Source organism: Melospiza georgiana, chromosome 3 (assembly GCF_028018845.1).
Source record: "Melospiza georgiana isolate bMelGeo1 chromosome 3, bMelGeo1.pri, whole genome shotgun sequence".
Taxonomy (NCBI): Eukaryota; Metazoa; Chordata; class Aves; order Passeriformes; family Passerellidae; genus Melospiza; species Melospiza georgiana.
The window spans coordinates 44,669,671-44,741,273 of NC_080432.1; the positions used below are offsets into that span (position 1 = coordinate 44,669,671).

General features: G+C 47.4%; 1 protein-coding gene across 6 annotated transcripts; it reads right to left on the bottom strand.

Moving 5' to 3' along the window:
- Positions 1-23,561: 23,561 nt before the first annotated feature.
- Positions 23,562-45,908, bottom strand: VEGFA (vascular endothelial growth factor A). Of its 6 annotated transcripts, XM_058020905.1 has the most exons (8): positions 45,792-45,908; positions 39,981-40,032; positions 34,712-34,908; positions 32,967-33,043; positions 32,526-32,558; positions 29,722-29,793; positions 28,459-28,590; positions 23,562-26,233 (listed from the first exon to the last, which is right to left on the bottom strand). In XM_058020905.1, exons 1-8 carry the CDS (start codon positions 45,855-45,857, stop codon positions 26,212-26,214), a joined length of 651 nt encoding a protein of 216 aa, XP_057876888.1. In that variant the 5' UTR covers positions 45,858-45,908; the 3' UTR covers positions 23,562-26,211. The 6 variants fall into 6 exon arrangements, with proteins under 6 accessions (XP_057876888.1, XP_057876889.1, XP_057876892.1 ...); XM_058020906.1 differs by lacking the exon at positions 29,722-29,793; XM_058020909.1 differs by lacking the exon at positions 28,459-28,590.
- Between the last annotated feature and the right edge of the window lie 25,695 nt (positions 45,909-71,603).

Consider the following 71,603-nt stretch of genomic DNA (forward strand, 5'->3'; position numbering starts at 1 on the left):
TATGCAACAGGCTTCCTTGTCTAGCTCGCAGCAATTATTGTCATGCAAGATGAAGATTTATATCCCATGTAGGTTTTTTAGCCCAGCTGGTGTAGGGGTGGATGATATTTTTATTGCTTCTGTATGGAAAATGTGAGAGTAATGTCTTCCCAGCTCCTGGCCCCAGTCGTGCTTTCACACAGCGAATTCCACAGGTTACATACTGTGTAATGCAGCGTGTTCCTTTATTAGTATTTCAGGTACAGTATTTTAAGTCATGATCTTTTTCTTGCTCATTCTGGTATTTTAATAAAGAGTAAATGCCTGGATCTTATGCGCCTTCTCCCTGACAATATTCTTTTCATTCCCATGTCACATCTCTCTCACTAAATTAATAGTCCCAAACTTTTCTTTATGAAATCCTCTTCTAATAATTTGTATCAACTATCTTTAGACATCTTCTATTTCTGATATATTCTTCAGAAAAGTGACAAAATCTGAGTACATCGTTTCAAATGTAGACATAATTTTGATTCATAGGAAGGTATCATAATACAGCATTTTCAGTGCTAGCTATTGTGATCCCTACTGATTAAGTAGCCTGAAAAGGACCTTGATGTTTTCCTGAGTAAGAAATAAATAATTTAGGGCCTGTCATGTTACATAAGTAGCTTAAATTGATTTTTCATGTTGCATTACCTTGAACCTATCCCTGCTGAAATTAAACTGCCAGCTGCCTATTCTGGAGATCCTCACATTCTCCTCTTCTTCAGTGCTCTCAGCAACACCAGTACCAGGGCCCAGGCAGGTGCAGCAGATGCGACACAGCCCTCTGGCAGTCTTGTGTGGTGGGTAACATATCCACCATCCTCCACCCACTGCTGGGGAGATGCCTGCTGAGTGTTCTGCTACACCACGGACAGGACTGCAGTGAAGGTGATGTGAGCCCACAAAGAATGGCTACTGTCTGAGGGGCTAAATCCTTGCCTCTGCATGCCCACAGGGATCCTCAGGCACTTTTCATCCAACTTTCTTCTTAACACCTGACCAGTACTAGCCATAACTTTTCTTTCAGTCCTCTTTTCCACAAGCCTTGGTGGTTGCTGAGCAAGGTAACACCTTGTCTTGGGGTGAACACCTATCTCTTGGAAAGATAGGCAAGTTTAAAGCGCAAGGCTCAGTGATCCCACTCCATTGGTGTGTGTTTCTCCATGGGTCAAACTAGAATTTGGCAAATGACCCTAGCTCCATACACCATCTCTCACCTGATGCTGATGATGCTGCTGGGAATATCCATCCCTTTGTGATTGCTGCTGCTGTTTTTTAATTGTGATCAGTGACTCAGCACAGGCTGGAGGAGTTGCATCAGTAAAGCTGAGAGCAATGAAAAGTGATTTGGCTGAACCTGGATCAGGAAAGCTCCATACTTTCTTTACAGTGACAAGGAAGAGCAGAATTTGGAAGACAATTGGCAAGGTCCTATAGATCTTCAAGATTTATCTCTTGGTACAGACTCTTGGGGCTTCATTAGAGCTTTTTATCTAGAATTGTCTAAACCCTCAGTAGTTATAAATCAGCACTGCTCCAATTAATTCAATGAAACTGCCAATTGACACCAGATAAGCGCACAGTTTGTAATACAGTCTAGAATTCAACCAGATCACCTGCTTTTCATAAATACCTGTCTGGTAGATTTCCCTCCAGGAGCCCTGCAGACCTTTCCTCCTGCAACTCAGCAGACTCCATGTCCTTGCTGTCTCTCTGGGCACAAAGTAACATCTGAGTGTTAGCTCCATAAAAAGGAAAAAAAAAAAGAAGCACACATGGGTTTTTTACAACAGAGATCTATTAGCAAGTCAAAGCAACAGCTTGGAATGGTGGAGGCACAAATGTAAGGAATCTGTGGTATTTGTAAGAAATGCAGATAGCAGATGATTTGACTTATTTCCAAATACTACAGCAATGTTCCTCTTAATGCACAGGGTTGTGCTCAGCCTATTGCATTGTCTGCAGTAGCACTGTATTTATGGACAGCCAGAGGCAAATACATAAACCTTCTTGTAAGAACTTCCTGACCCATACAGCAAAGGGATAATGTTCCTTCTTTCAGCAGTGGATTTCTGGACATTTGCAAACAGCAAATTCAGCATCAAGGAAACCCTCTATGAAGCCACTGAGTTGCTGTACCAAGAGAGTGATTCAGGAGGTTACTGCAGGACAGTGGGAAAGGCAGAAATTAAATCTACTAACCCACTTTCAGGCTACAGTCAATCACTTCTCCAGCCTTGAATTACAAGCCAAAATCCTGATTGCACTGGCTGCAATCTTCCCTTTTCATTGGGAGAATAATACCTTCATCTCTCACACTCCTAGTCCACACTCTAAACCTTACACTCTTGGTAGAAAGTCACCCAGAAAGACTCATTTATCTTCTTTACAATTATGTAAAAGCAAAGTTCCCAAGGAGCAGAGTGCATTTTCTTGCTCTTTAGTTTCATTAGGAAGTCTCCAGTGAAGACTCTTGAGGAGAGGAAGAAGTCCAAGTTCTCAGTGAGAGACTTCTCAAAACTACTTTGCTCCTGTTCAGGCAAAAATTGAATAAATCATTGCAGTTCAATCTGAATCTCTTGCTGTGTTTTTGGTGGTGATGTTTCAACTCAGCTTCTTATTCTCATTCCAGGAGATTTCTCCTTTGCCTGCCTTCCTCTTTCCTATTCTCTACATCACATAGATATTTTTTGCTGTTTTCCTACTGTTCATTGCACTCTATCCCCCAGGTGTTATCCATCTTATTCTACCTTTTTCCATTTTCTTAATAATTTTTTCTTGAAGTTCAGTCTGAATTCAGGGTAAGCTCTCTTTCGTGACTTCAGGGTGCCTGGATATTTTGTTTCTCCTGATGCTGGTTGCTGCATCTTTCCATTTCTCATTGTTCATCCAGCTATAGGTGGCATTACTTGTATCTGTTCTCTGAGGTGTGGGAACATTTTCTGCTTTACACATCTAGGTCCATATGCTGGCCACATTCTGATTTCCTGCTGGGACAACACTGAATATACTGATTCTCAGTCTCCATGTTTCTATGCCATGCCTTAATGTCCACAGGAAGAGGATCAAGTTGCCTGTGCAAGAAGACACATCAAAGACACATCTCTGCCCTGGAGACTCACAGGGCACAGAACCAGAGCCTGTGCCAGTGTATCACTCTATCCAAAATATGAACCAGGTTTTTCTGACTGTACTTGAACAATGCTGTAAAAACTCCACCTATTCAAATATCTTTACCATAACTCCTTACAATAACTTAAACCAGACTTTGCATGTGAGAAGTGCTCAGCACCTCTAAACTTACGATCACATAGTTGCTGAGCCAGGCAATAAGATAAGAGATAAGAGATATGAGAAGGCTTCCACAACCAAAAATATGTACAAAGATGGAGCCTATAATCACACAGCAAGTTGGCAATAGGTTAGGTACAGCACTAGGTCTCTGATTGTCTCCACTGGTGCCCTCACCAGATTATATGACATTTCCCTCTCCTCACTCCCTTCTCATCATTTTCTCCATTCCCCCCAAGCCACTCCTTTCCTTTTATTTTAAGAGCTGACTCTGCCATTTCCCATCTATAAGGTGACATATGAAAACTTTCTTAGAAAACAGTCATAAAAAGAAGAACAAAATGAAAAAGAAAGGCCCAATGGAGAGCAGAAAATTACAGTGTCTGGGCCATATTTACAATAATTATAATTATTATAATACACAATAGGGTGTAGAAACCCGTAATTCTCCCGGTGCTTTCTGATTTTTAGATCTATGTTTAGAAATCACATGTCAGAGAAACAGTCAGAAAAGGAATACCATGAAGTCACTTTCCTCTCTATGTTGTAAAGCCATTGGGGAGAATATTTGTGTCTGAAGGAACACGGGGACAAGCAGCTTCAGAAATGAAACTATCATCGTCCGTCCCAGAATAATGTGCTACCTGCTAAAGTGAAAAAATAAGCTCTCTCCTGACACTATTTCACAAAAAGGGGCCCTCCTTTTTCCTCCCCATCCATGTGTCATTTTTATAGAACCAGACATTTCTCCCACTTCTGAGGCTTTGATGACTCTTCCCCAAATGTCAAACTCTATGCCAGCAGCCATGACCCCCATCCCACAGTAATGTAAACTTGGAGTTGATCCCTTCCTTACACAAACTATTGTGGTGGTATCTGAAGACCTCCTGGCAGCACCTGAGGCAGTCTAACATCTGCCCTATAGGACTCCTTTCCTCATTCCTCTCCCACAGGCAGGAGCATGAATGTAATGCAAGTGTTTTATTTTCCACACCAGATATCAAAGAGAAAGCAATTTTCAAGTGCCCTCATGCATGAGACAGAAGATGGGAAGGCTTGTGATGTTCTTTTGCTCCTGCAGACAGTTATCTAGCTCACCAGACAGCTCTTCTGGCAGCCCAGAGGAGTTCTACCCATTTGGCAGCAAATTCTGTTGCTCATTGCTGCAGTTTAGTTCTTAAAACTCATGCAATCTCGTCAAGGAAAGGGATGAGATTTTCAGTTCTAGTCAATAGGTCTGTCACAAGAATAAGAGCTCATATTCCTACCTAATCCTCTACAGAGACTCACCTTGAAGCCAAACCAGTCCATTCTGGTCTTCTCCAAGGGTACAGCATGAGTCTTGTGTCTGTTAGAAGAAAGAGAGAGGTGTCTCCCTAATTGCAGTTTCTGTTATGTCCACAGGAGTCTGTGTTGGTGTGTATTTACCTCCACTGATCTCTGCACCCTTTCCTGGCTCTGACTCTGCCCTCTGTACCCTGTCTCTCAAGCCCTGCTGTTCTGCTCTAAGCATCACCTTGCAGCTGCTGTGATATATGCCAACATCTCCTGCAGGGACACTTTATAGCCAGTAGTAAAAGTGGTGTTTGAAGTGCTATGGAAGTGCCCATATCCCTTTCAGGGAGCTTGGGACAACTTCTCAGACTATTTAGCTGGAAGCAACTACGGGACCATAACTCCTGCTGTGCCAAATGGACACTGAGGACTTTCTAACCAGCAAGATGGATTAGAGGCATTTTCACTAGAAATAGATTTCTTTCTAAACAAAGGCCCTTAGTTGTCTTTATTAATACATGAATGGGTGATAGCAGCACCTGAATATAAAAACTCACAGTGAGTAATTACTAGGAAACCTGTCTGAGTAGCAGAGCCATGCTTAGTGACACCTGGGTAAATAGGAAATCAACTGGGACCAGCTGTGAAGGAAGAGAGGGTCTGTGTTTTGGGGAGGAGTGAATACACCCTGCCCTCAAGCTCCATTTGTTATTGGAGATGTTGTATGGGGATCAGTTCTGTGTATTGCACAGTTGTGTAAGAATGTATGTACATGAACACATCTGTGTGTGTGTGTTTCTTTTTCTTTGAATGTTACACATTTTTTGCTGAAGTAAGGTGGAGTGAGACTGTACCATAGATATCCATAAGTAGAAGAGAATAATCCATGCAATATTTATGCCAGTCTGCAAACCCCCTTCCAACCCAGCAGTACAAATCAAGATCAGGCTCGGATAAAAAGTCACAGCATTATCCCAAAAATGGAGTGTGTCACGTGCCTTCCCCAGGCATCCCCCATGCTCTGGTGCAGGCCTAGAGGAGAAGAAGGATGAAGAAGCACAAAGAACTTAGAGGAGTTCTCATCAACCCTTGCTGTTTTCTAAGGGGCAGGTGGAGACATTTGCATGGTGCCTTCAGCAGCCAAGATGAGCTCTGTCCCTTACAGTGAGGAAGGCTGCCAAAACAAGGAGATTTTCCATAAAGAGGGCTGAGAGTCACATCTAGTCACATCTGGCCAGGTGTTCTTGCTCTCTTATGAGGCGGACTGCCACCCCATTTCAAATGAGACAGCCTGAAGTAGGGAGAGAAGGTGATCAGATAGGTGCACACAGAGTTATCTCAGATATGCACCTGCCACTCAGCCAGCGCCAGGGAGACGCCAGGCACAGAAGAAAATTTTTTTTCCTGTGACATTTTTGGTGTGGATAACAGAGTTCAAGCAGAGCAGAGGAGCCCAGCAATAATGGCTTCTGTTGCCTTAAGCTAAGCTGTTTAATTGCATTGGACTGGTTCATCTAATCAGGGAGAAAGGTGAAATCCCTTGTTTCTTGCCCCAGCTGACTTTCCTCAATGAACAAAGCCCCTGAGCCAAATGCTGGGTGATCTGAAACATCAGAAATTGCTGAACAGGGCAAACAGACACACTAGGAGTCCTGTGGGCAATAATGTGTGAGCATGTATACACTGAAATGGCTTGCAAATCAGGCTGATTCTGAAGCTCAGTAGCCATGATCCTCCCAGCCTGCTGGAAACGCATCATTCCTAACTTACCTCCTCTCCCATTCTCTGGGCTCTGGGCAGCAACAAGCAGTTCCCAAATCATTTTTGGTATTTAGAAGAAACTCTGCTGAAACATTTGAAATAAGCATCTTTTTTCCATTCAGTGTCTCACAGTTCAGGGTCATTTTCTCTCATTCTTGCCCTTCTCCTCCTTAGCAAGACCTTGGCTTACTGTTTAAAGAACTTGCAGTCACTGTAAGTTATAAACTGTTCCTCTAGAATGTTAAACTAAAGATCTTGATGTACCTCAAATAATCATGGGTAGAAGACTAAAACATCTCATCAAGAAGGCCCCTAGCCTGGACTGGTCTCTTTCCATGTCCTGTCACTCAAACATCCCAACTCTGCAGCAAAACTGGATGATGTGGGATAGAGCCTTGGCTAGTGTGAGATCAGGACAGGGCTGGAGCTGACCTAAGAGAATGCGTCCCACAGCATGGAGAGAAGCACTGGTAGTCTCATAAATTTTACTTTGGAACCATTCAAGGCAAGGCAGGTACCAAAGGAAGAGTTTTGGTACCAATCTGGTTTCTTTGACCCATGACAAATTCCACATTAGCTGGGGACAGAGTCCAACTAAACATGCATGGAGCTTGACCCTGGTCTTCTCTCTCTGGTGACTGATGCAGCATCAGACACCACAGTGTCAGAGAGGTGAAGAGGTGACCCCAGGCTCAGTGATCAGTGCTGTGGTTGCTGTGGGAAGGGGACCCACCACCAATCCACAGGAAGGGCTCACCACACACATCACTCCTGCGGCTGCGTGTTTATCACCAGCATCAGCCACATCACCTTCGAGCCCCGGGCTCCAGTGCCACATACCCTGCATCTGCCCAGATGTCACCACCCACCGCAGACAATGCTCCAAACCCTCCATCTGCTCTTGAGGGCTGCTGGCTGGCCAGGGCTTACCTCCTTGTCCTTCCACCCACACTTCCAGCCAAGACAGGCTTTCCCTGCCAAGGTGGGATTTGTGCCAGGAGAGGGAAGTACCCTCATGCAGGGGAAGAGTGAGCTGGAAGGTGGACCCTGGGATGGCTCTGGCACCATGCTGTGCCTGATCCCTGTGGTGGACGTAATGTGTATCCACAGTGCAAATATCACGAGACCTGGCTGCACATCCTGCTGCCACGACTCACCCAACACGTGGCCCTGGGCAAGGCTTTTGCCACTTCCTTCTTTCTGTCTCTCTGCCTATCTGTCTTGTCTAATTAGGTAAAAGCTTTCCAGGGTAGAGATCGTTTCTCCCTGGGCTGTGACACAGAGTGGCTGGAAGTGCTCCTAGACACAATTAACACCCGAGCAGAGCAGACCCTCTGGATATGACAGTGTCAGCAGGAACAGGCATCCCTAATACAAACTTATCTTGTCTCAATTAGCAGGCAGCAAAATGTCAGACCTTTTGTGGTTTGGTTGGAAAGCTAAGGATCTCCCCTACAGAACCAGCCAGAGTGGCTCCCTACTCTCAGCATGCCAGGAAAAGCATGGCTTTTGCAGGCAGTGCAGGACACATCTCCAAAAAGCCTTGCAGGCTTGACTCAAGCACAGAGCAGAAAGGCTTTCTTGATCTTTGGTGCTGCTAAGGGAAAATCTTTGCCTGCTGGCTGGAGATAGCTGGAAGACTTCTGAAGCTCAGCCTGTCTTGCAGGTAGAGGAACACAGGCAGAGGGGAGAAATTTAATACTCCTCTGCAGGGCCAGGAATTGGACTCGATGATCCTTGTGGGTCCCTTCCAACTCAGCATATCCTGTGATTCTGTGACCCTGGCATAGTTACCACAAGGGCTTAGGGCTGCTCGCCTGCGTCAGGGCAGAGATAACATCACCCTACTGAAGATAGTCTCAAGCAGCCTAATTGCTCCTGCAGAAGGAAAACGTGGGCCACGGGAGCTGCTCTGGCTCTTGGCTAATTGTCAGGCAGTTGTGCTGCTGGGATTGTGTATCTTGGAGGAAAGGCTGCTGAAGATGGATGCTGTGGCAGCCAGCATGGAGATGAACCTTGTTTAAACACCATGAAGGATGGGTGGACAGAGGAGTACACTGAGGAGCAGGCTCAGTTCTCTGCGTCCTGCTCCTCCCTGGGGATGTAGTTCCAGGTTGGGGTGCTATGCCAAGCAGGATGGTTGCCATCTCAGATGAAAATGATGAGGGCTCTATTGAGGGCCAAAGGAGAGTAGGGAGCAGGGGTGTGATGGCTGCTGGGAGTTTTAACAGGAGCACTGCAAGGGATTCAAAAGCAGGGTCTCACTCAGTCTTTCACTACCTGCCTGATAATTTCATTGCTGTTTGCCAGTAGATTGAAGATATTGAGAAGAGAATGTCATGAGTCTAGCACCACTACAGACACTGCTAACCTCAAATGCAATCACCACAAACAGCGTAGCAGAATGGCAAACCTGAGGTGTGTGGACATACCAAACCCAGACTCTCCTCGCTAAAATCCACATGCTTAGGATGTTTCCAACATTGCTTATAAATAACACATTTGCCTTAAATATTTGGAAACCCACAGTTATGTCCTCTAGAATTCATGCCAAACAAAATAAGAAAACATTTTGAGATTATATAAGTCTATGTGCTTGAGAGCTGCATACTAAAAATGGTAGTGGCAACAAATGCAGTGTTCTTTCTCATCCTGGTGGACACTGGAGAAGTAACGTGTGTGTCAGGTACGTTCTGGCTAAGGTGGAAACTAGGGCTGGCTTTGAGCATGTGGTTCAGGGAGCCTTCCTCTCCTTCTGCCTGAAGTCCTCTTCTCCCTGCTCTGAACAGTTCACCAGTTTGGCTCATCACCCTGGCAAGAAGTGCAACAGAAGCCAGCTACCCTGATGGAGATCTACCTATACCAACCAGGCTGATTGCAGGACAGGGAGCTGAGCTTTGTGGAGCTTGAGAGGCAGCAAGAGCTCAAGCAGTCTTCCTTTAAGCTCATTCACAAAACAGGAGCCCAGATCCTTGTGAATCCACATGCTCACCAAAAGGAGCCTGGAAATGATCTGAGTGAGAGCACAGATGGAAATCATTGTCATCAGGGAGGCCAAGAGCTTTGCAGGAAGCACGAAAGGATCAGATGTTTCAATGGATAAAAAAGAACACCAGAGCTACACGAGACAGAATAGAAATGTAAGAGATCTTAGCCCTCTTCCTCCAAAATACAAGCCAGCCCTGACTGACAGGGACAAAAGGACATATCTGAGCAGGTTGGTTTGTAATTACCTGCAGCTGCATTTGCATTTCCTGCCCTTTTTCCCTGAAATGTCTGGCACTGGCCCCATCCCAGATGTAACTCTGAATTAAGCCACTGGGAAACTGGCAAGAGTGGAAGGAGGTTCTGTGGAGGGGAGACAAGGAGACAAACTGAGAAACCTCAGCTGTGGTAGAGCGCACACATCCCCCTCTTGCCTTCTCCCTTATCTCCCCTTTCTCCCCCACCACTTCTGCCAAGGAAAGACCTTGCCTAAGCAAAGCTCTGATGACAGAACAGCCTGCCTTGGATATTTAGTTAGGCAAGGGAAAAAATTAATTTTCAGACCATCTGTCCTGTCCAAAGAATAGCAGTCTTTCCCAAACTGAGCTAACTCCATGAAATGGCAACAGTAAGCAACATGATAATAAACAATAATAAATCAAAGCTGACATCATTTGGAGCATATCTGAACCCTCCCCTGTGGGGGCATCACTCTTCTGTGTGTCAACAGCAGAAAGAGAAAAGCAGAAAGAAGCTTAATCTGAATCAGATAATAGACAGTGGGCCTAAGATGGTATTCCTGAGAGTTCATCCTGCCCCATCCTTCCTTCCTGTGTCCCTTTCCCATTCTCAGAGTGCCCACAGAAAGCCTTTTGGAGGGGTCTTCTCTGTCTCCTTTGCAGCAGATAACAGTCTAGAACAGCAAAGCCCCTCTGGGCCCAGAGGGCTGGGACGGTCCATCCCCACAGCAAACCTTCCAGAGCCTCTGCCTTTGCAGTGAGCTCCCTTCTACAAAACTGCAAGAGAGATGCCCACCTTAGTCCAGACCAGCCAGCTCAAAAGCTCAGACATATTAGGAGCATCAGGGTAGAAGGGGAACACTTGGAGTGGATCTGGAGTAGAGGACGCAATGAGAGTTTGACAGTGACATAAAGTGACAAAAGAGCAGTCCGAAATCACTGGAATGGCTTGAGAAGACATCCCTTTATCTTTAAATTAGATGGAGAGTAATGGGAGAGTATGGGCAGCAGCAGCAGACAGCCAAGCTTGGTCTAAGAGGGGTGTTCAGTCCAGACATCTCAGTGACATGCCACTACTGGGATCCATGCTGTGAGAGAGAAAACTAGGTTAAAACTCAGATTAAAACTCGAGCTCATCAGAGTGTGTTTACCAAAATGCAATCCCACTGCTGGAATACAATGCAGACATATGCAAGGGATGGCAGGGTTTAGCTATGTCCCTGTAAAATACTAATGGAGAAGTGACTTGAGGGAGTTTTGCTCCTTGGCAAATCCCATAGCTGTATACTGAGCACTTCAGTGTAAACCTATGTTTTGTTGCCTTTAATAGGAGCAGAAAAATTAAGCCATTTTCCCAGTGGAAGGGAAGGGGGCAAGGGGCACCAGTGTCAGGTGTACTGCAGACAGAGTTTCTGCTCATGTCTCCACTCTGCACATATCCCCCAGGTCAGGATATTTATACCTAGACATAAAGAAGTTGCCGCCCTCATTCAATGCTTTCTTCAACTGCATGTCCAAGAAACCAGCCAGCAGGCAAGGGCAAGGTGCAAGTGGATGGTGTTGAGAGAGCCCAGCTTGAACCTAAAAGCTGAGGGCATCTCTAAACTTGTGCTATGGGCACTGTCAGCCCAGTGCAGGATGGTTCACAGTGCAAGGCCAGTGCTGCCCTTCAGCTATTTCAGCCTTTGTAAGAGGTTGCAGACATCAGGGTGGACGGCTCTAAAGAAGGCAGAATCCACAGCAGCGGGTGAGAAATGGTTTTTGGATCACACTACTGACAAGCCTGTCAGTCTTGGGGAGCTTTGTGAGGCCTGGAGCTGGGCTGGTGAGGGCAGGAAAGATGGGTCCACGCAGAGCTGGGAGGGGATTATAATACACAGTGCTGCTCTCTCTGCTGCTCTCTCTATGCAGACACTGAGATGTGCGTGTGATAAAAGAGATTATTTACAACAAAGGGAAGAAATAAGGTACTTGATCTTCTTCCTTTCAGGTTTAATGGGCTTCTCGTAGGTGTGCCGCTGCTAATGAGTGTTGAGTCATGCTGGCCAGATCTTTCTCTTGCACAACTTCTCCCTGCCTCCCCAGGTTGTTCTGTATCTGCCCTCTGATACTCTACCTGATGACTAGGGCAAGCACCACTGCCAGCAGCAGGCCTTACGCAGTATTTGCTGAGCTTTAGCAGAACGGGACCCGATTGTTTCACATTAGCCACTGTTTGTTCGGCCAGCTCACTGTTTGTTCGACTATTTCTCTCCCACCACCCATCCAAAACCCTCCATGGCTGCTTTAGTGGTGGCAAAGGGCGAAGAAGCCCTGGGGTGCAGTCCCAGAGCCCGCGGCCTGCACCAGCACCAGCAGCAGCGGCAGCGCCGGGGCCGCCCTGCTCCCCTCTGGTATCACCCTCACCCCTCCCTGCCCCTGAGCTCTGCCGCACATCCACAACCCCAGCCCCGCTGCCAGGGCCAAACACCGGGGCTGAAGGTGAAAGCAGCTCTGTCCTGCTGCATCGGGTTGCCAGCCATGCAGGCCCTGCTGTCAGGGCCAAACACCGAGGCTGAAGGTAAAAGCAGCTCTGTCCACCTGCATCGGGCTGCCAGCCATGCAGGCCCCGCTATGGCCTCACAGCAATGCCCTCAGCGCAGCCTGGGTACGGGCTAACCCCAGCGGAGAACACACCAGATGAGTGCAGGGATGGCTCACACTGCAGCCACCTGGAAGCAGCCAGGAACTTCAGTACATGATCAGCCCCCATAAATTCTTAATTTTCCTTTTCCTTCCTATTATTTTCCAGGCTACTGGCGGAGAGGTCCCATGTGGCAGGCCATATCCACGTGCATCATTCAGAGGCACCAATCCCATCAGTCAATCTCTTGACAACCTCTGTGCACTGGAGAGCACTTCTCAAGGTCTGCTGTGTGAAACCTCCCATAACAGGACTGTGAGTCCAAAGACACAGTGTAGTAGACAGCATTCCCTTGCTGATTCAGCTGAATGTACTGGCACATCATCATCATCACGGGAAAAAAGCTGAAGTATTTTCCCTGACTCACACGGGTCCAGAGATCCTGTTAGATCTATCCCAGCCTATGACAGTGGGCAGAGCCTTCTGTGAGTGTCAGTGCTCTGGGATTGCAAAGGACAGGAGGGGAAATCCCTTGTGGGGCAGAACTTGGATCCTGTCGAACACACCAAGGAGAACAGAGCCCTTCCACCCCACAGCAGGCATGGGGAGCAGGGCTGCACAATGGAGAGCCTCGCAGCAGTTTGGGTTCGTCTCTGAATCCGGCCTTCAGTCTCAGAGTGGCTCCGCATGCCAGGGCACAGTGTCCCAGCATTAAAAATACCAAGGCTGACAGATAGTGTTTATTAATAGCACGAGTGGTGTTTATTGCTGAGCAACAGTCAGCAGCTCGGAGGTTACTGCTGTTACAAGCCAAGGTCTGACAGCATTGCCACATTGCTCTGTTCTCAGGGGAGAGAGGCTCCATGTCTGGAGGCAGAACCCATGGGGAGAGGGGGCCTGGCTGCCTCAAGGACCTGCTGTGAGTGCAGAGGAGTGGGTTACAGGCCTCAGACACAGGATAGCCCCATGGAGCGGGGGACCTGGACCAGGGTAACTCAGAGCTCTGCAGTGACTGCTGTAACACACAGTGCAGTTTGTGCAAATGGGTGCAGAGCAGACACCAGTGCTGAGCACCCACCTTCTTCCCAACACTGCATTCAGCTGCGCTTGAGGCACCATTCCCCAGCAGCAAAGAGCCTTGGTCTCTGGGGGCCTTTCTCAGACCTATATGTGGACTCCCTGCTCTGTCCCTGCCAGGCTCTAGGCACCAAGCTGCTGTTTAGGAGGACACTGGTTTTTAATATCCTCGTTTCACAGGAAAGGAAATTGAGGTGTAGAGAGGAGAAATGATCCACCAAGTGTGAACTAGTGCTTGTGCTCCAGAGACCTCCACAGATTTCATGACTACATGGATCTGGATCTTAGTGATCCAGAAGTATCGATGGAGTAGGACACTTTGCCAGGTGTTCTGCAAAAATTTACATGTCCAGCTTCTCTGAACAGCTCTGAAACAGTCCTGAAAGAGGGGCAAGGGTTGAGAGACTGAAAAAACTTGAAACCTAATAAGCTGTTGTCATTCCTCAGACTCACAGTTCATACTCTGGAGCTGGAGGCCAAATTCACTTTTCAGCAGATACTTCCTTCCAGTTTTTGATCTTACCATTCCAGCAGACTTCATGCGATGCTTCCCACTCTCCAGGTATTGTTCTTGAAGAGCTGTGTTTCCTAGTTTTTACCAGTTTATGGTTAAAACAGTACAGCATGAGTGTGCTACAAGCAACAGCCCACTTCACTCTGTTTCTCCTAGTTTTTTCCTTTCTCTTTGTCATCACAGGCAACATGCAGGGGTCTCCTAGGAAATGTTAGTCCTGGATTATCTCATTACATATTGCTTCAAGGGAAGACGAGTTGCAGCTGGGAAACTGATCCAGCCTGCCCACACAGTGAGCTGCACACCTGGAATTAACATTACATGACTGATGAGCACTCATCCTAATAAAAGCACGACTTTCCTTTGGAGTCAGGCAGTGAGGAGCAGAGGCCCAGGGACAGGTTGGGCATTGCATTGCACACAAAGCTTCTGCTCCCTGCTCACTGCCCGCTATCCAGGAATCTCTGAGCACTCAGCAGAGGCCACCAATTAATTCTTCTTTAACTCCTCACTGTTAATTCACTTACAGATCAGGCCCTAGGGCAGCTCAATACTGTTATCATTGCTGTACTCTTATCAGCATTAATAGCTGAGGAAACTGAGGCACAGATCAGAGAAGTGATTGACACTGCACTAATTAGAAAACAAGGGACAGAGCAGGGAAGACAGCCCAAGACTCCCAGCTCTGGCAGAATATCAAGATACAGAATCACCTGTAATGCACAACACTATAATTTTAGGGAGTTTCTTCTACACAAAGGGTTTAGCAAAAAGAATCTTGCATAGTTGCTACAGCTTTGGTTTGTCTTGGCTACAGGATCCTATCCAAAACTCCTTTCATTCTCTGTAGTATCCTCCGAGCAGGTTCCCTATCCTTACACTGCCTTCCATCTTTACTCACACTCTCTGACCCTCAGTGAGTTAGACACCAGTCATCCAGTGCTAGCCAGCACCCTGGACTCAAAGGATCCACTGTTTCCTGGTGTCTTCCAGGCTGCTTGGACTGAAAGAGCCAAGGATCTAGTTTAGAGGTATCCACAGAAAAGATTTTTGTCACTAGCATGTTCACACACTTATCATCTGAATGAGAAAATGAGGAGTCCCTGGATGCATTATCATCTGTTCACACAGGCAGGTCTGCGTGGACATGCTGATCGAGCGCACAGACCTCTTGTGCTCTCAGCTCAGCAAAAGCAAGGTGCCTTCTCTCCTTCCTCAAGGACCCTCAGTTTGGATCAGGGAGCTGGGTCGTGGATGTTTAGTCTGGAACGGTCTGTGGAACACGATTTGGTGGTGTTCCCATGATATTTCACACAATAAGCTTAGGGAGGACAATGCAGTTGCTTTGTGAGACATGGTGATGCTGTGTCTTGTGACACAGCCTATTAGCAGATTGGCTAATGCTGGGTGTGCAGCTGCTTTCTGTCACGGGAAAGGCTGAAAGCAGCCAGAATATACCTGTGAATCCTGCCTCTAATTATTTAGAGCAAAACACACTGTGCTCCCGGTTTTCCTGCATCTGTGTACCTTGCACACACATGAAAAATAACAGTCAATAACACAAACAGAATTTCTCCTTTATGTGTTACTGAAATCCTGCTTAGTAAACAGGATTATACTTTAAATAGGCTACGGTAGAAATACAAGGAAAGACACACAGATACACGCATTTCTTTTCATGAAGAAAATTGCTAATCAGCCAAATGGATTTTGCTACTTCTGCTTAACCTCAGCTGCCTCTACAGCCCCTATTTAAAACATTTTGCCTCTTTACAGGATCTGTCTGGCAGCCCTCCATCACTGCCTAATTGTGCTGGGTTGGGGTGCAAAACAGCCTGATGAGGGAACATAACATTTTTTCCTTAATTTCACCGAAGTCATGATCTCCCCTTCTTGCTATGAATGGCTTGGTGCTAGCAAGAATCCCAGCAGTGAACTTCCTGTGTACTGATGTGAACAGCCCTTCTCCTGGAGCAAGGAGACAATATCTGAGAGATGTGGATAGAAAAACGAGGTAGTCAGCTAATAAAGAAAATTAACCCAGTGGACATGATTTGCCTACATTCTCCAAAGCTGGAGTTCTTTTATGAGGCTTGCCGCAGAAAGCTCTTAAGGATAACAACTAATCCCTGGATAAGGGTCAAAGTTCTTGCTGGGCATTAAAACTTGGTGATGTGATTAAAGAAAAAGTGAAAACTTGCTGCTTGGAGCAGAGCCTCCAGTGAGGAAGCTGCAGGGTGCCAGTGCTCTGGTGGGTTCTGAGTGATCCCAGGACCCTGGGGATGAGGAGCTAATGGGTTTGGCTCATGGTGCTGGGATGTCTGGGGTGCCTGAAGGGGATGTAAAGATACTTTGGTGTGAAGCAGTGTAACAGCCCTCTGAAATGGCCCCCAGATAGGCAGAAGGTGAATACCCTGGCACAGAACAGCTGGAACTTCACCTCTTCACCAACATTTCCTGAAGGTCTCCTCTGGAAAAAAATATTTAGCAGTTGCTGTGGATACCCCTGATTGGATGTCTGGATGTTTATGTGTATTTACAGCCCAAGAAGCAAATAGAGCTCAAGTGACTTAAAACTGAGTGAGAAACTGTAAAATATCCACAGCAGGACAAGGATGAATATACAGCTCCCTTTCAGGTTTAGGAAAGGTCTGCAATTGACAACACCAGAAAATGGGGAGCAGATTAAAAATAGGGTGGAACCTGGATGTAAAGGGATATAGCAAGAGCCTGAAGAGCAGAGTCTGGAGCATGCCTGAGGGGATTTAACTGGCAGGATCCAAGGCTAGGAAGGAAAGTCATTGCTGCCAAACCACTTGTCCAGCTGAACCTCACAGCACTTTGAAAACAAATGCAATTGGAGCATGATTGCCTTCCGAGTTTTTTTGCATACTTGGGTCATATTGGATTTCATATCTTCAGCATGAGAGACCAAAATCTTTTTGGTTTGGCTAAAAGCGGGTAGTTTTCACACCACATTGGTCTTGTGCTGGTGTAAGTAGCACAAGGTTCTCAGCATTGGCCATCTTGGGCTCTAGCAGGTGCCTCTTCATCTGCATAGTCAATAGCCACAGCATATTGACCCTCCTGTCTGCAGCAGGGCTCTGTAGCAGGGGGAGGCCAAAGGGCTGCCCAGGGAAGGTGCATCAGGTGTTGGGGAGGATGGAAGCTCAGGGCCTTCTGCAAACCCTCACCATGAGGTTTCCAGCACTCAAACCAATTCAAACCAGTGGGAAATGTGTCCATGGGAGTGCAGGAGGTTTCATAACTGGGAGGGTTCCCTACACCTGGGGCTGATTGATAGATAATCTCAGACTTGCCCCACCCCACTCCTGAGACACAGCCAGCCTACTCCTCCTCATCCTCCCACCTCACCTCACGGGGTATCCCTTACCTTCCATTCTCATTGCCTTTGCACTACGTCCTACCTCTCCCAGCAAACAAAGCCCCTCCAGAGCTGTGCCTTGTTGTTCTCCCTCCCCTCCATTCCTCTATCCTGTTTGCTCCTATCTCCTTCCTAAATACCAGATGGAAGGAGATGCTGTTGGTACCCAAATGCCTGTTGAAGTTCTCTCTCTAACGATGAAGAGGAGCAGGGAGATGGGACTGTCATTGGGACTGTGTGGTGAGGGCCCAATGACTTACTTGCTTTGGGAGAAGGTATATAGAGAACCCTAACCATTTCAGCAAGGTGGGAGGCCTTCTACTAAATGGAATAAAATAAGAATTAGTAAATGGCATTTGGTGTCTGTCAAGGATCCAAAAACAGAGGATGGGATTTGTCTTATGCAGGGAGGAATCAATGCAAGGGAGGGAAAGTGCAGTATTATTGACCCAGTTAGGAACTCAACCCAGCTTCTTCTCTTCCCACACCTCTGCTCTGTTCTACAGACCAGGACTCGCTGACTCCCACGGTTCCTTCAGCTGTGCTAGGCAATCCCTATCTGATGGTGAGGCAGAAACAAGGCTCACCAGATGATTGAGGATAGCTACGTGCAGGACCGCACTGCATCCACTCCGTGGGCACCAGCACCACCACCCCAGCACTGGCAGCCACAGCACCCTCCTGACTCAGCAGCACCAAGGAGAAGGTTCTCTCATGAACTCCCCAAGCTGGCACCTCCAGCAGAAGTGATTGCAAATTCCAGAGCAAACTGAGAAATCCTCCAAAAGGATTTAGAGAGATTAGAAATGAGCAGGAAACAAAATGAGATTTAACTTGGGAAAAGATAAGCTAATGTATCTGGGGCAAAGCTGCTTTGCAGTGGGAGGGGACACCCTGGAAAGCAGAATTGCCAGAAGGGGTTGAGAAAGAGCAACCATGGAGAGATGCATCTAGAGAGAGACATAAGGGGATATGTTCAGGGCCAGCTGCCTCTTCTATGTTTTTGGAGTGACTCACCTTTGAGTGTGTTTAGCAGTAGACAACTTGTGACAGGAAAGGAGTATTATTTTTATATATGAAAGGTGCTGGGATATAAGAAAGAGGAATGATAGAGGGCAGAGCTTGATGAGCTGACACCATGGGATTTAAAGATCCGTTTTATGTCACTGGCCAAGAAATTACTCCAGAGGGATGTAATTAGACTCCACAAGCATATGAGGGTCTACATCAGAGAGAAAGGGAACATGCCTACTGACACATTTGCAAACTTAAGGATGAAATTAAGTTAGAGAAAAGAGAAGGTAAAGATAAGGACAGTCCAGGCAGTGCAACAGGTTAGGCTGTTCAGGACAGCAGCACGTGGTGCACAAGAACCCACAAATTGTTCCTCTTGGGATGTCTCTGAGTCCGTGACTGGTCCCAACAACTCAGCAAGGGTGTGGATCACGCTCAGTCCCACAAAAGTGACTCACAAAAGTCACAGCCACTTGCACCGTGCATCCAGTCACCTCAGCAGGGTACTGGTGTAGAGGGCAGTGCCACCCCCTGACTCATCAGCACCTCCTCCGGCAGCTCAGCCAGTTCTCCCAGGTGCTGCGTGTCAACTAGGTCTACACTACACATCCACCACACAGAGCTCTGGGAAGCCAACACTGCAACAAAAAATTGGCCCTCGGCCTCAGGAGCAGCATCAGATTAGTCACTGAATAACTCGGGATGATCCAATGACTCATAATTTATTATGCCTACGAAGACTGGAAACAATCATATCCTGTGCCGTTGACCCCCATTCACCACACTAGTGAGATAAATCAAAGTAAGCAGGAGTCAGCTTCTTATCCCCAGGAGCAACAGCACCTTGGAAAAAACATAATCTGCTCAGGAGTCTTCAGGCTGCTTCTCACAGATGTTAGGTCCTTGCAGTGGAAAAAAGACCTGAAGGTTCCAGCAAGCTGTCCGACATGAGGAAGGGAACTTGGAGGGAGAATGAGCAGATTGGAGTGGTGAAGAAAAAAAGTAGAGATGATCAACAGGAAGTTGCATTTCCAGAAATTAGTCTCTGCACAGACATCCAAGCAACCAGGTGAGGGGTTTTTTTGAAAGAATGAGCCCATCATAAATCTCTATTGGTACTTTTGCTTCTGCACTCATGGTGTCAGAACTGAGGACAGAAGGAAGGGCAGGGAGGAATGCTGGTGTGGGTCTTGCTTTTGGAGAAGAGGCCAATGACATAAGCATCTACTCCCTGGTATTCATATGTTTGTGGCACAGGCCGAATCCAGTACCAGCAGGTTCTCTGTAGGTGAGAAGGTCAGGAAGGCCAGGCAGTGAGATGGCAGCTTGGACACCTTTCCAAAGTGTACACTGTGGCTCAGGAAGGATTTATGGGCAAATGAAGGTGAAGGGCTCAGGCCTTAAAATCTCTGAGCCCTTCACCTTCAGTTCCATCACCTGAAGAGGTGATGGAACTGAAGTACTTGCATAAGCTGATCATTATTCTCATCTTGTGCTGCCTCTCCTCCTTTTTCTCTCCCCTTAGATACTGCTCCCACTGAAAAGGGTTGCAAGGGCTCAAGAGCTTGCATCAATCATACCCTTCCTTCCATAGACTCATTTGACCAAGATTCAGAGATAATGCCATCTGGAGCCGAAGATTTCACCTCAAAGCTACCACACAGGTTGGGAGCAAGGCATCCTGACTTGCATCCTAGATTGTTTTGGGATTACATGAGCCTTCATGAGGAATGTTCAGCAGGAATTGACACTCATCACCAGGCAGGGGGCTGAGCAGAGTCAGACACCGTCCCTAGCCTGGGTCCCAGCACGCAACACTCTCCAAGCATGGAGCACACCAACAACTCTCAGAATGGCTGACAAAGGAGGTGTCAAAGCAAGCCCTGAAGTAAAGCCCTCCTGTGCTGGCATCAGGCTTGCAGGATGCCTTCCCCCTGCTGCATTCCCTGCTGCCCTCACCAGGCGTGGCCAGGAGATGGGCAATGTGGTGGGCTGGGCGGTAGAAGCACGTGGGTGCTAAACACAGAGAACCCAATGGCAGCTGGCTGCAGTGGGCACCCCGATGCCTAAAGAGATGCTTGGGCATACACAGGCTCGGGAGAGATAGAGCTTTTTTTTTCTCCCAAAGAAGTATTTGGGGCATCTGAAAAAGCGAGGCAAAAATATAGAGCACGAACCAGCAAGATTAGCCCCGTGTCACAATGTACAGGTATAACCCAGAACTGCAGATATTTCCTGAAGTCTCTCAGTTGTGGATAGGCAGCATTGCTCACCTGGATGTATGGAGGCAGCAAGTTTAAAGAAACCCTTATGGAAAGGCTTTTTTGGCCTTGGGAAGCCAGGCTTGGGCAGGTAAACAGGTGGCACTGGCCCAACAAGCCTGCTTCCCTTTATATGTCTGTAATCACCTCACATAAGACAGAGTTGCATCTCTGCAGATACTATCCTCAGGTAGGCAGCCAGCAAACCTCTGACATTTGAAGAGAAACCTCACCCTTTTTCCCTTCGTGATGCAAAGCCCCTGGGGTCCTTCCACCTTCCCACACGAAAGGGCGAGCTTTCCCCAAAGCTGTGGTCAGGCACTCTGTGCATTCCTTTCGCACCCTCCTTCACGGCTGCGCAGGGGATATCAGCTCCCTGCTCTTATCCACAACTCACCACCTCTTATGAGATACAGGGTACTTGGCTGGAGGTCCAGGCACAAGTGCCTGGTTGCTCTGGGATGGCCAGCAGCTCAGCCACCCCATCGTGCAGGGTGTCAGGGGCTGTGGGGCACAGCAAGGGCCAGCAGCTGCTTGTGGGGTGGCACAGTGCCATCAGGGCCACACTGGCCTGGCCCCAAATGGGGAGCTGGGAGCAAACACGGTGCTTGCGCAGACCAGGACTGCAGACCTTGTGCTAGATGATCCGGATTAGCCTTGAATTTCAGCCATCCCAAGCACAGAGAGATTGCCTGCTCACTCACCACATGGACTACTATAAAAATACGCATCTCTCACTACCAAAGGTCCCATGGGCAGACAGTGGAGGACATATCCTGTGAAATGAATTTCCTTTGGGCTTCCAAAGTCCTTTGTGGGACCATGCTGAAGGACAGGAGATTTATAGGCACTTCTAACACAGACACTGTAGGTGGTGGTGGAGCCCAGGCATAGCCTGGCTGACTTATAGACCTGATGAGCAGTGCAAGACATCAGCAACAAGGGGTTAAACCAGCTAGCAGGTGCCAAAAGGGTGAGACAGACAGGGCTTCCAACCAAAAGCATTCTTTATTCCATTGCCAGTGGGATTTTCTGTTGTGTCTGCCCAGGGCACCCTTTTCTGCCTTTCACGGTGCCTCCGCTCTCTGAATCACACAGAATAAGCGCAGCAGGCACGAGGAAAGCATCAGCTGGCTGCCTGAAGATAGCATTTTAATTAGCCAGCAACCAAAACGTGGACGTGACCAGAAACCTTTCAGGGAAAGTTCTCATGCACACGGTGAAAGGCTGTATGATGAGATCAGAGTGCCAGCCTGACAACCTGGCCTCCCTCCATGTGTCCCTGCGTCACCTCGGGCCATGGCACAGGCGAGCCAGGTGCAAACTCTGGGGAGGGTGAGGGGCAGCTGCTCTCCTAGGTTCCAGCCCCTGCAAAGGCAGGGTTATCAATCATGTACAGCCTCTCCAACCAGCCTGAGCTCACTTCCAACACCAAACTATGACCATGGTCCTCACAAGAGATGACAGCCTAGTTATACCAACCCTGGAGAACAAAGAAGAGTTGGATTGCTTCCAGGGCCCCAGGTAACCCCCATCAGAGCTCGCTTGGGCAGGGTCTTCCTGCAGATGTAAGGCAGCTACCTTGGCTCTGCTGCATCCACACAAATTCTGTGAGCTGTCCCATCTGAAATATGCCATCCAGCCCCTGTCTCATGAAGTAGGTGTCTACCAGGTCACCTTGCTCTGCAGATATCCTACTTTTGAGCCCTTAGAGGTAGGAAAAGAGAGGGGCACCAGGAGTAGCCAGTCCAGCTTGCCATTAGTGGGATGGAATTTGTTGTGTTGGGTTTGATGTGCTGATGAGGGTTTGATGTGTTGTGACTGACAGAAACATCCTGACTCATCCATACAGGAGACCTGGGTCCCTTCATGCTGAGATTTCACATCCAGCTCAGCCCAGGGGAGCACTTACCTCAGGGTTTCAATTTTTCCAATTTGATAACTTGTAAACATTTCCCAGATTGCAAATAGGCAGAACAGGTCTCCTGAGGATAGGCTTGCTGTCTTCATCACCTTGCACAGCCACAAGCGAAGGAGCCCATAGATCCACACAGAACACAAGCCAGTGGTAAATATATAAGGGAAGCAACTCCTTTGGGTTCCTCATGCAGAAACATCCAGATGGCTCACGTTCTCACCTCACTCCTGCAGTCCACAAGACATTACTGAATACAGTGAACCAAAATGTCCTCAGGTACTCATCCTCTTTCTTCTGCTCCACCCTCTGCTGAGGCAGTGACTGCAGGTCCACCTGTTGAGCTACTTGAGTCCATCCTGAACAGAAGCCAGATTCTTTACCTTCACAAGAGCAGGAATGATGCAGCCATGAACTCAGTGGTCTGTATTACCCTAAGTGAGTTGCCTCCCAGACATCCAGAAAACATCCTGCATGCTCCTTTGCAGTGTGGATAGATGACTGACACGACACATTCATCTCCATGGATAACGAGGAAATTATACCACTGCCAAAGCTTTTCCTCCTAGACCCCAAAGCACATCACAAAAGATGCAATGGTATCAAGATCCCTCATGAAGTGATGAGCACTGTCAGAGCTAAACAGTTTTTTGTTCGAAGTCATCCAGGATGGCAAGGTGCGGCTGAGCCATCACTGACAGCGAGTTACATGCACACAGATCCAACTGCAAACACCAAGTCCGTTACCAGAAAGGGCAGGATCACAGCATTACTTTTCACCTTGGATTGTAAATTCCACCAGCATTGCATCTACTCATGCCTGTACAGTACCCAGCTCATGGGACTTGGCTCCTGACAAGAGGCAGGGTTGGGACCATCTCCACACTGCTTGGCATCACGCTGGGAAGGAACCCAGGAGTCCTGCCCCCTTGGTCCTGCCCATCACACCACCCTCTTCTCACCAAGCAGGGAACTCAGGCTGAGCTCCACTCCAGGATTCTGGTGCCTAGCTCCCATTCATTTCAGTGGGTTTCAGGTACCTATGTGCTTTTGGAAGCTCTGGGCACAAATCCAAGAGTCCAACTGGTGGGCTGCTGATGCCCTGTAGCCTCCAGAGGCAATGCTGGAGAAACTGTTACACAATGGAAGAAAACCAGGATGCAAGGCAGAAGGAGAAGGCAAAGGAAATCAAGGTCAGAATTAAATTCTTTAATACAAAAAAAAGTTTGTTTGTCGTCGTCGTTGTTGTTTTAAGATATATCTGTAATTTCTTTGTTTAAAAATAAATATGTACTAAGGAATATCTTGAAAAAATTCACTAGACACAATATGTAGTGTTAATATCTTTTTTCCCCGCAATTATTACAGATAAACAGTAGCACCAATAAATAAAATGATAACAAATATTAAAATTAAAAAGGAGAGAGATTCAAGATGTAGAATTTTCTATTTTTTCCTGTTTCTTCTTTTTACACATATAAAAAAATTGTAGTGTCTATTTAATCCGAATCACACATATACATAAACATATATATATATACAAACACATAGCCAAATATATATATATAGTATGTAGATGTATATCTAACCGTTGCCTCAATAGGAATGTGTAGGGGTAGGTGTTAGAGAAATTAATTAAATAACTGCCCATAACATGCTACTGACTCTGCCAACAATTGGGGAGAGACGGGATGGGACAACAGGAAGGTTAAATTTATACACAACCAGTACAAAAAAAAAAAAAAAAAAAAAAAAGAAAAAAAAGAAAAAAAAAGGAGGTACGGCTTATAAATAGTTGAAATTAAATATTAACAAAGAATACTGAAAAATCCCTACTCTTTAATTAAATTATCTGTTTAATTTCTAATTTAAAAAGGGATATTAAATAAGTATATAAAACACTTTCTCTTCCCTCCCCCGATCGGAAGCCTCTGTCTTGCACACAATGCAGCATGAGTATTCTACATTGCAGATGCAAGCACCCACCCGTGTGTTTTCTCTCCTTCTGAAAGCCATCAGTCGGATGGGGAGATCCTAGTGGTTAGTAGTCGCTTGTTGTGAGTCTGTTTTTAGACTGTCTTGTCTTTTTGGAAGCTTTCCGTGTTGTACATTATCAGGCGTTGAAAATTCAATTGCAGATGATGTTTGGCAGCATTCTGACACAGACCGAGTACCTTTTTGATTATTATTATTATTAATAATAATTTTAATCACAGAACTAGATTATATATATCCACATAGATGTACAAACACACTTTCAGGGGGGTGTGTGTGTGTGCGCGCGTGTGTAAGGTGGGTTTCATGTACACCACAGCCTACACTGCAGATACACACATAGCCAAGAACCTCACGACACAGCTAAGGGACTCCAGCTGTCCTCACATTTGGTTCCCCAGCCCAAGACATGGAAAAGGGGCCTGATATTTACAGTACGTCATTAAAAAAAAAAACTTGACGTTCTTAAGGGTCGTTCATACTGGGCACGCAAACTGAAGGCAGCAAAAGTTGCTTTCTTTTCTCCCCCCTTCAATCTTGGCATACATATATATTATTTTTTATATATATATATGTATAAAAATAAATATATATATATAAAAAAGAGAGAAAAACACATACATACATACATACATACATACATACATACAAATGCATACATTCACATACATACACACACACCCCCACTACTGTGTATATACTTCTGATTAATATCCCTTTCCAGAAATGTTCCATAAGCATCTTGGATGCTCTTGAGTGGCAGCTCTGTGCATGAAGAAAGCAGACAGTGCTGAACAACTGTGTGGCTATGCACCGGTCCCCATTCTTGCTTCAGCACACTGTAGACCTTGTGTCCTTCTGCAGCCACCAAGGGCAGGAAATCTAGACTCCTGTGATAATTCCTTGAACAGAAAGTCAGTGTGCATCTGCTGCCCACCATCCTTAAGAGAAGCCAGCATGACTCTCTGGCAAAGGTTCTACAGCGAATAAAGTCAACGCAAAATGTACACTGACATCCCATGTCCTGGCAAGGCAGGCAGGTTATGAGACGAGTAAGGGCGAAGGTTGGGGGAAGAGAGGGGAGGAGGAATCCTTGATCACGGAGATGGCCATTTCCTTGGCCTTTGACCCATCGCACCCTAGGATGCCGCTCTTTGGAACTCCCTGCCAATCCTCTCCATCACCTCTCCTCCCTGTCCCAGGCAAGGAGAAGGTGGTTTGTGGTACAGCACACTCTACAGAGAAACAGCGGAGGCCGCACAAGTCAGTTGGAGTTAAGAAGTTTACACCCAGCGCTTCTACTCAAGTCCAGTCTTAGCTTGTTTCTTATGCCCCAAGTAGCCCGCTTGTGTCCACAGCAGTCGAGTATTATCCAGTGAAGACACCAATAACATTAGCAATGTTAAAAAAAATAATCAGTATATATATATATATATTATATATATATGTGTGTGTGTGTGTGTGTGTGGTTAAGATATACATATATGTATATATAGATGTGGTTAAAATATATATACATATATATATATGTATATGCATGTATACACACATATATATGTATGCATGGGAAAACCCATCAAATACACCCCTATAAGTCTTCCTGGCTCTGTTATTTAGCAGCATAAAAAGAAAAATAAAATAAAACAGTTCAAAACCCAAAGGTGAATTCTGTGCGGCGGGTGCCTTGGGGAATGTTCCTTCCGGAGTCCATCGTCCGTACTGAAAGTGCTGTGCTCTACCGATCCTTCATTTTTAGGGTTCATTTGGATTAGTGTTTTGTTTGTTTTATTCTGTCCAGGCGAGAAATCAGGCTCCAGAAACAGGGCTGTTTCCCCTTCTTTTCCGCTGCTCACCGTCTCGGTTTTTCACATCTGTCGAAGAGGAGAAGGAAGGAAGAGAAGAGAACAGAACAGGGGTTAATGTTTGTGATGGGGGTGCAGCTAGGGCAGGGAAGGGAAGGAAGGGTGGTGACTAATGTGTTTAAGAGCACATGGTGTTAAGACATGGCATGACGTCACTGGTGGGGTGAAGTGCTGTGCAGATGGGGCAAATCAACTGAGAATCTCGACCCCACAAATGAGTCAATGAATTCTATTCCCCCAGGCTCACCTAGACAGAGCAGGGGGGATATTCAAACAAGATTTTTGAGCAGAATCAGTGGCTTCTCACAGATAAGCTGAGTGTCTTGTTTGCATCTTTGCACACCATACACACAAATACACACGAACACAGAAAAACAAGGCTAAGCAGTGCATGCAGAGACACACCCTCAGCTCTCCACCTAGCCTCTTGTTTGGGTTGGAAGCAGTGCAGACAACACGGCCCCATGCAGGCAAGAAGGTGAAAAGTAAGTGCTTTTCATTCCTAGATGCTGTGAGTGGGGGTTAGCACCAGAGAACAGCAGTGGCCTGAAGAAGCAGCAGGAGAAATGAGAATTTACCCTCCCCTGCAGGTCCCAATACTAATTCTACAAGAAAGAGCAAAAGGAACTTAAGCTTAACTAGCTTTTTATCTGGAAATTGATAAGCTAACCACTCCTATGACTCCTTCCCATTTTTCTGGCCAACACATCGCCTCTGGAAACCTCCTTTAGTGCCAATTATCCCACAACAGAGAGGGACTAGGTAAGAGAAACTAGCAAACTCCTTCTGCTACCATGATTTCTTTGTTTTTTTGTTTCTCATTGTATTTATTACTATTTCTCACCCTTCAAACTCTGTGGGGTAATTATGAGTTACTCCGGACTTTGGGAAAAGGAACAGGGGGAAAAGGCCAAGACTAAGTCTGGTTTTACTTGCTAGGAGAAGTGCAACTCTGAAAGTCTCTCTATTATGGCCCCTCCATCAATTACTTTCCCACTGAAATTACAGCACCCCAGAAAAATTCTCTGTATACAGATTTCTATCACTCTGGCAGTGCCAATGCCTCTCTGGCTTGGACACAAAGCATTTTCACACCCAAAGGAAGCACTTGCTACTTGTAACAGCCTTAGCCACCTAGTCAATGGATGTCTCCTCTTTTCAAGACAGAGCCACAGAGGACCCTGGATCTCTCTCCCTTGTATTCTCCCCTCAAGTCGCTGCCCCTGCAATACTGCAGGAACAGGAACAATCTCCTAGATCTCTGTGAAGGGGATCCGAGTTCAGAGGCACAGCCAAGTGCTCATTAGTGACCCGATTTCTATGTGTCCCTCTACACAGGTAGGATGATCCCACACCAGAGGTGCGCACGTAGCTTGTGCGAGTCAAGACACCCCAATGAGTTCACCAAAGTGCTCAGGTGAGAACCAGGAATCGGTTTCTTTACATGTCTGTGCCACAAATGGTGTGTGACAGACTCAGATGACACATGCACAACATGGATCTCTGAACAAACACTAACCCCACAGTGCCTTTATATCTCCCACCTCACATCTGAAACAGGCACCTCTGCCTTCGCCCAGGGTCAGACTTAAACCTGCTGTATTCCATTCACAGTCCTGACTGCAGCCTCTCAAACCACAATTCTGGACAGGACATGGACAGGGAACTGTGAGGACAGTACAAAAACACAGGGTGCTCTCCCTGGCCTTTAGAAGAACAGAGGCAAAGGAGAATGTAGGCTCAGCCTTGAGGGAGGCTCGTAATGGCTTTCCTCATTCTGCACACAGCAGAGCATCTACAAGCCACAGAAAAGGGGCTTGGAAGACAGGGGTAGTCAAATCCCAGTCATTTAAGGATTTTTCTTTGTCCAACAGTATGCTCAGAGTTGCATACAGGTAAGGTACAGAGGGATACAGACCCTCCCCTGCCTAGCTCAGCAACATGAACTCCATTATGCTATTCTATGGTAAAGAATACCTGAGATACAAAGGGCCTGTCTCTGGGAGCCATCCCCATCCAAGTCCTGAGAGCACACCTGAAACAAACAGCTGCCTTCTGACACAGGGGAACTCTGTCCTCACCCCAGTCAGACTCTCTGCTCTCTGGCCCACGCAGGACAGAGAAAAGAAGTAATCAAATAGCACTGGTGCCAGAAGTCAGCAGAAAGCAAGCTCCCCCCCTCTTTCTCTTTCTCTCTCTTTCTCTTTGTGTGTTTCATCCTTCAGGACACAAACCTGCAAGTGCGCTCGTTTAACTCAAGCTGCCTCGACTTGCAACGTGAGTCTGTGAATTTGCAGGAACATTTACAGGTCTGGGGATCTTGTACAAACAAGTGCTTTCTCCTCTCTGAGCAAGGCTCACAGTGACTGCAAAAAGGCAAAAGGAAAGATGTCTAAGCTACAGCGCTTCAGCAGAAAGAAAATACACATGCAACACCCTGAACATCAAAGCAATCCCCTTGCCCCCTCCCGCAGCCCCCATGCTGCCAACTGGAGTGCCGTGGGCTGATGGATTTTCCAGCAGCACCTCAACAGCCCCAGGACAGCAACCCCTTGCATTAGCGCAGAGAAAGGAAACAGGCCTTCTGCACAGTATTCACAAATGCTGCATTGGATCCATTGGCTCAGGCCAGAGGGAGGAAGAAGGGAAAAGCAAGGACGGGAAGGTGAGAGGTCCCAGCCAGCTATTGACACATAAGTGAAATGAATTCTCCGAAGTGGACTATTGGAGTAGAAAGAGGCCAGCAGCTAAACGAGTTAAATACACATGGTCTCTCCTCCCCTGGAAAGCAGCTGGGCTCCAGCACCACATGCTGACCCTGCAGCTGGCACTGATCTCCTTTCTGTAAGCCCCATCCCAACCTCACCACCTAGGAGTCTCCTACGGAGGGGCCGTGAATTTACAATGCAGAATTTTGTGAACCACCATGAGAGAGGCAGAGCGAAAGAGACAGAGAGAGACAAGCCACCAAATCCAGCAGAAAGAGAGAAAAAAAACAAAATAGAGAGGCCCCCCCTGGCTCCCCAGCACCCCCTCTCTGGCTTCCCACTGTCCCACCTCTCCTCTCCACCTGTGACTCCACCAGACACGCACGCACATGTGTACACGCACACACACACACACACATGCATGGCAGATGCCAGCCTGCCTGTCACCAGTCACCATAGCAGTGAGGACACAAGACAAGTGGTGGAAAGCAGATGACAGAGTTACAACCAGAAGGCGTGAAGAGGTGCAGGGTTCTCGTCCGCCCACCACACTCTTGTGCCTTGGGACAATAGTCACTACTGATGATTAGAGAGCCAAGCAAGCTGAAGCCACCTTTCCCTGAGACAGCCTTAGTGCCAGAGCAGTGCCACCACCAGCACTGCCCCTGCAGGATCTGCAGCCCACCAGTGACTGGGAGGGGAGGGTGAGATTTGAGCGAGCAGCAAGCAGGCAGATTGCTTTGGGGAGAGGGAGGGAAGAGAGTCTACAAGCAGAGGACACAAACGTACAAGCTGAGTGGTTTGTACCGGCCTTTCTTGCGCTTTCTCTTTTGACCCTTCCCCCTTCCTCGTTTTGATTTTCTGGAAGAAAAACAAAAAAAAAAAAAAAAAAAAAAAGAGAAAGAGAGAGAGGGGGAAAGAAAGGGAGAAATAGAGAGAAAACGGAAGAAAACGCAAGGAAGAAGAGAAAAAAAAAATACAGCCATGTGCCTTGCTGGGAGGGGAGAAGCACATGAGGCAGGACTGGAGGGTAAATCCCAGGGCTGAAGCACAGATCTCCATCTTGCACGCACATTCACCGGCTCCGGCGCTCCTGTCAGCTCTGCAACCAGCCTGCCCACAGCCAAGCCAACACCAGGGAACTCAGCAGAGACCATCTCCTGCAAGGCTGCTGCGAGCAGAGGCGGATCTGCTGGAGCCTCAGAGGGGCACCTGCCCCCTCCAGAGAGGGGCAGTGGGAAAGGGGCAGGGGGTGAGAGGGGGAAGGAACAGAAAGCTTTGTGAAAGCATCACGCCACCGCGGTGAGTGCAGACAATCATTCCAGGCAACAAGCACAGGTGCACAACAACTGACAATAGGCAACCTGAGTGAAAGGGCTCTCTTCAAGGAAGAGGAAACCACTCTGACCTGATGCACTGCACAGTACTGGGCCTAGGAGGGGGCAGCTGAGCTCCAATAGCTCTGCTGCAGGGTGGGTGGCAATCCCGCCTTGGGACAGGAGCACTCCACAGACAAAGGAAGAGATCGGATCTCTGAGGAGCTATCCAACCTGAAGGCTTTGCTTATCCACCTCACCTCCTGCCTGTGGTTCAGAGGAGTCCAGGAGACCTTACTTGGATGTTTGTAACATCTCCTCTGGCAGCCTCTACTCTGAGTACTGAAGAGTAAAGAGGGGGAAGAGGATGGCCTGACCTAGTTATTTTACCCAGGAGATAATCAGCAAGCAGATTTCAGTTCTTCCCTCCTTTCTCTCCTGTCACTGTCCACATGGACCTGCCAGACAGACAAGCAGATGGAGCCAAGGTGCTGACTCCATTCTGAAAAATTCACCAGTTGCCTCTGATTCCTGGGCAGGGGCTGAGCAGGCAGGGGCTAGGATATGCAGTCCTGGACACTAACCATGGATCTCTATGGGCCATTGAGAGCACAGGGAGCGAGGGAGGCTGGAGCCTGTACTGCTCCTTGAGCCACATTAGCACAGGAGCAAGGGAGAGACATGCAAGGAGAAGGCCCTAGGCAAAGCACCAGGGCTTGTCAGGCAAATGAGTCCCAGCTCTGAGGCAGTTCAGCAAAGGCTCCCTCGTTCCCTGGTGCAGCCCACCTCGGGAGAGAGCTGTCAAAGGGAATTGGAGGGACAGAAGAGAAAGCACCATGGGTGTCTCCTAGGCCCTGTTCAAGTCGTCTCACTGGAACGAGTGTCAGAGCATCAGCTCAATCCCAGTTCTGCCCTACATGTCAGGCAGGAGTCACAGGGAGACGGTGAGGGGAAGAAAATCAACCTGAAGGGAGGAGAGGGGTACCAATATAACAAGACTTTCAATCCGGCACAAATCAAAGCACACCAGTCTCTCCCCTCCCTTCCCTTCCTTCCCTGGGGAGTGCAGAACCAGCAATGAGCAGGCAAGGTGCTGTTAGAAGAGGAAAAGTGAATGCAACACAGTCCGAGCTGGCTGCTACACCCACACCCCATCCTCACCAGAGCTCATACAGACCAAACTCTCACACACCTTCAAACTACAGAGCCACACAGACCGACCGTCCCCGACACGGCCCTGTGCAGAGAAGACTGTTGGCTGCACGCAGTCTGATGCAGCCAGGAGCAGATTTCCAGGGGGAGGAGGAGAGGCTGGAAGGCAGCTAGAAACATACAACCACCAGGAGAGGGGTGAAAAAAGCTCTCTCTCTCCTGTTTGCTCCCTCGGTCTCAGATTCAGCCTCATCTCCAAATATTCACTCCTTCCTCTCCAACTCCGCACCTCTAAATGGCAGAGCTGCTTTCCCAGCCATGCGCAGTCCAGCTGATCCTCTCGCTCAGAGAGATCATTCTTTCTTTTCAATGTTGTTTTGTATTTTATGCTCATCTCTGCAACTTCTGCAGGATTAGAGCTTATTTTTCCACTTTCCACAACCATTATACTTTGGAGAGGAAGAAAAGGGAAGGTTGTGACTTAACCTCCTTCAGGCCACTAAAGCAAACTCATCAGATTCAAAAAACCCCTCAGGAAAGCCTTCACTGAGACCCAGCTAGGACATCCACCTCCCTTTACACCCTCCCAGGTCCCCACCCAAACAAAACCAGCGTCACATCCTGCATGGCAATAGTCCTGCCTCCACCAGGCCTCTACTTCCACCTCTCCCTGTAGCCAGCAGAGCTCCTACCAAAGCTGCTGTGAAAGAAGCCAGCAAGTACTCACTCAAGCAGCAAGAAAAAAATTAATAATAAAGAAAGCCAGCAATTTGCAGTAACCAGAAACACCCCAGGAAGAGGGAAGGGGAGAACAGGGGCTGCACCTTGAATCCATTCCAGCAGGACAGACACGACAGGACTTCCCTGACTCAGGAAAAAGCATTAGGAATGACTGCCATGGCCATGGGTCATGCAAGGTCCATGTCTGGGGTATGAAGGAAGGACCATCAGATGTGGGTTTCTGTGACCACCTGGAATGGATTCAGAGCATCGCCCCATGCAGTACCATATGCCATTTCCTTCTTAGAGTGAGTATATCCGATCAAAGAAAAGGGCAAGGGGCAGTGGGGAGAGGAAATGCCAACCAACCACCAAAAGAGAAAGGAGGAAAAGCTTGTCACTTACTTTTCTTGTTTGTTTTTGACATCTTTCTTTGGTCTGTGGGGGAAGACAGAACAAAGGCCTCATTAGAAGAGAGCTTATCACATGTACTACTGGTATTATCCCCAGTTCCCACCAAGTCCAGGGAAGGTCATGTACAGGCAGCATTGCAGGATGCCCTTGGCACTGGTTAAGGGGCCCGGCTCAAAGTGGTTTTGCTATCCTGTTGACCCTTGCTGGTAGCTAGGGCCAAAAGATCCCAGGATGCAGGCTAGCACCTGTGGTAGCTAGAGATGGAAGAGCCCTGACAGCAGAGGGCTTCTTTTCCCAGGCTCAGCCGTCCCACTGCAGACCAACCAAGAAGGCTGCAGAAGCGTCTGAACAAGAGTCCCAACACAACAGCAGAAAAAAGAAAGGCTCAGAGTAAGTTTATTGCAAGAGGAGCCAGTGCTGCTCCATTCTCACCTGCATTCACATTTACTGTGCTGTAAGAAGCTCATTTGTGATATGTGCTGACTCTGATGGGGTTTAATTCTTATGACCTGGAATGAAAGAAACAGAAAGGGTCACTGCCTGTTCACTCTTCATGTTCACAGCTCCAGATCAGGCTGCTGTGCAGCAAAGCACTCATACCCCAGGTGCTCCTGGGAAGAGCAGGGCAGAGTTCGAGCTAGCTCTGAGGCCCTGTTCTCCAGTCAGGGAAGGCCTTTGATCACCAGCGAGCGGCAACACCAGACTTGTGCCAAAGCTCTGTTTGCTCGTGCATGCCCAGTGCCAGCACTGGTGGACTGCCTTGGAGACAGGCATGGGAGAGGGTGTACCCCACAGCAAGGTCCTCAATGAGCCCTCCCTGGCTGATGATGGGCATCCAGTCTGCTTGTGCAGAAGTCATGCTTCAGTCTCACAAAGGTCCCAAATGAAAATTCCAAACCCAACTCCTTTTCCTTAAGCCACTATTCCTTCCCAGCTGACATCTCACTTTCTCAGTAACTTGACACACAAAATAAATCTGGAGATCTGTGTTTAAAAGAGTCCTGCAAAACCCAGACCCCAGAGCCCCAGGTATATCCAGGAAAGTTATTTAGAAGCTATGGAATACTGTTACATTCTCTTAACCCAGAACATGGCTGGAAAACTAGCTCTAGAGATCTGCTTTATTGCCTCTGACCCTTTACAGGCATGCAGGCATATCAGTAAAGAACTGTAATTCAGCAAGGAATGGTAGGAAGAAAACCATCCCTAGCTACACCAAGCTAGTATGGCTGGAGCCTGCAAGTGGAAAAGCAGTATGGGGAACCATGAGAGGGCACAGACAGGTTCTCCAACACAGTTCAAACACAGCCCAAAATTCAAGTAAAAGGACCTGCTGGTTAATCACTTAGCACTGAACATCTCTCATTGATATTAAAAATTCTGCAATATTTACAGTGGCCATTCAAGAGGCTAAGGGACAAAAGTAGGTGAGGGAGCTATAGGTTATGGGTAATGGACACCAGCACAATTTTGGACAAGAGCTGGGATCCAGTCTCACAGACAAGGGCAATAACTAAGCTCTCTAAAGCAATTTGAATCTCTCCCCAAAGGCCCAGCCTCTGCTATCATGGCCACCTTCAGCAGTCTCCAAACAAAGGAGGAAGAGCCCAGAGGGCAGAAAGGCTTTTCCAGCTGACATAGAACAGTTTGTTTCATAGATCCCTTTTAACCCCTGCTGTGGCAGGATAGCTAAAGACCCAAATTCCCTGCTCTGTTGGTACAGGTTGACCTCACATGCCCTTCAGGAGAGAGAACTGACAGGTTCTCCCCTTTTGCCTACTCAGCTGCCTTCAGAACAACAGCTGTGTGTAGAGTTAAGGTGGTGCAAGGGTCCAAGGAGTATCTTCTTTAGAAACTGGGAGATAACACCATCAGAAATACTCCTCTACATTCTCTAAGCACAAAGTGCTCCTTTGCAGAAACTCTTCTTTGCATGCTCCTACCTACTGTATTTGGGCAGGAGCCAAAACACAGACTCTCCACTTAGCCTTAAATAGACACAGGCAACTCATCTTTTAACCCTGCGCGGTGTAACAGAGCACCAGGGTCAGAAGAAAGGGTCCCTGGGGTAGGTTGCACTTCCTCTGAATTAGCTGGGAGCTGGGGCTTGGGGTGGCTGTGATGGCTGTCTTGCTTCCTTCCAACCAAGCATAGCAGATTGCAAGCTGGACCCTCACCTCCATTGTGACGTTGTACACATCCACAGGGACACATTCTAGGCCCTCATCGCCGCAGCAACCCGCACATCTCATCAGAGGCACACAGGATGGCTTGAATATGTACTCCACCTCATCAGGGTACTCCTGGAAAATGTCCACCAGGGTCTCAATAGTCCTGCAGAAGCTGCGCTCGTAGACTTCCAGGAATTTGATAACTAAAAGAGGAATGGAGGGAATAAGTTAATGCAAACTTAGCTCAAGAATGTCTAGGGCTTCACCCCTTAAAGTGAGCCAGACAGTTGCAACACAACTACCCTATGCTCTTCACTAGCAGTCTTGCAGGCCTAAATCCATTCTCTGGGCTCTACATACACACACATCAAGTGGGAAGGGAAAAAGACAATCTCCTCCTACAGCTGCTTAAGGGCAAGACGGACAAGAGAGCTCACTGCCTTCCTCGTACCATGATGCATGCCACAGGTGACTGTCCCAAACCTCTTCTCTGCTATTCCCCATACTGCTGGTGTGCAGCCACTAAGAGTATCAGCTCAGCCAAAAAAACCCTGAAGCTGCAGCAGATAATCTACGCTCTGGACTAAGGCCCTTCACTGGTTTGCCCTTTACTCCCTTTCAAAATAGTCAGTGGATGCCCCAGTGGTTTCAAAGCCAGAAGCATCCTTTGTACAGACCTCAGTGCACAGACACTCCTAAGAGCAAGCAGAGGCTCTGAACCATGGAGCTATGCATCTTCACCCTTCCTGTCATCTACCTCTTTTGGCCATGCAGAACATCCACCTCAGCAGGCCACCAGGGAACCATGACAGCATCCACTACAAGTCACAGCCTCCGTGTCTCCACACTGACCACTTTCCCAGACTGAGGAACCAAGCCACCCACTGAAAGATTCAAAGTAGGCTCGCAGCACCCCCAGGATTAACCAGACTATATATTTGGCTACTGAACCACAATGAGACAGTGTGGGAGGGGGAACAGGGTGGATCTGCCATTATCCCATGCCTTCCCTACAAATGGAGCAAACACTAACCGCTTGCGATCTGCACTGATTTCACAAGTATTTCTCAATGTTTCCCAGTCTCTTGCCAAAGCTTCATTTTGCTGCTTGGTCAAGGGTTGGAGAGATTTAAAGAGATGAGAGATAGTATAGATAAGTACACACACAAACCCCAGGTGCTAGTATAGTACTGCAAACAGTGAGTACCTGGAGCCCTCCAGGCCTCCCAGCTCTAGCACCACACTGGCAACTGAGGATGTCTCACATGGAGCAGAGGGTAAGAGTATGCACAAGGAGATAGTACCTGCCCCATGCTGTTATGCGCTATAATGATCCACCTGTACAGTATGCAGAGTCCTCCAGCACCAAGGCTGATAACTCAGAGTGATAAGAGCAAACTGCTTGCATCATGGAAAATAATGGTCTCCAGTAAGCGCTTCTAAAGTGCCCTGAACTTGTGACAAACTGGCATAAAGGTTACTTTGCCACAAAAATGCAAAAGCTGCAGGGCTTGGAGCGCACAGCCCGCAGTTAATTGTTGAAAGTTAATTCTAGGTCATGCGGGGCTGACAGTGCCATAGTGCTAAAGTGCTGAGAGCGGGTACAAGAGGGGAGGAGCTTCCCTCCAAGGAGTCTGAAGTGTCAGAGAGCGTGAGCAGCTATTAAAAGAGAAAGTGGCTTGTGAAAGGGAAATGTAGCCTGGCAGGCATGGACTGCTTGTTGGTATTCCTTGTCTAGAAGACAACGTTTCTGTTCCTTGTTCCTTCCCTTCCTCTTCCCTCCTCCCCTAACTGCTGTATGTCTCCTGTCTGTTCTCCTATCTTGTCTGGGACTACCTCCTTCTCCTCCTTCTTCCTGTTTCCCTTTGGAGTGACCTCAGTCACCGCCTATGTTCCAACAAGTTGAACAATTTAATACGTGGGAAATTCTGCGGGCACAGAGATAGTTGCTGAACTGCACTGTTGATTATTCACACTGTGCCAGACACAGGATCTGAGAACTCTGGCAGTAAAGACATAGTTCAGGATCAAAATGCTTACAAATCTACGTCAAGGGGAGGGACAGAAAGTAAGAGGGAGGGAAAGCAGCAGTTACCTGTGCAGATCAAATGCTGCTTGCCACACCAGTCTGGGGCATAAAGGAGGCAGAAAACAAGAGTAGAAAAGTGTAGTGAAACTGACCGGCATCTCTCATGCTTTCCTAAATATTGCATTATCCAGGCATTTGGATTACACCAGAGAAACCAGACTACAGAACAGGCCCCAGAACAGCATATTCAACTTCTTTTACAGGGCCTTTACTTTCACAGCTACACCCTGACAACTATACTTGAGATCTGAAAGATTTGACAGGACTAAATAATCCAAATGAAGAATTTGGGAGTTTCTACCTTTACTTTAACACATGATGGTTTTCCAAAGTCTGAATCAGCCTCTGAAAAGGAACCAGGGAATCTTTCCCTAGCTGCCAGTCAGAAAATCCTGCCGCAAAAGGCACATTGCCTTATTTTGCTGGACACAGAGCATTCACATGGAGACTGCACAACACTCCATAGTTCATTTGCACAGTTACCACCCAAACCAAACCAGAGCACATGACTGAGGTCCAGTCAACCTCACAGCAAAGCCCTGCCCCTTCTACCATACCTACACTTACTCCTATGTACTGGGAGTCATACTGCACACTTTGCTGATTCTGCCTGGGCTTCCTTTCCATTGGTTGTGTCACAAATGGAAGAAGGTCTCCTTCATGGGGAAGCACAGGAAGGTCACTGAAGGACTAACACCACTAGGTCTGCTCTCCTCCTGCAATCTGGGCTTCAGCCCACATTAGAAGTTAATCCCACAATTAAATCACACTCCTACCCTGCAAAACACCTCCAGATTTGAGTCAGAGGTTCTTTGTTGTGAATGGAGGTGGAAGGAAGGTTAAAACACAGACAGGAGCCACACTAACTCTTCAAAGCAGGGTTTAAGTTCAAATTTGGAGCAGTTGAGTGAGAACATGCTGGACTAGAAAAGGAGAAGTCTCTGATCATTTTGCCTCTCTCCCCATCAACAGTTTAGCAGCAATACAAACACACTGTTATTTTGAAAATAAAAGTGCAGCCACAAGTGATGGTGGTTTCCTTTATTTATACCAGAAAATCTTTTCCTGTGAAACAAAAGAGTGTTTGTCTGACTCCTCTACAACTTCCTGTGCCACAAAACATGTGGAAGCCTCTCTTGAGCTCAAAAGGGTAGGGGCTGAAGCTAAAATAACAGTCTCCAACCAGAGTAAGTCCATCCCAAATAAAAACCTGTCACAGTTTGACATCACAGAGAAAGCATAAAATGGCCAAAGACACAAACCCACCTTTCAGCCCAAGCCCCTAAGAGCTTCAGAGGAAGGAACTACAGGACCGTCCTTGGGTAATAGAGGCCCATCATGATCTCCTCTTCACAGAAAAGAAACTGAGGTATAGAGAGAAGACTTCTAAGTTCGAACCACAGGACAGAAGTAGAGCCAGGAGTCCTGACTTTTATTTAACAGATGTATCTACACTGCAGAACCTGAAATAGCACCAGACAATAACACTGAAGTCTCACCACTTACATTGCCAGACCAGCTTCTCCTGCAATCCCATCAACCTTCTTGTGACAGAAGTTAATTCTGTTTGATTCTTTCCCTCCCCAGGAGGGATTTGTTGGGCACAACAAATAGCACAGATGAGGACACTAGCTCTTTTCTACCAACAGCAGAGAACTGGTTACCAAAATAAGCCTCACAGCAGGCTCCATCTTGATCCCTCTGGAGTCACTGAACCTTCTTCTGTTGACTTCAGCAGGAGCAAGGGTCAAGCGCAACAGGCGGCAGTCCACCAGCAAATCAGAAAATTTGCCAGCACAAAATGGACACCTATCCCAAGCAGAGCTTGCCACAAACCTCTGGCAACACACATGGAGTCTGTCACACCAATAAAGTTACAGAAATTGAAACTGACTGCAACGAAAAAAAAAAAGCCAATCTGGCCCCACAGTGCTGGAGCCCTCTGCTGACCTCTGGATGGAATAACGCTGAAGGTCACAGCCCGTGGGGACCCTGCGAGGCGTCTGCCAGACCCTGCCATGCAACAAGTGATCTGCTCTGCTATGCAGATAAGGGGAAAACACGGTCAGGATGGTCTTAAAGCATATGATGATCACCTCAGCCTGAAGGTTACAAAGTCCACAGCCCTTTTATCCCACTGCTGAACTGAGGACTGCGGACAGAAGCCAACCTCCTGACACGCACGGGGCTTCACTAGACAGGGAGCTTGCAGGAGATATCTCTGACTAACCCAGGGGCTGGCTGCCTTCTGGTCTACATTTACTTGCATGAACCAACGAGGCAGGGGACACTGTCACACCCTGGCCTTTGGGCAACCGGAAAGACACAAGATCACAGCAGCTGCAGAGATACCACCTTGTTTCCCCACCAGGCAATGGTCCTGTCCATACTGGACAACCAGGAACCAATAACTAGAACCCATCAGAACCTATCAGAATCCTAGAGTGCCATTCCCTGAATCTGCAAAGTCTGCCAGCCCAAACCAGAATAAAAAGGTGTATTTTTCAAGCCTGGCTCTTTACAGCGCTTAGTAATCTCCTGACTATGGGGGTACCTGAGACTGCTGGGAGGCATGAGCCCAGAAAATCATCCTGAACTGCCCCTTTCTCCTTCTCTTCCTCAGAGACCTACCATCTGGGGGCTGCTCCGGCCTTTGTTCAGGGATCAGCCCTGGTCACCCAGCCGGGCATCACCAGCACCGCTGGGAAAGAGGCGGGCAACAAAATTTGACAAATCCCTTCCTACAGCACTGTGGCGAATCCCCAGCAAACTGCGTGCCACTACTCAGCTCTTTGTGCGCGCCCGTGTGTGTGTAGATATATATATATAAATATATATATATATATATATATAAATGAGCGTGCGTATGTGCACCGGCGCACGCACGCAGTTTCACTCTGAGTTGCGGTAAGCCAGGGGCGGGCTGGGCCAGCCCTGCTGCCCGCCCTGGCACCGCGGCCGCCCCGGCGCCCGGCCTCACGGCCACCCCCGGCCCAGCCCGGGCCCGCGGCGTGGGGCGGGGGCGCTGCGGCCGCCACCAAGGGGTTAATGGCGGGGGCGCCTCCCGCCGGCAGCCCCCGGTCCCGCTCCCCGGGAGGTGGCGGTGTTGGCCATCGGCGGCTCAGGGGGCTCCTTCCCCCCAGTCCCCGGCCGTCCCCGCCCGCCGGGAAGCCGCCCAGCGCTTACCTTCATTGGGTTTCCGCTCCCCATCCCCCAGGGCAGGCGCAGCCTTCGACAACTGCAAAGACAACAGAAAATCGGTCACAACGCGGAACCGTGACGCGGTCCCGCGGCGCGGGGGGTCCCGGGCAGGGTCCCCGGCGGTGCCGGTCCCGTCGCCCCGCCGGGCAGGGGGCGGAGGGAGCCCCGGCGGGAGAGGGCGCCCCCGAGGCCGAGCCGCTGCCCCCGGCTGGCACAGAGGGACCTTTTGTTCCCCCGTCCCCCGGGGCAGCCGAGAGGGGCAGGGGCGGGACGGCTCCGGGCCGGGAGACGGGGCTGGCAAGGCGGTGTGCCGGGCCCGAGAGACGCCCCAAAGGGAGAAGCGCGTCCCCGGGGAGCTGCTGTCAGCGACCGCGGGCAAACAACGGGAGCAAATGCGAGCTCGGCGGAGAGAAGTAACGGGGGGACCTGCAGCTGCCGCCGACACCGACCGACGGACCCGGGCATCGCTTCTCCCCGAAAAGGTGAATCTGGCCCGGGAGGGCAGAGAAGGGAGAAGGGCAGCCAGGCACGGAAGGGCATCGCTCCCCTCTCAATGTCACAGATGTCTGTCACCCGGCAGTGGTGGCCACGGAGGTGTCGGCATCTGGCCGGGTGTCAGGGCGATTAACTGTGACAGCACCACTTTGCCGACGGACGCCGCCAAACCGCCCGGGTTTTCTCCCTCTCTGATGGAAGGGAGGGCGACGCTCGCCCTCACCTACGGGTCCCAGTCCCCAGCCCCTGCGTGGATCCCATTCCTGCGCTCCACAGCTTCCCCAGGGCCAAAAACGAAAAGCTCTGCAGTCATTCCTGATGCCTTTTGGGACTAGGGACATTTCCAAAGCACTGATGCAGGCAGGAGTGGTGACAGGTAACCCACCCCCAAAATATGGAGAAATATTACACCACTTTACTAAGGAAGTCCTTTTAATTCCAGGTGAAACAAGAACACCACTCTTCCTGCTCTTCGTGAGGGCTTTAGCTCTGACGTAACTTTCCAGCCAAGTCAGGCTTCCCCCTGCTGTTCTGTTCTGAACCAAAATGGAAAAAGCCAAGCTTTCTTCACTTCTCCGAGCTATGTTGCCACCTGTGTGATGCCATCCACCCCAGAACCTGCTGCCTTTCAGCAGAGGCCCATAAGAAGCACAGGGGTCCATACAAAATACTGCTTTGTCAGCAATATGCTGTGCTCAGGCTTAGAAAAAGGCCCTCTGATGTTGCAGCTGAAGACAGAACTGAATTAAGGCCAAGTCCATCCCAAGCTCACAACAGGAATCTGCCAGCTATGGTCTTCTAAGCAGTCCTGTGCACAGGGCAGCACCACCATCCAAGCAGCCGAAAATGTCAGCTTTTAAAAGGAGGGGGCAAGAGAGCCAGCTAAAAGCCCCTCTCCCAGACATTCCTTTGTGTCTGTGCATAGTTCCCTTTGTCTAAGGTCCCCCTGACTGAACTTGTTTCTCATTTCAATCAAAGTCTTTCTATACCTGGGCATAACTCAGCAGCCCAGACCTGAGCTGCCCCATGTGTGGATCTGTTTCTTCTCTGGGGAGGAGGGGGGCTGTGTGCCCAGTCTCGGTGCTGTGACAACACTTTAAAAAGCAGGTTCCTAGAAACAGTTTCATTCCTGAAGTGTGAAGGTCACTGCAACAGCACAAACAAAATGGAGGCAGCGGAGGCTGCAGCGGCCTTCCAAAGCCACTCAGTGCCTGACAATCTCTGGGTAAAAAGAAAACCGCATCAAGGGCAGGAAAGCCTCAATCTGCTATGGCACAGGAAGATGATCACGAGCCAAGTCAGTTCATTCAAGTCGCAACGCCCCCAAGACTTTTCACAGAGAGATTTCTGGTTCACACACAAAAGGACCATGACACTGAGCAAAATTAGTTTGGAGACACCTTGAGGGTCATTTTTACCCATTCTCTATGCAAAACTACCCAGCCAGCTGCTAAGCCCACCGCCTCCTCACGTGCAAGCACACAGGCTGCACAAATGATGAGAAGCAGAAGCAAGCCACACATACGCTTTCACTACTCACCTGTGCCTAGCCAGCACGTCACCCTGCCCCTGATGTAGTGGAGCAGGAGCCAGAACACTCTCGCAGTGCTCACCTGGACCTGGGATGTGATCTGACCCCAAAGATGGGAAATAAGATCAGTGCAAAGTGGGCATAGAGCTTCTGAGCTTTCCCAGGGGAGCTCCCAGCAGAAACTAGAAAGGTTTCCCAGAACTATCAGTAACAGGCTCTCTGCTCACTATTCCAAGTAACTTTTCTGCCCTTTCAGCAGTGTCTTTCACCTGTGCCTAGTGCCCTCAAAGCACGTCCACTAGAACAGCAGGTGAGGCAGGGCCTTGTGCCTCACTTCAAAACAGTCTGCTAATATCAGACATGGGGAACCAAAAACATTCCTCAGGACAAGCAGGCCAACTGTGCCCTTCGGTAGGAGCCTGAAGGTCATGCTCTCCTCTGCTGGCTTTTGGCATTACCCAACGGTTCTCTAACACAATTTCCCTCCAATAGATTTTCAGCATTTCACAGTAATGTGGAAGCAACTCCTGGCCTGGCCTTGGCAGTAGGATAAATGAGCCCAGAAATGGGGCTGACAGAGGAAGCTCCTTTCTGTGCTCTTTTGCAGGTTGTAGCAAATGCACATCCCTCCCTCTGTGGGGTAAAACCTTCCCTAACAAATAAATTCACTTCACACCATCCACATGTCTGTACCTTCCCTGCCTCCCTTCTCCCCCAGTCCCTGTCCAAAGCAAGCTTTGCTCTGAAGGGAGAGAAAAGGTTAATCAAGTCATTCCTCTCTAACCATCACCCCCCTCACCACCACCACCAGCACTCTTTTTCTCCCTTCCCCTCCCCCTAATCTGTGCAGGCTCATTAAAAGAGCTTTGTAACTGTTTAGGACTGGAACAAACAATCCATCCACTTTGAGAGGGACTCTGGGACAGGAGTTAAGGCACTTTTCGTCTTAGGCACTAGAAATTCTCAGCGTTTTCTGCTTAGGAGAGGGGGGGAATGGGACTCACTGCACTCCTTCTCCATTGTACAAGCAGACAGAGGTCAGTAATCCTGAAAGCTGCCAGCACAGCCAAGGGACCTCTGACAGAACAGACAGGAGAATGGATTTGGGGTTGCTCAGGAATCAGTGAGCCCCTCAGACATCCCTCTCCCCTGCTCCCAAAGGAGTGCTCCTCTTTCCAGCCATCAGAGCACAGGAACGGCTCTGGGGAAGGTGACCTGCTGTGTCCCAGGTGCCGAAGGGCTGTGGAAGCAGGTTCTGGTGGCTCCCCATGGTGGTGCGGTGCAGAGGCACAGCAAAGGCAGGCAGCCTGGTGGGTGTGTGATCATTAACAGTCTAGTCACAGGCGTGTTCTCCCTCCCTCGGTGTCTGATCACTGCCTCTTCCCCATGGCAATACAGCTGGTATATCCAGGTCCCTCTGCTGTTCTGGGCAGGAGGGGAAGAGCTCCCAGACCATCATCAGGAGTGACCTGTCACCAGGCTGGAGCAAGACCCACAGATAAAGGAAGATGGGGAATAACCACCTGTCCCCCATTCTCTAGGAAAGGGAGGACTGGAAGGGGACAACAATGCAACCCTCTCCAATCCCATGCTGTGTGAGGACTGTGCACACCGCTCAGCACAATCAATCAGCTGGGAGGGTGGCACTGCAAAAGTGCCTTTCCTTCCCTAGCCTGCATGGAAAGGCTATCACCACCACTTGTGGCATCAGTGCTGCCCAGACACGACCATGAAACAATTTCCCACCATCTAAGTCTTGCTGCAGGAGCAACCATAACAACCACCTCCGTAAGGAGCCATCCCTCTGAACCCTCACCAGAGGAGCGCCGTGATTCCTTCATCCCTTCTCCTTTACTTCCAGGAAAGCTCCCTGACACATGCTGGACCCTGCTTCCCCAACTCAGACACTGTCAGGGCTTTTATTTAATGCTCTCTTATGTGCCTGGCTAGCTAGATAGATCAGCCTGACAGCCAGATAAATATTATCATCAAAGCACAAACCCTAGTCCTGTGTGAAGAGTCATGCCTCCTGCCATGCTCAGAGTCATCACCAAGCTGCCTACGTGAGATCTGCTGGTATTCCTAACGTTCCCATCACTGCGGTGCCCGGACAACCAACGGACAAATAAGGACAGAACCCAAGGGCAGATCTCACCGTCCATCTGCCTGAGCACTTACACAGCCCACAGCACCCAGGTACTGAACCTCTAGCTATCTCTCGTGTCTGTCCCTGCAACACTTCCTCCTAAACTCCTGTAATCCTTCCCTACCATTTTTTTCCATTACTACATTGTTTTCTCATCTGCACCATCCTCCAGCCTAGGAGAAAAGGCAGCATAAGGTTTTTATGAGGACAGATAGATCTCGGCTCTACCTGATCCGCCGTTTCCTCTTCTGGGGAAGAGGAAGGGGAGGGGAAAAGGAACAAGGGGAGGGTTAAAGGGTGTTATCACTGGACACCAATACAGACTTGCCCATACTGTAAGTGGGGAACAGATGCTACTGTACAATTTTACTGAGGAGCTGGGAGGCAAAGAAACTCCTATTCTGGGTGATGGTGGAAAAACTCCTGGAGAGCAGAAACAATTGTCCCACCAGCCAAATCTGGCAGGAAGGCAGCAGGGAGCTGCTCTGTGCCACACTCAAGTGAGAGTGCGCCTCAGTTCCCATCGAGCACAGCCGAGCACAGCTTAATGTGCGGCTGTCACTGGATAAAGTAGAGATATAACAGGCTAGAAACAAAGCGTGCAGTGCTTGCATGACTTCAGTTACAGCTGAAATGGCTCCTAATTGGGGAGTCGCCTTCCAGCATCGGTGCTGAACAAACAATGTGAATAACTGATTAGTTTGCAAGAGACGTTTATTTTCACGGTTGTGGGAGATGATCTGGCCCGTGCTCTCTCCAAGTGCCGAGCAGAAATGGCAGGAGAGAACTAACCTCTTAAAACCTTTAAAACGTAATCCATGCCTGCCTTGCGAACAGCCACTTTCACGTGGGCACTCTGTCTAAACCCCTTAATATCTCTTGGCAACACAGCCCTCCTAACTCTTTAGAAAACAGATGTACAGGACAGGTTTGCAAAGAAAGCTGTCCTTCTTTTTTCTAAAAAAAAAAAAGGAAAGGAGGAAGAGTTGGTTTCTAATTCCTCAAGAATGACAATGAGGTAAAAGTGACTGAAGAGGAAGAGAAAAATCCTTGGATTTGTAATCTCGGTGCAGGAGATCTACATTTTGATATTTTTTTTCCTATCTGGAAGAAATTCTGGATCCATTTTGTCCTCTTTGATCTCTTATTTGTTTTTCCAGCTAGGCATTTTGAACTCCACACGGCGGCACGAACCCGAGCTGAGACCCAAGGCAAATATCGCCGAAGCAGCCTTTTGCAATGTCAGGAGACCCGAGGCTGATGCAAGAAGGCAGCGCGCTGCCTCCCTGCCCCGCGCCCGGCCCCGGCCCCGGCGGGACCCCACGGCCGCGCCGCGCCGGGGCGCGCTCGTGTGCGCGGGCACTCGGCAGGCGCTGCCGCTGCCCCGGGCCCCGCGGAGCGGCGGGCAGCGCTGTCCCCCCGCTGCAGCACCGCACGCACACGTGTCCGTGCCGCGGGCACCCACCCGCACCCGGCGCCAGCGCCGCGGCCGCACCGCGCCGAGCAGGTGGGAGGCAAAGGGGGGCCGCGAAAAGACAAAAAAAGGGGGAAAAGTACTGTCGGCCGTCTGCCTTCCCTCCCCCTCCGCTACGCGGGGCACAAAAGCCCCCGTCCCGCCGCTTACCTCCGCGCTCTGCAGATAGAGCAGCGCCGCCAGCCCCCAGCGGATCCAAGTGAGCAGAAAGTTCATGGTTGCCGGCGCACGCCGCGAAGCGGGGCCCGCCGTGCTCCGCCTCGCCGCCGCCGCCCCGCTGCCGCTGCCGCCGCCGCCCCGCCGCGCTCTCTCCCGCTCCTCCTCCGTGCCCGCCGCCGCCTCCTGGGGTGCCGCCGGCCGGGTGCTGCGAAGGGTTGCGGGGTAAGGGGGGTTCCTCTTCGGGGTCTCCGGTTTCACCCCTCCATAAGCCCGGCTCTCCGCCGGCCCCCGCTGCTGCTTTCCGTGGGCGCTCCGCCGGGCCGAGCGCAGGCTCCGCGGCCGCCCTGCCGCCGCCCGGCCCCCGCCGCCGGGCAGTCCGAGCTCCACAGCGGCGCCCGTCCGCGGCGCTCTCCCCGCGTCGGGGCAGGCAGGCACCCGCGCTGCGCTCGCTCGAATTCGCGCACTCACGGCAAAGTTTGCGCGGAAACTTTCAATGCATCTCTTTTCCTGCGCCCCCTCTGCGCAGCGGCTGCCTCCGGCGGCTGCCCGAGCCGGGGTCGCCTCCCCGGGAGAAAGGGGCTGATTCCGCCGCCCCTCGGCCCGACCCCTCTCCGCAAATCGGGGTGGTGGTGGTGGCGGAAAGGACGAATAGAGCGTTTTCCTCCTGTCCTCTCCGTTACTGTCTCTCCCTCTCTCTGTCCACCGCTTAAAAAAAAAATCAGAATAGTAATATATGAAAAAAAAAAAATCCAAGCTGGATAGAGAGGGAGGGAACTGGGGCGTGGGAAGGCTCTGTAGGAAAGGGAGGAAAAAAAATCCCAGCGGATCAAAGTATAGGTGGGGAAAAAATAAATTAAACGAGAGGATAAAGCAAGACGGCAAGCTAGCAGCAGGTCCCGGTGCCCGGGGAGGGCTGCTCCCGTGGCGCGCTGTCCCCCGCCGGCGCGGCGTGCGCTCCGAGCCCCCGGCGCGGCGGCAGCCCCGCTCCGCGCACTCCAGCGGCGGCTCCGCGCAGCGCCAGCCCCACCGCCCGCCGCTCGTCAGCACTCTGCAACTGAGCACAGCGGCCACGGGGAGAGACGCTCCGGCAAGTCCCACCTCCTCGGCTATGGCCCGGCCTCCTCCCCGGCTTCCCCCGCCTCTCTGGCTCCGCGGTTCCGCACGCCAGAGCCGTAGCCCCGCGGCTCGCGCATTTGAATCCAGCTCCCTGCCCTGCTTTCTCGCCGCGCCTTCTGCCGTGCCGATGGATACATGTTCGGGTCAAAATTCACTTTGCCCGTGGGAATTGTTCCAAAGTCCAGCAGAGCCATTTGGGGAGAGGGGCGGCGGGGGACAAACTGTAATCACACCCATCATCTGACCACCCCCCCACGACGTGGCTTTTCAGATACAGGGATTTCTTAGCATCTATGTGTTAAAGGGCTGAAGGAGCGTTATCCTCAGGTGGGTTTTATTTCTCTTAACTCAGTGGTATTCTCCCGTGGCTCAAGGGCCTGCCTGTGCTGGCTGAGTGGTGCCCGGCTCTGCAGAAGGGTGTCATACTGAAGGGGTGAAGGTTTTGCCAGACAAACCCCACCCTGCTTTCTGAAAAGGTATTGGAAGAGCAGGGAGGCAGCCCTGTCTCTCTGTGTTCCGTGCTGGCATTCCCCAGCTGAGCTACTTGGTTCCTGTCACACAGAACATTTCTTCATACTGCATACATAGTAACAATATGTGTGTGTTAACATGCGTCTTTCTCCTGCTTTCATCTTCCAAGGACCTTATGTGGCAGATGGAGTGGAAGTCCAGACTGGCAGATCCCCGGGCTCACCATGAGCTTGAGGAAGGGGTAGCGGGAAAAGACAGTAAAGAAAGAAAAGGCTATATTGTCATTTAAAAGCAGGTATTTCAGTGCTGTGCCACAGACTCATAGTGATACAGGCAAAGCATCGGCTCTATAGAGGCACCTGCTGGCTGATAGAAACACATGAAACAACCCCCCCACACACACACCTCCCCCACCAAAAAAAATCTTTGCTTTCGGTAGATCTTAGACCTGTTCGTCCCTTTGTTTATTTTTTAAAGATTTTGTGTCACCCCTTGGTGCAGTATGTGGGGATGGTACCTTTGCCACACTGATCCTGAGGCAGGCTGGAAGATGAGTGACAGGTCTGCCTGAGCAAGGAGCAGCTCCCATCTGGCCCCTCCACTGCCCCAGCTGCAGGTCACGCCCCACACCCCTTGTACCCACAGCCTTCCATCTGGGCGAGGGTAGAAATCCAGCCCAGTTGAAAGCCTGAAGGAGAATATAAACCCTTTCTCCTCAGTGATCATGTTCCTACAGCGGAGTGGTGGGTTTTGTTCAAACATTGCAAAATAATCTCTTTTCCTTTGCTTTTTCTGTAATTTTTTTTACAAATTGTTCTAGAAGGTTTCTGAAGAAACAAATACCCATCCAAAATAACTAGAGTTCCCCATATTTAGGATACAATTGCCAAAAATGTCTTCCAAGAGACAAGGAGAATTCAACCTCCCCCAGGAAAAAGAGGGGATATTTCACTAACTGAAGGTAAAGTGCATTTAAAGTTCCCAGAGGCAGGAACCACTACGACTCTGTCCCAGTTCACTGTGAACAGTTCTGTCTTTATGCCAGGCCTCTGCACTTCAGACCAACGCAAGCAGATTAACTCATTCAATCCTTTTATTTGGTGGAAGGTCTTAGGTGCCTTTTCCCCTCGTGCTAGATGAGTGTTCTATGAATGAAGGTAGCTCTACTGCAAATAATTTCCAATTCTAACACTGCTCTGGATGGACAAAATCCCTCCAGCTGCTGCTTTGAGGGAAGCCCCTCACAGAAACCCCACAGAAAACATTAAATCCATGAGTGGCAAGGGTCAGCCTTATCCCCGTAAAGCTACAATGTACTGTAAATAATGTACAGAACCCAGCTTCTAAAATTACCACTACAGGATTGCTCATCTTGTTTTATATTTCATCTGGATCCTGTGATCTTCCCACCTGCCAACATCCTGTTACCAGGAGAGCAGTGTATGCGAAGTTTGTGCAAATGGTCATGTACTTGCTGAATTCTGGCACCAGCAAGGACATTCATGTGCCTTCCATGTTAACTTTACACCATAATAAATACTGACATTGCTATAGAATCTGCAGTGTTCGTGCTAAGCTCTGCTCACCAAAAAAAGCAAATCTATCTGTGTCCCAGCTAGGCTTCTTTATGAGCCTTGTTACGCTCCCATGTCCATAGCCCCTGAGACAGAAAGCATCAACAGGCAGGATTTTAAATATGGAATACCTAAAAGCACAATCCCCATGTTTAGGAACTTAATGAAAGATGTGTGATTTGCAAAGAGGCAGGGCAATGGCTTATTTGGAGCTGTGAGATGCTGAAAACTTTTAAGAATAACTTAGGACTTCATCTTGCAGATTGAACTCAGTCAATGTTTTGGCATTGACTTCAAAGGGCATAAGATCAAGCCTTATTTAGGGGCTCAAAATACAAAATTAGGAGCCTAAATTTAGGCATCCATATTTTAATACCTTGACCTGTGTTAGTAATACCCTTCATCTAATCCCTCTATTAAAGCCAAAAAGAGACAAATGTCAATAACTTTTTAGTGACTTGCCTAAGAGAACCTGTGGCAAGAAACACATTACCCGCACTTCGTTTATTTTTAATCCCCTCTCTCAGATCCCCAAAATAACAGCCGGAGCAATGTTAGTGGAGGAGCTCAGACTCACTTTGAAATTGGAACAGGAAATGTGAGAAATGTGGACATCAAAAAACAAATTAAACAAAACAATATTTTCTTAGTATTCCATCTTGTGGACAAGTCCAGGGGGATAATCCAAATTAGGAGAGAAGTCAGAGAAACAAAGAGTAATTTTAAGCATTTTAGTGCCAGAGTTATTTCTTAACACACAGCTCACTCACTGATTTCAAATTTAGTCCCTCAGCGCAGAGCATGGAGGACAGAACAAGAAAAATCAACATTTTGGTAAGGCCTTCTAGCAGATACAGAAAAAAGGCCAGAATGGAGTTAAGTCTTGGGAGAAGCAGCCAGGTGAAACAATCCTAAACATCCTGAGGTATTTCAGGTGTTTCTTTCTCTGTAAGAAATCACGGGGACACAAGATGCACTAACCCAGCTATGGCCAAATTGGCTGCAATGGTCACAAAATGGTGAATCAATTAACTGCACGAGTCTTGTGATTATTTTTGTGTTGGTTGCAGCTGTAGGTTTAACAAAAGGTTGCTCCTCTGAGATGCTTTGCCGACGCTCCCTCTGCTGTGATGTAAATAGAATACATGTGATGGGTAAGGGCAGCGCTCAGCTCGGATCTGCAAGCATTAGAGATGCCCATGCACCACCCACTGGCAGTTTCACTTACCTCTGTCACTCAGGAGTTTCCCAAAGATCTTCAGCTCCTCGAAAGAGAGAAAAATGTTCATGAATGCACAGCACCTGACTCATTCCGTCCTCCTGGGTTGATTTTTTCCCTGGACACCTTCCCACAGTCAATAATCACATTATGTTATGAGGAGTTGCATCCCTTTCCTTACCCTTTGTCTCCTGTCACTGACTGGATCTGTGTATCATCCTTTTGCAGTAAGCAGGAGAGGCAGTGCCAAGTGAGTGGAGGTAACAGGACAGGTCCTCAACCACCAGCAGCATTGTTTTAACATCAACACAGAGATCAAGAAACACAAAACAGCTCTTCCTGCCAAAACGACATGTAATGTCAGCTTAAGGGTACAATCATCTTGACCCTGACTTACATTTCCCTGGCTAATAGATCTGGTACGAGTACACACACAGTTTTTGTGATAGTACTTCACCTTACACTTACGTCACATTCCCTGGAGAAGTATCTGATGGGGCAGCCTTACTTATTAAATCATTTCCTGTAGGGGAGAATTCATTTGGGCTCATTTATTATCATTTGTCCTGGAGCTCATATTTTGCATTCTGAGCATAAGAAGTGGGTGTTATTCATGGCTATGGGTCTAAGAACCAAATGCTAATTTCAGGAAAACTGTTCTATTGTCTAAGGTTGATGACTTGATGTTTGTCCCAGGTGCTAGACACATGTTGCTTGCTGAAAGAGATACGGCTCGATCTCAGATTTCGACATTTTGGTAACTACCAAACAAAAATAAAACTAAACTCAAGTATGCTTATCCCTCCCCTGCAAATCAAGTGGCATTTAGCAATATTGACTTGAACAATAAATAAATCTATTCAACAATCAAATCAGAACCACCTCAGTGAGGCACCAAATGAGTACAATAACAGAGACACAGAAGTTGGACAGTCCTCTGCATATACAGTCCTCTGCAAAGACAAGCAAACAGAACTTCAGTCCAGAGGAACCCACAGAGCACCTATTCTGCATTCCAGGGGCCTCCAAGTCCCCCCAGCACCTCTCACCACACTTCAGAGCTGAAGCAAAGGCCAAATACCACAAACATAATTCACCACAGAGAGGGAAGAGGGCAAGGCTCTCTCCAAAGTCCTGGCAGTGGCAGGCTGTGGTTTGCACCAGCTCCCCGCACAACTATCACCACAACTAGCACCAAGGAGAAAGGTAGCAAACCCCAACCAGTAGTGTTGGATGTTCGATCTGATCCAGAAAGAACTCCCTCCTGCCCATAGATCTGACAGTCAGAATCAATTCTGGGGACATGGGGACAGGATCACGAGCACACCTTGCCACAGGTCATGTCTTTTCTCTGGCCTCTCACTCTCCAGTGCTCCCCTAGAAGGAAGAAGCCACAGAAGGCCTTCCACACAGGCATGGTGTCAACAAGTGCTGACCCAACCTCCTCTCATCTGCTTGGTGAGACCTAAAAGTCCCTCTACAATGAAACATAGGGCATGTGTGGAGGTATAACTTCCCTGGAGTGAAAAGCTAGAGGGCAGCTACTGGCTATTTGTGGTTCCCTATCCCAGGGTACCAGAGGGACATGAAATGTATATGTACCAAAACAATACCCACGCCTCTTCCCCAGTAATTAGGGCCTGAGGTAGGGAATCTCCCCAAACACCACTTCCCCACAGGTGACTGTAGATCTCCTTGCACCATTTCCTCCTTCCACCCCCTTTCCCACAAGTAATATGTGATCATCCCATTTTCACCTCCACAAATGACCTGGGACCTGATCTCTTCAGGAAATCCTGCCTACTCAATTGTGTGGGCTATAAAACCCAACCAAAGGATGCTCCAATACAATCTGCAGCTGGATGCCAGTTAAATTTTCATACTTAGGCTAGATTATTATCTGATGTGTAAACCACAAACCATATATACAATTGCAAGGCTTCCATCTCAGAGGTATATTAGTGTCTGGCTCTATACGCTAAAAACATGCAATTTTAAAAAAATAACAGACCCTACAAATTGTTTTGGATAAATGGAAATTTTATAACTCTTTTCAATTGCAGTTTACACAAGATTGTATTTCAGTTTTGTGAGGATCTTAAGTAGAACATATTGAATACAGTTCAGTGAGCAATTTCATGAAAGCATGTTAAGTTGGTCAAAGCAGGGGAGTTTTCTGAAATTCCTTCTGCCTTTGGACTCCGCAGATGCCCACACACCTTGGTGGCTGTCTGCCCAGAACCACACCTTCACAGCCCAAAAAAGGTTGGGCAGTACCCCAACTAATTAAAAATCAAAATAAGGGCAAATAGTCTATTAGAAGGCTCCTAATTTCTCCAGCTCTCAGTCTCCTGGGGGAGCTCTTCTCAGCTCTGGAACTGAAATGCAGGGTGTACAGCATTTCTTGAGACAAGAAGCTGAGAGAGAACCTTCCTCATCCTTGGGCAAACTCATCGGCCTCCTCCTTGCTAATTATAATTTCCCAAATTCTTTTTTCCTCTTAGCATTTCAAAACTGAGTTCTGAAGCCAAATCTTGGAGGAAGGAACTTTGGTCTGAAACAGCTTTAACTTGAGACAACAATTCACTAGTGTCAGTTCTGGGAAAACTTCACTGACACCAGTAGGACAAAATGTAGCTGAGGCTTAGAATGCCTGAGATGTCAGAAAGGCCTCCTTTCTTACAAGTACAATATTCATAAATAAAACTACTTTTGAAGAAGATTGGCAAAATCTGAATTGGGTAATAGTTTTTCTGATGTCACCAATTCACAGAAAGGTCAATATTAAAAGCCCAAATGATTTAAAACAAAAACCATAGAGACATCTACTCGTACAAATGCCATCCATCAACAAAATTAAGTTCAAACACATGATCAGTTTCATCATTTCCAGCTTATTTTCTGCTCATCTGAAAAGAAGTGATTTTTCTGGAACTAAAATATAGGTCAAAGAGCATAGCTTTTGACATCTATAATTTGATGGAGAAGTTGCTTTTCAGTATTATCTGTATTCTCAAATATACAGTATTAACTCTTTTAAAGGCCAATGGACAGAGGAAGGGATGTGAGTTTGTAAATCACCAGTGAATCTAAAGTATTGTCTCTATCCAGATAGCTGAAAACACAGTGCAGGCTTAACCCCTCCCCTTCCCGGACATTTCACAAGTGTTGAGTTATGGGTGGACAAGCATCCATCTGTACTTGTGTCACAGGACAGCACAGGACCAAGAGGCCAGTGCTCCAAACCTGCACAGGGCAGTGCTCTCTTGTCATTGCAATGTGAGGCAGCTGCAGTCATGAAAGAGCAAGCACTTCCCTAGCACAGGAAAATCCATAGCCCTTGCTCCAAAACCATTTGCTTTGAAGCACCTTACAGTTTGTCTTTGCTGAAAGTGACTCCTAAACCAGCTCTTACAGGAATGCATTTATATGTGGAGAGCCCCTGTCCCAAGCCAACCAGCTTGCCCATTCAAGAGAAGCAGGCCAGTTAGAATAAAGTTTCCCTCACCCTTTACAAACAGCAGCATGCTGTTTCTTTCAATCTCCTTTTCTCATTTACACTCTCAGAAGCTGCAAAAGCACCAAAACACCCTCTCTACCCTGAACCTAATAAATGTTTAAATCACTTTACCTTTTAATGCTCACGACCCTGAAGCTTGGATGGCAAAAAGCCATCCTGCCCATCCAAAATACCTTTATGCCACAGCTGGAGTTGTGTGCCATTAGTTCTGGGAAGGTTCATTTTTATGTCTCCCAGTGCCATGTGCAGTGCTGTTCTGGGGCCCCAGGACACACCTGACACTGGGACAAGACAACTATTCTCTGAGGCAACATCCCAGGTACAGTCACTGGCCAGGGACCAGGGCTGTCAGCAAAACAACTTTTGCTTTACTCAACATCAGCCCAGTTAGCTGAAATAACATGAGCTGAATTCCGTTTTCAAAGAAAATGATTGCACAAACCAGTGCTATCTGGGAAAACAAATAATTAAGCAAACGAAGCCAGGCAGGAAACTCAGTGCAAGAATAAGTGTGTTTCATGGAGCACCATGGCTAGCTAGCTAGCCTGGCTCTGGAGATCAGCAGTCCTGTCTCTGACACATCTGCTCACTCTCCCCTTTGCACACTGACACATTTCACTGCACTACACTTGGGGAGTTTGCTTTGATCTTTTGTGGTTCTCAGCAGAAGGACCGTGCAGTGGGGAATGGCTCCAGCTGCAAAGCCCTGCTGAAGCACCATTTGGGCCTGTGATTTAGCTGGCCTTCTCTGCTTGAGAGAAAGGCAGCTTTAAAGTCCTTGAGGGGAAGAGGTGAATTCTAGAAGAGAAATAGCTTGTTCCGTACTTCAGTTCTTTCCCTGTTGAACATACCTGCTGTGCATGTACCCTTGTTCCTTCCCTTTCTAAGCTGAAGAGAGGTCTCAGCACACATGACTGGGCTGAGCAGAGTGCATGATGAGAGGCTGATGCAGAGCTTGTTAGAGGAGGTGCTGGTAGAAGGTCTGCAGTCCTTCACCCATGGGGGAAAACGGTGCCTGGAGAATTCCATGGAAAGAGGACAACCTTTCAGTTCACTATGCACCTTTGATGCAATAGGAGACACTGAGAAGCCCAAGGGCCACCATCTTGAAGAATGAAGTGGTTGCCAAGGGAGTTGCCTTCTTTAAGAACATGCATTCTTGACCCAGGTGCAGGCCATGTGCAGGCTGGCCTCACTGCTGGACAGCATCCTGTGTGACAGAGAGCTGAGGCTGGTGGCTGGGGGCTCATGCCAGGTTTCAGTCAAAAGCACTTGCTTTTCATTTTGTTCCAGACCAAGCAGTGTAAATGAAAGAACTGCATCAGCCAGTGCCAATTTCATCCAGTCAAAAGTTTGGCAAATTAGTACAAGTCAAAATTCATTAAGCAGCTGCTGAGGTTGTCTGGGCTGGCTGCATTTTTCTCCAACAATGTGCACATGTGCTTCAGAGAGCAGCTATTGGGTCAGCTACCTGTTCTTCCACATCCAGGACTCATTCTGGCAAGAGGAGGACTGAGAGGGTCATGCTGGTACTGCTCACCTGGTGTCCCACTTCTGTATCTGAACATCTGGAGAATGAAGGCCTCTGATGGGGACATCACTAAGGCAGGCTCCCAGTGCAGCAGTGATCTCCTCCCCTGGAGGCAGAAACCAGACAAGATGTGGGCCACATGGATGTCCCTGAACCCTGATGGACAACATTTAGATGGAGGCACCCAAGCACACAGCTGGAGCCAGCCAGCACAGCACCTCTGTTCCTTCTTTCAGAAGATGGGCTGTGCTCTGTCCTTGTAGACACTTTAGGGACAGTCACCTGCTGGCAAACAGAAAAAAGCTGTCCAGGGTGGTTTATTGCTGGCTGCTTCTGTCCTGAAGGCACCAAAGCATGTCCAGCTCCAAAGCACTGCAGGATTAAGACCAAAACAGTCACCTGCATCCCAGAAGATTGGTACATACTTTACTCTGACCACCACTGGTCATGCCGAGGCTAACATGGAAGGTGACCCCACAAAGAGTTGCACACATCTCTGCTGGCAGAACGGAGGTAGAGTGGGATAGAAAGGGTCAGGATGGACCTTCCAAAATACTTTCCTCCAGAGGAGATTCATTCCCTATTATTATTCTGCACTAGAGCAAGAACTAGTAACACCAGAACTGAAAATTAATTATTGATTAGTTAAGACTGAAACGAGCGTGACTCAATGTGATTTGTTACAGGCAAACAGAATAAAGTCCAAACTGCTCATATACAAACCTGAAGGTTTAAAAAGGCCAGTGTTCAAAGTGGAAAACAGTTCAGCTTTGAGCTAAATAAGATGGGAGAGAAACTCAAACAGAAAAAATGGAATAGTTAGGAAACTGAATATTTTTATTAGTGCTGAAATATCATAATTGAGAAAGAGGGGTGGTTTGGAGGGAAAATAAAGCAATAATTAAATATGTAGATGTTGGTCTCTGTATGGATTTGTATATATGTAGATATGGGGGGAAGAGAGAAACTAGTAGCAATAATTAATGTCATTTAATTGATTGCAACTGGATAAAATTGACATGGGGAGAAAAAGCACATGAAGGTATCTGTGAATAGGAGATTTAAGGGTAGTAAGACTGCTTTTTTAAGCAGAGTAAAACCAAAGGATATAAAAAATAGTTCTAGACAATTACTTTGGGATACTACTGGTGAAATAATTATCTTATAATGATACAGGGAACAGCTGTAGCCAACAAATATGGCTGTTGGGAGTTTGGACTGTGATGACACATATTTTCTTCCCAAAAAAGGCTGTGGAGTTTTTTACAAATGTAACAGAAGCAAAAGAAACCTGAAGGCAGTGATTTAGATTGAACACACACAAACACCCCAATTTGTAAAGCACTAAAAAGTGTGTTAGGAGAAAGTTATGAGGGGCTTTGATAAGTTTGGGAAAACAGATTTCATATGCCTAGAAATAGGGTGGCACTGTACCAACATTACCATGAATAAAACAAGAATGTTGGGTGGCACTGCAGCAAAATACCCAGAGACCTGGTGAGGCCTCTGGGTATTCCTGAGCTTTTCAGTTAGGAAGAACTAATTCAAGGGGACAGTATAATTTGCATCAGTGTGTCTAGATATACAGAAAATGGACCAACTTGGTATGATGACAGCTTTTATCAGTGAGATTATAAGTTTGCTTGACAGAGGTTAAAGGGTTATTGTAATTTATTTAACTTCTTCAGGCCATTTTAGTTCATGCCATAGAATGATAGAAAATATGTATGAATCTTATTAAAAGGATTAAGAAGTGGATAACTAGTAGGTTATGGGAAGTGATGCTGTAGGAGAAGAGTCACTGATAGTTGGTGCTTTTGACCCACCTCATTCAAATCTAACTCAAAAATGTGTACAAAATGATTCCTATTGAAGTCTGAAGATAGTGTAAAGATGGAATTATTAAGTGGATGTCTTTGGTGCAGAACAATACACATTGCATGGGCTCATGCACACATGATGCATTTTAATGCAGAAGTGTATGACTCAGCTGTAGCAGAAAGGAGGACTCCTCCTGCCAGAAAGGGATTTCTAACCAAGCAAGCCAGAACTCTGAAGAGGACTTGGAGGCCATGGAAGTATCTGCCAGAGTGAAATACAGTGTCAAGGGTAATAGGATCCTGGGCTGCAAAACAGGAACTATTAAACAGGAAAAGGGAGGTTGCATTATGCCAGCCTTTAGTGCCAAGAAAACTGCTGCTGGGATCATGGCATGGGCAGGGAGGAGTCAGGAGGGTGCTGAGAAGAGCCAGAGGATGACTGCAGCACTGAAAAAGATGCCATGGAGAAGGGTTGCCATGATGTAGCCTGTTTTTGGATGAAAGAGAAGGTCATGGGTGATTTGGTAATGGCATATAAGAGATTTCCACTGGAGACAGGAGTGCAACAACAAGGTTCTCCTTGGTTTACCAGTTACAAATATTGAAAGAGCCAATGGGAGGAGACAATGCAAGGAAATCTTGAAGATTAGAAATGAGGCAAAAATACAACTGAGGACAATTACAAGAAGCTCTGGTGCACTTTCTGAAAACTGGAAACCTTTCTAGACAGTTTTCTAGAAAGGAGCATGTTTCTCTATAAGTGAAACAGGGACAAACTCAGGAAGTTTCTTTGTCAGGTGTTATTCAAATCAGATGAGATGGTCACCAGAGTCCCTTCTGACCTATGCTTCTTGATCTATTATAGAAGTTGTATTCTGTAGCTGTATTTGTGGCTTGCTCTGATTGCAATAGGGATTCACACCTACTTGCTGGTCAGTCAGTGCTGTTCCTTTGCATCCAGTAGCAATTCCCTTCCTGACAGCCTCTTTTCCTTCTTCACTGCTGTCACCAGAAGCTGTGACATCGCCTTCCCTCTTGCTTTCCACAAGGTTCAAACTCTCACAGGCCACTCCTGGCTCTCCACCGCTCCATTCCCGTCCTGCCGTCTCCAGGTCTCCACATTCCTCCAGCCCTACTCCTACTGTTCAGTCCCAAGGGATGTCTCTGGAAGAAGACCCTGCAGCCCCTGGGAAGATGCCCGTGTCTCTCTCCAGCTCCAGCGAGCAGCTGTGAGCTGCCTCTCGCTCGAGTCACGGGTGGCTAAAGGCACCTTCTGAGCAGGTAAAGCAGCTCCCGGGACCATCAGCTTGCCCAGGTCATGCTGCAGCGTTATGGGAGAGCGGGGAAGGGACGCGGGGCAGACAGGCTGGGGTGTCGGGCCCGGCATTCACCCCCTGGCAGGGCGTTCGGAGGGCTGGCAGCGTTCCTGGCCCGAGGAGCGGAGCTGCCTCTCCGCGCTGCGCACACTCCCCCCTGCTGGCGGCAGCGGCCGGGAGCTCGCAGCAGCCGGACCCATCGCCGCTCCAGCCGCGCCTTCTGCTCCCCGCTCTGAGGGCAACAGGTCACAGTGACATCCACTCCCTGCCTTGCAGGTATGTGGGGTTAAATGTCCCTCACCCACGTGTTTCCACAGGGCATGGGTTTCAGTCTGGAGGAGGGGAGCAATGAGTGCCCCTTTTCAGCTGATGCTACAAATTGTAAATGCCCGTGAAAACACAGGCACCCGAGCCAAGGGAGTCTCTGCCCGCAAATGCCACCATGGGAAAGGCCTGACAGCACCAAAGGAGGCCCATTGGGCAGGTGTGTGAACAGGAATATCATTAACACCTTGCATCACTCACAGCTGGAAGTGCAATCCCATTACCTGTGCCCTCTGACAGGATGGTCATAACCCCAGCAGAAAGAGATTGCTAAAAATTAACTTATTAGCATTGCTGTTGATGTTGTTGTTCCCAAGAAGCTTGATAGAGGACTCAAAGGAATGGCCTGTCCCCTCCTGACAGCCATCCTCTGAAGACAGGACTTTTCTGCTGAAGATAGGGATTAAGGAGAAAAATGAGTAAAGATTTCCGTTTCTGAGATAGCTGGTAATAATTAACATGCAGCTAATGGAGGGGCATGTTAGTTGAGCTTTCCAGGGAATGTATTCTAGCTGAAAGAAGATAGAAAAATTCCAGAGTGAAATGCAACTGGCCTTGCACCTCATATTTCCTGTGGTCCCCAGATCCCATCAGGCCATTAGAAGGCCTGATCCTGAGCACACTGAAGCTACTCTGAGCATTTTGTTTGTGTGTAGAGAACCTTGTGGCAAGGCTGCAAAACTCCAGAGATGAAAAACAGGATTATTACGCCAGCTGGAGAAAGCTGAGGCTTGAGAAACCCATGGGATAACCCCATCTCTCTGGCAATATCTTTCTGCCACAATAAGACTGTAACTCTTGCTGAAGTTCCCCCTCTACCCCAAGCGACTCTCTCTTTCAGAATTTGGTTCATGAGGAAAAATGCATCCCAGGCTTTGGCACAAAAGGACCCTGGTATGCCTACCAGCACGACAGGCCAGTGTGTGACCTGCTCTGTGGGCTGCACATCTCCACAAAACCACTCTGAATAAAGCAGTAAGGGAGCACAGACCTTGCTGTAAAAGAGACAGAACAGCCCCACCAGCAATAGGTTAAACTTTTAGTGTATCTCTGAACCTATCTGGTAAGGAATCCAGCACTGATTTCCTCTGTGGTAGAACATTTCTCACACTGTTTACCCACAAAACACTACCAGTTTTCAAGCAGGGAAGTGAAGAGCAACTTTTCCCAACAACTGGGACTAGGCACATTTATATACAAAGAGTAAAAAACACCACCAGTTTGTGTTATTGTTTACTATTGCATATGCAGCAGGAATAGCTCAAGATACTTCAAGAAAAAATAGTCATACAAACATATAGATTCTAGTGTATTTATGAGTGAGGAAGGACAGATAAGGTGGTGTAGGAAGGAAAGAAAATGAGAAATTTTGCCTAAGGCAGTTGAGAGGTTGAGGAAGGCATGAATTTGAATGAGAAAGTTTTGAACATCAGATAATCTCCAAAGAATATTAGTATTTCTCCTCTCCTTCATAAACACAGAACAGGGGAAGGGGAAAAAACGTGCTGAAATCTTAACTCACATTACAGCATATAAAAAAAAGTCTCACTCCATGCAATTACTTGCAGCTCTGTGCAGGCAAAGACTCACATGGGAGAGGGGACTGAAGGACCATGAGTAATCACAAACCCCAATCTCCAGTAATTACCATCCAACCTTTAAACAAAAAGTCTTCACAATTTGCCAACCATAAGCATAATTCTATCGTCCTTGCTCCTGGGTCCCTTGGCTCACAGTTGCAAGAGCACTCAAGCAGAACGCCAGGTTATAATTGTGATAGCTGGTGGAGACAAAGAGAAAGTCCACCAGGGAAAGATAAATATTGTTCTATAAAGATCACCAACCAAATCTACTCAAATTCCAGAAGATAAGAATTGTTAATAATTTCCTGCTCAAAGTGGCCAGCCCTGGCCTCTTCTGCAACCTCTTGTTCCCATGAAGCTAACATTTTTGAATAATATTTTTTAAAAAAATTATCCAAAACTAAAGCAGTTTTCCTCTGGGTAAAACTTCTGTCCCTGATTTAGCCAATGTTGGCTTTAGGCCATCAGACTTTTTTCTTCTGTAGTGGGTCATACAGTGCATTTGGAGAAATCTATATCTGAAATGCTCAATCATTTTATTTTAAACAAAACACAGTTTCTATCCACCTACAAAAGATATAAGTATTCAGTAAGTAAAAGTGACCCATTCATCTTACCAAAGTGAAAACTTATTCAGATGTCCCTGAAGAACAAAATTGCAATAAATGAATTTTGAAGTAAACTTTAAGGGCTGATGAAACACTTTGACTGCAAATATGCAGAATCACTCTCTGGAAAAGTTATCCAGTGGACTCCTGCACTTTCAGACCCTCTCTCAAACTCCAATAGTTGGAAGTTTATAACTCTGGTGTTATTTTCAAGTGTTTCCAAGACCCTTTTTGTTTGGTAATGTATTCTCTTCAGTCAGAGAAAATAATTTGCAAGAGCTGCTTTCTGGCTCTTCCGGTTCAGCAGAGCAGCTGCAGAAGTGATTTTCCTCCTAAGAAGACCTGTAAACTCTCTGCCTCCCAGAGCAGAGAAAACAGGACCAATCATTACTAAAACAGCACTGTGTCATGGTCTGCAAAATATCTGTAGCTGTGACCACTCCTTAATGTCAGAGCTGAGGTGCCTGGGCTTGCTTTGTGCTTCTTACTCCCAAAACTCCCACCCAGGGCACTTCCCTCTGTGCTATCCCCACAGGAGCCATCCAGCTGTGTGAGACAAAACTGGTTCTGCTCACCAGAAATGTGGCATTTTGCTTATTGCCACGCACCAGGGAGAGCTGGGAACCAGATCCAAGGGAGGGCTTGCGCGGTGGGCATTGGAGGTCACTAAGTTATGACTTTATTTGTAAACATGAGAAAACTTCATCTGGAGTCAATAAAAACACAGAGTCCCGTGGGGCCATTTTCCTGGGTCAAAAGCAATAAATTCAAAGAGCTCATCCTTACAGAGAAGGGAAATTGGCTAAGAACAGGCATAATAATATGTTACATTGTATATCTACGGGCCCTTTGATCCCTGGATATTTACAAATATTAATGAGTCATGCTTCTCAAGCACCTTTTTGGAAGGTATCATTAGACCATTTTCCAGATGGGGAAACCCACAGGAGAAAGAAGTGATCCTTCCATAGCCACACAGAGCGTCTGTGACACAGCCAAAAGCAGAAACCAGATATTCTTGCTTCCAGTCCTTTGTTTTTAATTATAGCAACATTCTTCCTCTCATATTTTATGCTGTATTTTATAACAAGTCATATATGAATACACCTATGTAGGACATTTGTTGCTGGTTTATTTTCCACCAGTCACACTGGTATTTTACTCCTTGCACTGAATGAATTTTAACTGACTCTATTACAGCAGAAAACTCAGTCATAAATATATACTGTGGTCACACAGAGGGCGTTGCTCACACAAAACAGTAATTGCCTTTACAAGCAGCAACAGGAACAGATGTATCTTAAATTTCCAAGAAGGAAATTTTAAGAAAAGAAAAAGAAAGATGCACCTCTGCGAATGAGTGAACACAAAATAATGTGTTGTGCTGTCTTGGGCAAGTTCAGCAACTCTGAAGCTGCAGCATCTAAGGGACCAAAGTTAAAGAGATATAATTCAGTATCTATTGGTTCGATGGAAGAGTGGGGGTAGAAAAGAAAGAAATTTAAAAATTGTCAAGTATTCTCAAGTATGTGAGAAAACAGCTATCTGTAGGGTCCTTTGTTCTGGGGGATCTGATAAAAAAGAAAGCAGTCATCTTTGGTGAAACTCCACCTAGGATTGCCTTTTCTGTCCTATTGTGGAAAAACAGTACAGTTGTCACTGAAAAATCTAAGCCATAGTCGCTCTGTGTTCCCCTCAGACATTGAAGCATTATATTTTAATTTCTTTTGGTTTTAGACTTTTTTTTTTCTCTTTGCTTTTTTCTCCAAAATGTTTAGATCCTTTGCATATAACAGGTCATGTTTTAATGCCAGAGCACTATCATAGAATTCAGGCTAATAGGACTATGTAACTTCATTTACATACAGGGCCATATTAGCTCATTCCTACAAACCATATCAAAACATTCAGATCCTCCTTGCTCCTCCCTCTGAAATCTATAAATTCTTCCCACCAAATCCATAGATAAGGGGATGAGCCAGGCCTCTGCATCCATTTTGATCCTTACTGGCCTTGAATTGGTGTGGAAATTTGATCACCTTATCATTTTCTTCCTGAATTTCTCTTCAGACTCACTCTTCTCTGCCCTCACCCTGCGTTTGGGTGTTTGTCCTTTCAAGAAAACATACTAATTGCTCTGGATTTTACATGGGGACATTTTGCTTGTGGGATAAACCTGTCCAGATGTTGGCATTTACATCTGAGCTAGACGTCTAGACATACTTTAACAGTCAGCAGAGAGAAGCAGGCATTCTGGGACGTGGGTAATCTCATTTTAAGGTAGATGTTGAAAAGCGCTCAGATGAACCAAGTCCTGCAAGTGCCTATCTCTCTCCATTGGCTATAAAGATTGCCTGGAGCAGAAGCTCAAACGTAAACATCAAAAGTTAAGGGAGATGAAAGTGTATGATCCTCAAAGTGCCTAATAGGAAGGCACTGGGCTTTGGGTCTTTGTAGTGCATGGAGTAATATCTATGTGTTTTCCATTATGTGATCAAATAGCAACAGCAAAGAAAGAAGAGTATTTTCTGTGAAGGAATCACAACCCTTTAGTCCTTTTTTGAGGTATCTGCTCACATGTCTAAAGACAGACAGGCTTCAGCCTCAGCCTCAAGCCCAGCAACTTCAGTTTGAGTGTTTCTGCTGTCATCAATGGAACCAAATTGCCTTGTCTCAGCAAGAGGAAGAATGACTTTACAACAAACTTCATTCAAGGGAAGAGCTGCTTGTCTGGCATCACTGAGCAGATGCAGTCTTCCATAATGCCAGCTCACATGTCCCCGGAGTAATGTGAGGCAAAATACTTAATTGTCTCTAAATTTGTTTCAGAAAGGTGTATCAACTCAGCTGCCCTCATTAGCACAGCATGCACCTCATCACCAGTGAGACCTCATTTTGTCCATCTCATGAGAGGAGGCCACACTCAGACTCCCCCAAGATTAGGCATTGCAATTACTACCAGCACTGATGGTGCAGATCAGAAACCCCAGATAGCAGGCTTTTAATCGACCTTGTAATCACAAAATAGTCTCATATTTAGTCACCAGAGTAATTGTAATGCTAATATTATGATAGATGGTGGAATGATCTCAAAAGCCTTGACACTTTCCTCTCCAAATCAACCATTTCTTCATGTTTTTCATACAAGAAAACACATAAGCACTGGTGCATATTCCTGTTTTTTCCTTTCTTTATTAGCAGGGCTGACTATCACTTTATCCATTCTCCTTTCTAAATTTAGCTACATTCACACAATGTCAGCATCTCAACAAGACTTTTAAAGACACCAATGTATCTTCATAACTGCAAAGCCTTGGATTGTTGTGGGGAGTCTTGTTACCCAAAAGCAAATTTTCAAAAAATGCCTGAGCAAAGAGGAAGGTTTTTGTGAGTTTCATACTCAAAACAACCTTCCTAATAATGTGGAAGTGTCAGGAAGGATTTGCACCCTGAATGATCTGATCTACAAGTATTCAACACTGCTTTAATTTAATTTGTGTCAAAGGCCTAGTGGAGTTCAAAAAGCTATCCACAGTTCTAGTTCTTCTGCCTTTCAGACAGTCTACTCTTAAGGAGTAATTTCCCTGCACTCTCTCTTTGTGTTATGAACTAGGATTGTTTTTCTCAGTTTTGTTTTTTTTTTTTTTTGTTCTCTAGGAACACTTATTGGCAGAAGTGTCTTTGTTTCTTAGAAGTTCATCAGCTCTCGCCATCTGTTTCTCCCATGATGTCACTGCTGTCACTTTTGCCTCATCGCTATTTCCACGGCAATCAGTCAGAACTGGATGCCTCAAATGTCTGGCCTCCGCTAGGAATTAAAAACCAGAGCAGAAAGGATATGAAGAAACAAGGAAAGGACAACGGGAACCAAAACCAAGGAAAAGCAATTGCTCAAAATCTCTGATTGCATCTAAATGTCATCCTTCTGCTAAATTTCTGAATTACAGCATCGTATTTTAAGAGTGTTTTAAACTGTACCTCCAAAGAAAACCTGTTTGAATTTATAGGCTTTAAGAGGCAGATATTTAACAGTGTTTTCATTTCAGTGTTTTGTGATTTCAAAATGAAATCACAAAAGAGTGATTTCATTTTCATACTCAGATTCCTATAACCTGAACATCAAGACATGGTGTGAGAACTATTGGCACTTCCCAGATCATAATAAAAAGAAAACATGTTGACTTCTAAGTCGAAGGACTAATTTCTTTTTCTTAATATTGACACCTAATAAAAATAAGAAATTAATAGCGTCTTTGTTAACAACCACTCTGTAAATTTAGACAGGAGACATCTCTAGGTTCTGAAACATACATCAAAATCAAGGAAAATGCCAATGCAAAAACTTCGTTGTTTCTTTCTGAGAAACAGAAACCTTTCCCTCTTTTCATTTTACTTTCTTGTCCTGATTACACAATGTCAACAAACAAACAAGGCCATAAACCCAGTTGTATTTTCACTTGGCAGGGCACCTGTAGCATGCCTTGCTCTTACATAAAACAGAGTTTTTTAGCCACTTTTATTGCTCTCTCCAGTATCAAGATGCCCACAACATTCCAGCCAGGAGCTCTCCACTGCTTCTGGGGTTGTAACCATGCCAGAAATACCACTGCAAAAAGGAAGGCTTCCTTTCCTTATAACCAGAAATAATATTTTCCACAGATCCCCAGCTTGCACAGGTTAGTGTGACCACAGGCTCCTTCCTCAGCCCCCTGTGGTGTCTATCCTGATGAAAGCTTTTGCAAGCGCTTTGTGCGCTGGACTTCCTGGAGGCGGCGGGAGGGCTCAGTGTGGCGTTCCGCAATCTGAGCATCCATCTAAGGGCCCCGTGCCTCATGGAGCCCCAGCGCTGCGTATGCTGCAAATCTCTGCCAGTGTTACTGCAGAGGGGTGCAGCTGAGCCTGATCTCAACACAGCTGAAGCTCAAGCACTGCCAAGAACAGAGTGTGTTCGGCGCTGCTGTAGGAAGTATAGCTTGTCTTCGTATGCAGGAGCTCTCCTTGTTCTCATTGCCTCCCTTGAGTGCCAGAGTCCTTGAGGTAAGCAAGAGACCCTTCTCCTCCCTTGATCACAGTGAAAACTGCTTTCCTTAGTTTGGAACACCTTTTAGCTAGAAATTATCCCCTCATGACATTTGTCTACAACCTGGTACATCCCAGAGCATATATCCCTATATGTCGATCCAATCATCTCCAGAAGGAATATTCGTTTTTGCTTGTGGAAACATCTCTCACTACATCCTCAGTTTCATCTTCAGGTTGCTTCATTTGTCTTTGATTTTATCCTTTCACCATCCCAGAGAGTCCAAAGACATCTCATATTTGGAGATGGAGATGAATGAGTACAAAGCTTTTCTTATGGATGATGTGTCTGTCTCGTTAGCAGCATGCCTATCTTGGTGCATCAGTACAAAGAGGCTGTTCTGAACGGATGGTTTATTTTTTAAAGTGAAGGAGAGAGGCAGTGGTAGAACAATTTTTGTGCTTGGTGGTTGTCTAGTGTAAGCCAAGCAGAGATAAAGGAGGATGTATTGTCACTGCACAGTCATCATAACCCCTCCAGGTGCCCTTCCCAGGAGTTCCATGTTCCCCTTGTACAGTTTCAAGTGAAACGCCCATCAGTGCCGCCCTCTTCTTCAAACATTACCTGAGCGTAACTGATCCTTTTCAGCAGTCATGAATGAACACACAAGTTTTGACGGCCTCAGTAATCTCCAGCTGTATCATCTGTTTCTACATATGCATAATCAGACTTTCCTCCTCCTCCTCCCTTTCACTCTGTCCCTTGTCCTTGGTTTCTGCTGCCCTTGCCCTCATCAGTTACTCTCCATATCTCAATTTTCCCTGGAACACTCTCCAGCCATCTCACACCATTCATCCTTGCATTCCCCAGCCATATCAGACTTAAAAGTTTAGGGCACAGATTTTTTCCTCATGCGTGCGAACAGCAGTGGGTGGAGTGGCTGCTGAAATCTTACTGGATCTGCAATATGGGCAGTGTGGTCTGTATGCACTTAAAAACAAAACCTTGAGGGAAATTCTGGAGCCAAGCTAAAATGTCAGGATTCTGCTCAAAAGGCCAATAGAGCTGCAGTTGAGAAAATGAGTCACTGGCACCAAACAAGATAAGGAGGAGATGAGGAAAGTTAGGCTGTTTGCCTGGAAGCCCTTCACACTAATCCTGGCCTCTGACTTTGTGATCTGGCAGAGGGACTGGTAATTTGCCTCTAGATGAGAGGCCGCTTCAGGAGAAGTGAGGAAGAGAGCATTTTGGTTTTTTGCTTCACCTAGCCTGGCAATGGCCATTTCACTCTCAACCTCACTGACCCAAGTCTGTCTCATCAAAAGCAACCAGAGTTCAATGTCTATTCTGGGAAATACAGATGGGAGTGAAGGGAAGGAGGGGGGAGATCCGTTTCCATGGTTTCAAGCTCTTTCTTTCTCGATGTTGCTTCCCTCCTGTTACACAGATAATTTCTCCAGTTTCGAGGCTCAGGCACGGCTCTGCCTCCTGCAGCAAGGCAGGGTCTTTCACACCTTGGCAAGTTGTTCACTGAGACATAGCAGGGGAGCCAGCAGTCTGCTCCTGCTCATGTCAGGGCAGGCCCTACCATGTGTTGCACCCCAACTTCCACTGAGTTTTCAGGCTGTTGTGTTCCACTGCAACTTCCTCCTTGTCTTCAAGCTGACCCTCACACAACTGAAATCTAGCTGGATGTCTCCCTTGGCTGCTGTGAACCATGGGGATACCTCTAGGATAAGCTATAACCCTCTTCTGTCTTTCTTTCCCCAGGACAGGAGGCTTATTAACTCCTGTTATTTCCCTCTCTTAGCCTCACTGAAAGTATGCCCCAGCAACCCCATTTCTTCAAGGACGTCTTTTCTAACTCCCTTAAAGGCTGCATCTAAGTAGGTCCTGCTGGTGGCATGTAGGATGTCCTTCTGGCATGGGCTGAGGTCAGCCCACTCCAGTGCTCTCCCTCTTTACTGGCCTGCAGCAAAACCTCCTGCCACTTTCCCCCTCGGCACTCACTCATTCTACCCCCTGCTCAAGCCTCTTTCCCAGAAGATCCTCCCCCAAGACCAGAGGCAGATATTCTTCCTGGAGACTCTGTAAAGGAAAAGAAACAGCTCAGAGAGATCTTTTCTATTGCCCTGGGCTGGGACTGAATTTTCCTGGAAACACCTGCAGCCTGCTTTTTCCAGGAAGAAATTAATGTAGAGAAGCCTAGGGCTGGGTTCATGGCTACAAGTCCAAATACAAGAAAAGTGAAAAAGGAACTAAAAAGATAGCTACCTTATCATTAAAATAGGAAAATTATTAAGCTTATCTTTTTCTTAGGAAATAAGGGGAAAGCGAAGTGTCAGTGTTAGGGGCCTGCAGTTGAACAAACTTTGTTTGTAGGATAAATGGCTTTTACTCTTGGTGAGAGACCTAAACTGTGTTTACAAATAGTGCTGACGGTCCAGCCCTGACTGTGCTCCAAAAATGCAGCATCCCTACTCCTGGATTGCCTCAGCACTGCATCCCCAGAGGCAGGGAGAAGCAATAAATCAAGAGTAGCAATCCAAAACATGAGACAACTTTTAAGCAATATTTTCTTGTGCCTTGTGGTATGTAGAGGGCTTGCTGTCTCCACATCCCCCTAGCAATTGCTCTGGTAACAAAAATATTATTGTCTACACTGCCACGGACAATAAAGACCCCTCAGGCTCATTGTTTTAGTGTTGGGATTTAACCCAAGTATCCTTACCACGCCTCTGCCTCTAAATGCTCTGATTCAGTGACTTGGCTGTGAGGTGGTGACTCACTCCCGTCCATCTGCTGCTTGGGTCAGCCCTGCAGGTGGGACAGAGGTGATGTGAGGGCCTCGGGCTGGCCTGCAAGACAGTGACAAGTTACACCCCTTTGGAAAACAGCGCTTCAGAGCCTTTGGGTTAGAGTACTTGTGAGCTGACCAGTGTGTCTCCTTCACACTCTTGCCCAACCCGCGGTTCTACTCCTATGGCCTCCATCTCACATCCATGAGTTCCCAGGTTCTGTGTCTTCTGAACCCTAGAGGGTACTAGAGAGCAATATTCAGTTTCCTGAGGAGCAGGACACTTGCCTGAGGTCCCAGAGAGGCCTTCTGTGAAACTAGGAAGCAGCCCTATGTACCTTGGAGAAACCTTGGAGGCACCAGGGCCTGCAGATCCCTCTCATTCACCATTGCTCTCTGAAGGAACCCAAGCAGGGACTGGTCAGTGTAGGGAACGTGCAAAGCCTGGTAAAGGATGCATTTCCCTCTGGAGGTTCAAGACAAGCATGCCTGGGCCCCAAGTGAGCATAAAGGGATGCTAATGCCTCCACCTATCAGCACCACTCTAACTTTAATAACCAGGGGTCCCCTTGTTACCAAATCCCCTGCTTTACCAGAGACATTGCTCAGATATTGTGGTGATGGGGACGAAAGAAGAAAAGACATGAGTAGATCAGGCAATCTGTACCACATTATTGCAGCCCTCCGAGCAGTGACTGCACATATTCCAACATGCAGTGTGAGCACATACCCTGCCCTGCCTGGAATCATAATGCAGAATGGGATCATCCTGAGCCCATCCCATCCAGGCACTCACCCAAGTTTCAAAAGTTCTGTGAGTACAGACACAAGAGAAACATTTCTGCCCTTTCTGCTCTGCCCCACTATGACAGCAGAAGAACAGCAGAGACTGAGGAGGAAGTCAAGCAGGCCCCACCAAATGATGTTTTTGAGTGTAATGACCAGTCTTGGAGACTTGTTTCGGCCTCCTGGACCATGCAGAGTCCTGACATCAGTAAAGCCCTTTTGCTTCTGGAGGCAGAAGAAACTCTGGTTCCTGACAAGTCAGGGTGACAGATGTTAGCAGTGCTGAGGAGCATGCTGGCCATTTGCCAGCTTCTTGAGGTTGGCATGTTAATTACACCTGCGCATAGAGAAGATTTGAATCAAATCTAACCACTCACAGTTATAACTTTCTACTTGGGCAGCAAAAGCATGCAGAATTTCACAAAGCATGGGTTTAAACAAAAATTTGCTTTCAGAGCAGCAGGAAAAACCTAAACAAATTTCTAAAGAACCAATGAGCCTTAGAACACTAACAAAGAGTTCAGCTTCAAGGTAGAAATGGATCTGTCACTGAACAGCTCTAAACAGTTCAGCAAAGTGATCTTGATGTTCCCTGTGCCATTCAGCAGAACTACTGCTGTCACCTTGGTATTGCCTGAGACTCTGAAAGAAAAATGAGACATTACTATGCAGAAGTACTTTTTTAAAAAAGTTGCAGTGGCTTTTTTGTCATCTTTCAAGCAAGAAAAGAAATAACTCATCCTTTGGTCCTGAAATTTGAAAATGCAATATAAAGTACAATTTCTGTGCTTGTAAAAAGCCAGATTGCAATATGCTATCTTCAGGTATTTTGTTCTTCCATCATTGCAAAACAACAATGCAATTCTATGAAATCCAAACCAAAAATCTGTGAAGCTCCTGACAATCACTGACTGTGCTGTTAGCCTACAAAAGGTATAACACTTCCATGATCAGCTCTCTGCTATCTGACAGACTTCATTGAGGATTTACTATTTCTCACATCCATCACCTAAAGTCCCTGTTTGTGGTCACCTGGATGAAGTGTTTCTGCACCTGCCCAGCTCAAGGGAGAACCTGCTAGGAAGTGGTCTAAACCCCAGCAAGCTCCCCAAGTCATTCTTCACACAGATATCCCCACCCATATCACCGAATCACCAAATCACAGAATCTTTAAGGCTGGAGGATTCCCTCAAGATCATCTGGTCCAACCATCAACCCATCCCTGCCACTGTCACCCCTAAACCATATCCCCAAGCACAACAGCCAGACACCTCTTGAACATTCCAGAGATGCTGACTACACCACCTCCCTCTGCAACACATTTCAATGCTGAACTGCTCTTTCAGTGAATTTTTTTCCTAATAACTAATCTGAACCTCTCCTGGCACAACATAAGGCCATTTCCTTTCATCCTTTCACTGGAGACATGGTAGAGAAGATCAAACCCCACCTCACTGGAGCCTTCTTTCAGGTACTTGTAGCAAACAATGAGGTCCTCCCAAGTCTCCTTTTTTCCGGACAAAACAACCCCAGTTCTCTCAACCCTTCCTCACAGGACATGTTTCCCAGACCCTTCACCAGCTTCATTGTCCTTCTTTGGACATGCTAAACTGCAGAGCACCTGCAAGCCAGCGCAGACATGGTCCCACCATCACTGAAACCACACCATGGTGAGGAAAGCCAAGTGCACCTGTGGTTCTAAGTGCAGACTCAGCTCCAGGCACAAATTTAGGGGACACATTCCTTATGAAAGCATGGCAAAGGCTGCAGCTACCCTGATAGCACCAGTCCTCCTGCACTAGCACTGAGATGAAGGCAAATCTAGAAGCCATTTATTGCACTTCAGGTTCTGTTATCACTCCATTAAAAAAATAAATGTTTTGGACATGAACACAGTCATTTATTTGGTTTTTGCTATGCACAGAGAAACTTCCTAGTAACTTCTTGCACTGTCATCAAATACCAGGAATTTGTTCCTTTCCCCTGAACTAGGCTCAAGCTTGAATTCTCAATTCATAGACTTTGAACTTGATTCAGGGTAACATAGTTTTAGCTGAAGTTCACAGCCCCTTAAGGCCATAGAGGGCCAGCCAGAACATCTTATCTAACCTCATGGCT

What these genes read in the sequence shown, in the direction of transcription:
- VEGFA (XM_058020905.1), bottom strand. Translation starts at nt 45,857, where the DNA reads ATGAACTTTCTGCTCACTTGGATCCGCTGGGGGCTGGCGGCGCTGCTC. An exon ending in GTCAAAAACAAACAAGAAAA is followed by an intron (nt 29,794 to 32,525) that starts GTAAGTGACAAG and finishes TTTTTCTTCCAG; the next exon opens with AAAATCAAAACGAGGAAGGG. An exon ending in CGGTACAAACCACTCAGCTT is followed by an intron (nt 28,591 to 29,721) that starts GTACGTTTGTGT and finishes GCCTTTTTGCAG; the next exon opens with TCACTGTGAGCCTTGCTCAG.